This window comes from Arvicanthis niloticus, chromosome 21, assembly GCF_011762505.2.
Source record: "Arvicanthis niloticus isolate mArvNil1 chromosome 21, mArvNil1.pat.X, whole genome shotgun sequence".
NCBI lineage: Eukaryota > Metazoa > Chordata > Mammalia > Rodentia > Muridae > Arvicanthis > Arvicanthis niloticus.
In genome coordinates, this window is record NC_047678.1 from 9,306,185 (window position 1) to 9,378,273 (window position 72,089).

The 72,089-nt window shown below is 41.2% G+C and overlaps 1 protein-coding gene across 1 annotated transcript; it reads right to left on the reverse strand.

Moving 5' to 3' along the window:
- Nucleotides 1-21,759: 21,759 nt before the first annotated feature.
- On the reverse strand, nt 21,760-47,075 carry Tbx18 (T-box transcription factor 18). The gene is made up of 8 exons (XM_034484095.2): nt 46,195-47,075; nt 45,115-45,319; nt 42,913-43,014; nt 39,790-39,961; nt 31,862-32,029; nt 29,874-29,938; nt 24,265-24,359; nt 21,760-22,552 (listed from the first exon to the last, which is right to left on the reverse strand). The coding sequence occupies exons 1-8, from the start codon at nt 46,502-46,504 to the stop codon at nt 21,828-21,830; spliced, it is 1,842 nt and encodes a 613-aa protein (XP_034339986.1). The 5' UTR covers nt 46,505-47,075; the 3' UTR covers nt 21,760-21,827.
- Between the last annotated feature and the right edge of the window lie 25,014 nt (nt 47,076-72,089).

Below are 72,089 nucleotides of genomic sequence, written 5' to 3' on the forward strand. Positions count from 1 at the left end.
CACTCTCTAGGGTGATGGAGTGGCACTTTATCTTAACCTTGTGAGTTCTCACAGCCTTAAAAACCTTCTTCCTCTGAGCTTTAGGTTCATTAGCTTGATCTGTATATAACTCTGTTATCAAAAAGTGCCCCTGATTCTAGGCTAGGTGGAAGATGGGTAAGATTTACTCCTTCCTCACAGATGGTACAACTTGCCCTCCATGCTTTTCAGATGGTTTTAAGTCAAAGCAAGAACGATCTTTGCAGTTACATGTTAACCTCTATATACTAGAGATTTCTCATAGAAAAAGACTCTTCCCTTGACCAAGACACACACACACACACACACACACACACACACACACACACACACACACACACGATTTTCTCCTGCAACTGCCCATCATCACCCAGAAGTCCCTCGGGACTAAATCAATCCAAACACATAGACCTTCCTCTACAACTTTTTTCCCAGCTGTACTTGGAAATTGTAACGGATCCAGCAACCATTTTACAACATCATTTGTATTGTCCTGACACTTAGGAATCTAGTTTTTGTTTGAGAGATGTCACGAAGTTGGTGGGCTCAAAAGTAGTTCATGAACTACGTTTTAAAACCCATCTGTAAGACGCGTATAGATTTTCTTGGTTTGTTTGTTTGTTTGTTTCTGACTGTCTACTGAAATGGCAACAACAACATTCTTAACTTTCAAGCCAATCCACAAACAGCACTAAACTGAATGCTTAGCACTAAGGGACCAAACAGCTACCAAATATGCAGCAAGGCATGAACCCACATACATGCATGCATGCATACATACATACATACATACACACATGCATACACACAAGCAAAATAAACACATACCTAAATGTTTAATAAAAGAATATTCCTTCTCTACAGCTGCTCCTCTACTGCACTCCATCCAGAGTAGCCGCTGCCACGGTCTCTGTCTAACCCCCTGGGAAAAGCCCAGAATCTACACTTTGGCATGCACAGCCCTTGACAACTGACTCAAGTCTTCAGTTTTACATTTCTCTTTATTTTGTCTCAATATGGGTGCTCGAAAAATTAGTTCTTTCACATCTAGCATTATATCTGTACTTTAAGTAGATGAATTGAGGAATAAGAAGAAAAACTAAGTACTTTACAGGATTTCTTTTTTTTAATTGGTTATTTTATTTACATTTCAAATGTTATCACCCTTCCCGGTTTCCCCTCCTCAAACCCCCTATCCCAGCCCTCTCCCCCCTGCTTCTATTAAGGTGCTCCCCCACCCACCCACTCCTGCTTCACCACCCTAGCATTCCCCTATTCTGAGTCATCAAGCCTTCACAGGACCAGGGGTCTCCTCTCCCATTGATGCCAGATAAGGCCATCCTCTGCTACATATGCAGCTGGAGCCATGGGTCCCTCCATGTGTATTCTTTGGTTGGAGATTTAGTCCTTGGGAGCTCTGGGGGGTCTGGTTGGTTGATATTGTTGTGGAGTTGCAAACCCCTTCAGCTCCTTCAGTCCTTCCCCTAACTCCTCCATTGGGAGTCCCCGTGCTCAGACCAATGGTTAACTGCAAACATCCACATCTGTATTGGTCAGGTTCTGGCAGAGCCTCTCAAGAGACAGCTATATCAGGCTCCTGTCAGCAAGCACTTTTTGGCATCAGCAATAGTGTCTGGGTTTGGTGGATGCATATGGGATGGATCCCCAGGTGGAGCAGTCTCTGGATGGCCTTTCCTTCAGTCTCTGCTCCACTCTTCATCCCTGTATTTCCTTTAGACAGGAGCAATTCTGGGTTAATATTTTTGGGATGGGTGGGTGGGACCATCCTTCAACCGGGAGCTATGCCAACACACTAAAGTTCTTCCTTGGGAGCTAGAAGTATACCCATGGTTGCTGAGAGCTATAAGGGTGTCTGCAAAAACAAACAGATCCCCCCCCCCAAAAAAAAACCCTGTAGTTCTGGCAGTTTAAAAAAAAGGAGGGGGAAATATAAATAATCGAATCAACATACTAATATTTTTGTGAACTTTCTGCTCTTGTTTATGGGTTATTATGTCATGAACTGGGAACAGAATTGTGACAAAATGAATAGGCTAAATTACTAATATATCAACAACTCAACGATTCTTCCTCATTGAGAGCATTTTAACATACTCCAAGGATAAAAACGAATATGAACATTATTCAGTATTTTAGTTGTCTGCATGTAGGCAAGATAAGCTAATTAATACATATATAGAATCAATCAGGAAGGAAATTACATCAATATTTGCAAAACATAATAGTGATATTGGAAAGGATTATAGTCAAAACAAACCCATCCCTATGTAAGAACCTACATGGGAAGTATAGAGATACAGGGAGGCTGTCTCTGTGAAGATAAAGGATGTGTGTGTTCCCTAGCTTGCATTCACACAGGTCAACTGTAGAAATAAGAGTGGGCAGGAGAAGTTGTTTTTGTGATCAAGCCTGTGATACATCGTAGTCCTTATATTTAAGAACTTGCTAGAATGTGCAGAACTGTTGCCAAGAGGGTGAAAGTGAGTTTTCCCATAACCCGAGTTAGCTATGGCAGAAACACTCCCTAAAGGGACCAGCAGAGGGCTTGACTTCCTGTAGAGAAGTGCCCCCACTGTTCTTTTTCACTTTGCCTCAGTACCTACTGATTCAGGCTGATCTTCTCATTTTTAATTGTTTCTTTGGACTTCACCCTAAAATGGAGGCTCCCAGAGGTCAGTGCCTGAGTCCCATTCCCTAAGCCAAAGAAAGCAAGCACAATGCAGGGACTCAGCCATGCTCTGCAACAGGCAGCTCTTCTCTTCCTTCACTCCCTCATTTCTGAATGGGGAAAAAATACTAGCCGATCTTGCTTCTAACACAGTTTTGTCTTCCATTAAATATTTATTAAGCTTCAGGATGCGTGACACAAAGCTGAATTGTACAGGCTAAACCAGACAGAGCTGTCCCTAACTTAAGAGAGCATTTATGATGTGAAAGATAGGCCAGGACACGTAAATAAGGGTGAGAGTGTGCAACGTTTGTGTCTGAAGACTGAAGAACAAAAGCTGGGAACACATTCCATTTACCATTTCTCTGGGTGTGTTTGCCTTGATTTTAGATTATCTTTGGAGACAAATAAATGGAAATAAATCTGAATTTCAAAAATATTGGGTTTCATTCCAAGAAATAAGCAGATTCTACCTCTCTTTCTATTTTCCCAAAGGGCATCCACTAGCATCGAGCCAAGCATATCCACATACCAGATACTCACAGCAACTCTACAGAGGAATAATGTGCCAGCAGGTGCCGTGCCAGGGAGAGTCTCAGGTGCCAGTTACTGAAACCTATAACATTACAGTAGAGTTTATTCTTCATGAAGGAGGCAACATGAGACTACTAAGAAAATACTTTCACTGGAAGGAAGAGTTCAAAGAACTGGTATCTCAGAAGGTATAGAATGAGAATTATTGTGTTAATACATCTCCAGCCATGAGGCCTCAGCCTTTCTCATTGATGCTGTGGGAAGCTATACACAAAGAGACAATCGTTTATGTAAGGTACGTGATAATTTCGTAAGTGAGCAATGGCTAGAAGTGTTCATCTGGACCCTAGCTGTATTCCCCTTGTTTATTTAATCTAAGCTGGTCTTCCTGGAAGATGAAAGTCTGCCATTTTAGCTTCAATGCCCATAATATATGTGTTAAACTCACCACTGCCTCATTATTTATTAACGTCAAGTTATTACACTCCAGTGGAGGATGGGAGCTGAAGCCACACAGTGACAGATGTTCCAACAGATCAGCTTATATAATAAGAAGCTGGGCCAAAACTGTCGAAAGGGGTGTTTTTTTAAAAAACATACAGACTTCAAAGAAATGAGCTGTGGCATCTGCAACATGGACAGAGCAGTGCCAGTGGAGGGGGCAGGTCTGCAGGCGCGCGGTCGGGTCATGCGATGATGGGGGCTTGCAGCCGGGGACTGGAACAACATCTGGGCTGCAGCAAAGCTGGCCAGGACATTTTAAAAGAGCTCCCGTGGTGCCTCAAACTTTGATTTCACAGAGCTGAGGCAGGGGGGAAACGGGCTGCACTCAAGAGCGCACGTGTTTTGGCTCGCAGGTTTTCTCCTCAGTCACTGTGGAAGGCCGCGCTCAGCTGCAAAATTGGATGGACAGTCTCGGACAGTCTTTCTCTATCCGCAGGGCTGACTTTGTGGGGTCGTGCCAACCTCTGAGCAGGCAATTGCTGCGAAGAGTATAAAATGTCGGCATAAAGCTGCGAAAACTGCAAACTGCGCATGCCCTTTCCCAGCAAGCCATTCCCAAAGAATGTATACCCGTAAGAACTTAAAGGCCTATCAGTTTGGGCTAATATGCAAGTTGGAAACTAATTGTGTGTGTGTGTGTGTGTGTGAGAGAGAGAGAGAGAGAGAGAGAGAGAGAGAGAGAGAGAGAGAGAGAGAGAGAGAGAGAGAGAGAGAGAGAGACAGAGAGAGAGACAGAGAGAGAGACAGAGAGAGAGACAGAGAGAGAGACAGAGAGGCAGAGACAGACAGAGACAGACAGAGAGAGACACACACAGAGAGAGAGAGGCAGAGAGAGAGAGACAGACAGACAAAGAGAGACAGAGAGAGACAGAGACAGAGAGACAGAGAGAGAGAGACACACACACACACACAGAGAGACAGAGAGACAGAGACAGAGACAGAGACAGAGACAGAGACAGAGACAGAGAGAGACATACACAGAGAGAGAGAGGCAGAGAGAGAGGCAGACAGACAAAGAGAGACAGAGAGAGACAGAGACAGAGAGACAGAGAGAGAGACACACACACACACACACACACACACACACACACACAGAGAGAGAGAGAGAGAGAGAGAGAGAGAGAGAGAGAGAGAGAATGCTACATACCACACATGAAAATTGAGTGTTGCTAGCAGCACAGTGCTTGAGTAACTCCTCGTCTCCTCTCTTGAATGTTTTCTTTAATTGAATACATAAACGAACGCAGATTCTACTGTATGTGACACACAGTAGAAGGTGTCCAGGACAGAGAAAGGATATGGTACTGCAGCCCACCAACTACTGCGTCTCACTGACTGCTGACAGGCTCTGGAGCCCCAGAACCTAATAACATGTGAAGGTCATAGGTCAGAAGGGTGATGACAAGGTGCCTGGGCTCCGACGCCAGACCCTTGGGTGCAAACTTTGACTTTGCTCTTTGTGGGCTATATAACCTTGGGCACCTTAATCTCTCTGTGACACGTGGTGCCTGCACCCATATGACAAGTACCAAAACAATAGAATCCATTTTAGAGACTTGTTCAGGGGGAAAAGTGTCTGTCACGTGATGCCTTTAAAATTCTACTTGACATAAAGCTCTGTGTGTGTGTGTGTGTGTGTGTGGTGTGTTCTTTTAAAGCCACTCCCCCTGTGTCTCACATAAAAGATGTTTGTCTCACAATGCAAGCCATCAGAATTTGAAAACAAATTTCCCTCTTTCATTTCATAGACTTTCACCCCAAACCCCACCTTCACTGAGCCAAACACTCTCCTGGATTTCCTGGTTCTTTTGTTTCTCTAAAATTTTTGTTGTATTTTAATGAATAAAACTATTCTTCGTTTTCATTTTTTGTACATATATTAAGTTTGTATTTTTTTCAAAATCTGTCAAGGAGTAGTGCCCAACAGTAGGTGCTGTTGTAGACCCTAGGACTTAAGGAAAGGGAGAGAAAGGGCCAAGGGTGTAGCTTTGTGGTAGAGGGTTTGCCTAGCATCCGTGGGGCCTCAGAAATAAAGGTGTGGAGAAACCACTGTGACTAGAGGAAGTTTGTGGTTTGGGATAGCAGGCAGTTTCAGGCTCTCACTGACTTGCCTATTAACTATTACATGCCTCTTATATAGCAGCTTTGGCAAATCACAACCAGGATGGGGAAAACCGGTTCCTGTGACTTCACTCTGTTTCCATCCCTCCTCCTTCCTCTTCTCCTACCCTGTAAGACAAAGTGGAGCCTGTACATTAGCCCTTCACTGAGTCACAGCCTCTGCTCAAATCTAGGGATAGCAGAGGCTTTTTCTATAACACCAAGAAGGAAGTGAGAGACCTCCCAGCTCTGTGACACGTTCCAGTCAAGCCGTGGGTGCTTAAATTATCTCCAACTGCCTACCCTCATTTCTAATAGGTCAGCCAGAAACCTCAGGATGTCCATTCAGGAAAGACACGTGTCTATAAGAGAGCTAAGGTGAACACCAAATTACAAATAACTTATAGAAAAAAAAAACTACTTATCTTTCACATCAATAACCTCTGTACCCAAAAATGCAGCTAAATATACCAACAGAATAAAGGATATCAAAAATAACTTCAATGTGGTCAAGATCTTCATGAGATATTACGTTTTACTCAGCCCCCTAAAAGTGACAGTCATCCTGATGGGACATTTTACGTTCACATGCTGTAAAATCTTAGAGAAGAGCCCCAGTGTGGAAGCCCATAAATGAGTCATTTGGGAGCGTGCAGCTTTCTTTTTATAAACTCAGTAACAGCAGAAACAAATCATGGTCTCTAGAAGCCATGGCGATAATCTTCCTCATCCAGCCTATTTTCGATTCAGGATGAAAGATGGTGTTGAGGCCCAGCAGATTTTTCTTGAAGTTTATGGTAGGTCAACTAAACAGACAAGCCCAGCCTTCTCTTTGATATCTTCCTTCTCCCCCTATCTAAGCCAACTCGACTTTGTTTTTTTTTTTTGTTTTTTTTTTTTTTTATTGGATTTCCATTACTTCAATTCTCTTCGTGGAGGCCCAGTTCCTGTAACTGTTAGAGCTTATGGTAGTTTAGTACTTTGAACATCATTAATTAAATCATTGCATCGTGCAAGCCATGCATCTTTCCATCACAAGTTGTCTTGTCCTCTACTCTAGAAGTCTTGGTATGGGGCTTTCTTACAGAGCCTGGATTGCATCTAAAACCATGTGGCAAAAGGAAAACCAAAAAGAGGCCATTAAGAGAAGATTCAGGCTGAGACTGAAGTGTTAGTCTCCAGGGACCAACCTAACACTGCTAATGACACTAATAATACTAAATCAAAATTATTATTCTGATGGGCTATGAAAAAAGTTTTTTTTCTTGAACAATCATTCAAGGGTTGGTTGTCTTTATAGGAAAACTTATCCTAAGTCACAAGCATTTGCCATGAATACAAATATTTAAATTTGTTTTTATTTCAGATTATATACTATTCCACTACTATGATAGACGTCAGATACATCAGTTATACTCTATAATTTCAAGGATCTAATATCCATATCATTAACATAGGTAAATGGGCTCACAATAGTAGATAATATTTTTGAAGAGTATCCAGTGGTACCATTTTCCAGGCTTTTCTTTTTACATTTTCTAATTTAATTTTTGAAAATTTCATACATGAATAATGTATTTAAAATCATTCTTTCCTTCCTTCTCCTCCCTCCAATTCCTGCCATGTCACTCTCAAATTCATGACTTGTTATTTTTCAGACACACACACACACACACACTCGCCTACTGAGATCATTTAGTTAGTATTGCTGACTTGCTGACTTTTGGGGATTCGTTAACCTATTAAGAAGCTCATTCCTGGATAAGACTGATTTTTTTTTCTTTCTCTGCAGCCATTAATTGCCTGTAATTTTTCTTCTATGAATGAAGTCTTGTGAGGATTCTTCCATTCAAGTCCATGTTGTATGTGTATGTAATATGTTATATTTATGTAAACATTTAAATGAAGTTAAGAGCCATAGATGAACAAACAAACAAAAAAAGTTCAAGGTATGGGAAAACATCTTACAAGTTGTTGATCAGAGGACTCCAAGAGACCCCCCAATCATATGAACTACTGCCCTTTCCTTAGATGCCTCCCAGAAGTCAAAGGTTAGACCCTACTGCTTTGTTGCCCAAATGGTTGCCAATATGGCAACCATTTGACTCTTGAGTACTTAAAATGTGTAATTACAGAATTTCATTCTTACTTTTACTCAATCTTAATTAAATTAGATTTAAATTTTAAAGAACTGACTACAATATAAATTGTTTTTCTCAATAAACACAACTTTACTGATTAAAAAGGAATATGTTGAGAATTTATTATTCAAACTGAATATGCTGCAAGTGTCCCTGGAGTTCAAACTACAAATTTCAGAGTACAAAAAGCAACACTATGTAAAAAAAAAAAAATCTCTCATTAATATGTTTTATACTAATTAAATTTGAATATACTTGGCTAAATACACTGCTAAAAATTAGTTCACCTTTTCCCTTTTTAATATGACCATCAGAAAATGTAAAATTATGTGTGTGCTTAATTTTCTATAATAAGTGAGTAATAATATTCTAGAAAGAGAATTAAAAGAAGAAAATAACATATTCTCTATATAGAAATATAAAGGACAGAGAATGAATAAAAATAATGGAAAACAATTATTTAGCTCAGATAACTGTATGATAGAAGAATAATCTCACTTGAGACTAAATCACAGACCTTTAATTCCCCAGAGACCTAGTCTCTCATTCCTCCTTCATCAAAACTGACCTTGAGAAGCCTATACTGGCAACCTCTGGGATGAGATTGTTCTCTAAAAGACTGATTTCTCACTGTCTGGACAAGATGTGCTCCCCACCCCTTACCAAAGGGCTTAAAATGGTGCAATAAACACATAGCTAGCAGAAATAGTCCTAAACATCCTCCCCTCTGGTATTTGTGTGAGGGTCTTAGGGAGATAGACGGACTATAGGAAAAGTTTGTGTCAAAATGATTCTTTAAAGTGAAGACGCAGATCAAAGTTCACCATTGCCAAATATACAACTTGAGGATGAACTCAAGTGCTGCTATTAATCATGGTTTCTGGGGATCTGATGACACAGATTAAATGGCTGTAAAGAACACTGCTGTGCATCATGTTCTTGCAACTGTCATCAACGCTTCTGCCAAGTGTCCGCAGATCGGGCGGAAGAAAAGCTGTTCAGTATTTATTGAGGTGTCTCTAGCTGAGCCTAGCCAAGAATCTGGACACCAGGTTTAAGTTCATGACAACGCCTCAGAGGTGCCTTCCAGACCTCTGCTCCCTCAGGAAAGAAAAGCCTGTGAAACTGAGAGGAGTGTGGAGGTGGACCAGCGTGGGATCAGACAGCACATTAATTTCATTGACACTTAGCTTTCAATCATGATACAATTTTCCACAAGTATTCCATAAAACATTTTAAGTAACTTATAATGTGCCAAAGTTCAAAGGTCTGCAGCTATGTGAGGTTTTTCTTTTTTTCACAGTCAAAAAGAAAAAAAGTCTCCCAAACAGAAGTGCATCTTAGAGACAGCAGCTCACAAACACTGTAGGATTGGCAGCATGCAGCTCAAATTTGTACTGACTCCTTTGCGCAGTTGTTACAAAAACTGAATTTAACTAACAGATAAAAATGTTTTCATGAGAACATAACACTGAAACAAAGGCATGTGCATGTGAAGAAAAGAAACATCAGAAGGGAATGGTAGGGCATGATGTTGACACCAGTGAAACAAATAGTCATGGAAGAAATGGTTTACACTGCACATTTTCTTACAAAACAGCAGTTCAGTGCCAGATGGGACCAAACAGAAAAAGAAGGAAATGTCAATTGTATTTGAGACAGGCTTCTTGTGTTCACATAAGAAATATTTCTCGCCCTTTCTTTTTAGTTACTGCTTGCTTTCTTCTTGAGACGAGGTGTGGCTATATATGCCGGTTTGATTGCGAGCTCCTGAACCTCAGCCCGTGAGTGCTGGGATTATAGGAATGCATCACCATGCCTGATAGATAGAACATTATTGCTAATGTCCTTTGATTCCAGAAAGAGGGCTTGGGAGCCCACTGTGTCCCTAGCTATGGTAGGAGCAACTCATTGTGTCCAGTATTCAAATGTATATTGGGAGTTATGCACAGTGTCAAACATTAAAACCGTCCATTCAATGATACCTTTTCAGAACACACCATCACAGCTCACCTTTCTACAGGAAACACTCTGCAGTGAGTTCACATTTATTTGAGTCAATGTATGGTTACTCTGTTTCTCTAATAGATGGCACATACGGTGTGTAGAGGGAAATCCTGTGTCTCCTTTGACAGAACTTCTCAACATTTAGAATTATACCTGATTTAGAGCTCAACACATATGTTAAAGATGAAATGAATGAACAGCTAATAGCTTGATTTAGTTACTGAAAGCCATGAGGATTGGGTTTCTTCCTATGATTGTTATACCACTGTGAGTATACTAGCACAATGGCCTTTTCTTCATTTTTTATTGGAAATATATATATATATATATTTCCAATAAATATATATATGTATATAAATATATATATAATTTACCTTGTAGGTGATTCATTAAGATTTATTTTGCATATGTCTCTCCCACCTCTCTCTCTCTCTCTCTCTCTCTCTCTCTCTCTCTCTCTCTCTGTGTGTGTGTGTGTGTGTGTGTGTGTGTGTGTTTTCAGAATCACAAAGAGAGAATCAGATCTCTCAAGCTGGAATTAGGAGGTTGTTATGAGCCCACGATGGGGTTGAAGAACCAAATTCTGGTCCTCTGTAAGAGTAGCAAGCACTCTTAACTGCTGAAGCATGTCTCAAGCCCCTTAAGTGATTTTTAAGTATTACAGTTCTGTAGATTTATCTAATGTGCAATCACCACCCTACCCCTCAATCTCTAGAAAATTTCACCTTCTGTCTTAGTCAAGGTTTGGACAACATGACCAAAAGTACCTTGAGAAGGAAAGAGGGTTTTTTTTGTTTTTTGTTTTTTTGGTTTTTTTTTTTTTTTATACTGACAGTTCTACATCATAGTTCATCACTGAAGAAAGTTAGGGAAGGAACTGAAGACAGGAACCTGGAGGCAGAACTGATACAAAAGCCATGGAGGAGTGCTACTGACTGACTTGTTCCCCATGGCTTCCTCGCCCTGCTTTCTAATAGCATGAAGGAACACAAGCCCAAGAATAGTACCATCTACAGTGAACTGCCAAAAGTATATACCATAGACTAACCTTGGTACCAGGGTAAAATTATATACCAGGGAAATCTTGTGGGGGTATCTTCTCAGTTGAGGTTTCCCCTTCTCTGATGACTCAGATTGTGTCAAGTTGACATAAAACTAGCCATTACCCCTTCTCAAATCCATTACCCCTTCTCGACCAGAAACTTAGAATTCTCCATTCCCTTCTTGCAGCTGTAGTCACAACTACTCTACTTTTTATTTGTATGCATATAAATGGGATCACAAATGTTTGTTATCTGTATATACATATTTCTCCTTATCATGTTTTCAAGGTCCACCCATGTTGTAGTAACACATATCAGAATTTTCCTTTATGAGGCTAAGTGACAGCACATTTGCAACCCAAGGTACCCAGCTTCATAGAAAAGAAACTTCCTTTTTAATAGTCAAATGGTTAAAGTTGAGTCTTTTTAACTCCTGTAATCTTTAGTTTCCTTTCTCCTTTCCAAACTCTTAATAATAGGCTCTTAACAGCATGCAGACTTCCTAGGGGTCCCATCCCAATTTCGAATTTCTCAGGTGTCCAATCAAAGGAAGGTATTCACTAAAGACAGATGACAAGCAGAAAAAGTTGTATTGAAGAATATATACTAAAGACTGTCCCAAAGGCTGTCCTCAACATAAACTTCACCCCTAAGAGCTAAGAGTACCCCAGCTGCTAAGTCATCACTGGCCTTTCTCTAACAGAGAGGAAAAGATACCAGAAAAGAGTATTTTCTTCAGTCTTTTCTATTGTGTTTGTTCTCCCACCTCCCTCTGTCAGGATTACTTCCTGAACTGTTCTTACTACTCCAATCTACTTTTCTTGCTATCACATCATTTAGGCAACTGAGGGTTCATCCCAACTTGCCATTAACAGTCAAATGGTTAAAGTCAAGTCCTTAACTCCTACAAACTTTAGTTTCTCTATTAGTAAAGCATGGCAAAAAAAAAAAAAAAAGAAAAAAAAAAAACACCTCTGGTGGTTGTTAGAAACAATAAATAAAATAATGTTCCATGAACTATCATTCTGCAAATCCAGCTGCTTTTCTATCTATTATGGGAAGATTCAACACTGATTCGACTATACACACACACACACACACACACACACATCTTTTCTGTGAGGAATTACCTTTAATAGAGTAAAGCAAGAGAACCAATTATATCTATAAGTAAAGATTGATCTGGTTTGACATAGGAAGTGGATTTTAAAATAATAGACAAGTGTTTTAGTGTTTCACCAGTGGGTGCTCTTTAAGGTGAATGAACATGGGCTGGGGAGAAAGGGATTCAAGGAGAACATGTCCTTAGCAGAGGAGGCAGGCCCTGACATCAGCTACTTAATCCAAAGAAACAGAACCACAGAAGGTTCTTTGACACAATCTATCCTTTGAAGATAAGCTCTGAGGATCTACTGTCTGCAATTTCCACTATCGTCCAAAGTCACACCATTATGACTCTACCACTGGATTAATCTGTCATAACCCAAGCACCTCTCAGTGGCTGGTATCATAAACTGAGACCAGGTCTCCCAAATATGTGCCATCTGGGAGGATATTTCACATTCTAACTATAATAGAATTCTAATAGTTAACTCTACAGATGCACATCTTTTCATATCTGCCTGCCTATTACTTAGTATTAGGTGCTGAAGCAAAAATACATGTCAATTCACTGTGGATTCCAACTATAGGTGGCTGGTTGGCCTACAAAGAAAGCACATATTAAAGTATGTGTACACTTTCAGAGAAGTTTGCAGGGCAAGCAAACCGGTTCAAGCACATAAGGGTACTTGCCCCTCATCCTTGCAACTTGAGTTCAATCCCTGAAACCCACCTGTGGAGGGAGAAAAGTAGGACCCACTCCTTCAAGTCATCTTCTAACCTTCACATAAGAACCCATACACAGAGCAAGTAAACAAACACAAAGTGGCAAGTAGGCAGAGTGCTGTTGCAATGCTTTACACAAAAAGTCGGTGGTATCTCTTGGAAGGGATGGAAATTGGGAAGACTTTACTGAGAAACGAAGCCCCTGAGGAAGTGCTTTAAACTGAAAAGGCAAGTGTAGAAGGGCATTCAGAATAAAGAGAATGGCATGGAAAGACAAGGAATATCCATCCTGTCTGAAGACACCAGACACCTGTCTGAAGACATCCTGTCTGACACTGTTGCTGTTGCCTAGAGGTGCTTGCTGAGAGGAATACTGGTGTGGTTGTTCCCTGAGAGGTTCTGCCAGCAACTGACCAATGCAAATGTGGATGCTTGTAGCCAACCATCAGACTGAGCTCAGGGACCCCAGTGGGGGAGCTGGCAGAAGGACTGGAGGAGCAGAGGAGGATTGCAACCTCATAGGAAGAACAGTGGCCAGACTACCCCGTGCTACCACCAACCAAGGAGTGTATGGGGAGGGATCCATGACTCTAGATATATGTGTAGCAGAGGATAGCCTTGTCTGAGAGGGGAGGCCCTCAGACCTGTGGAGGTTTGATGCCCCAGCATAGAGAGATGCTGGAGCTGTGGGCCAGGAGTAGGTGGGTGGGTGGGGAAACACCCTCATAGAGGCAAAGTGGAGAAAGGAAAGGGCAGATGAGATTGGGGGTTGTGGAGGAGTAACCGGGAAGGGGCATATCATTTAAGATGTAAATGACAGAAATGATTAAATAAATAAATAAATAAATAAATAAATAAATAAATAAGCTAAAAACCAAGTGATAATTTTTTTAATGTTTGAAGTGCTTATCATTTTTATTTAATATTTTATTTATTTACATTTCAGATGTTATCCCCTTTCCACACCCCATCCCCACTAACCCCCTATCTCATCCCTCCTCCTTTTTTGCTTTTATGTTGTTTAAATTACATGCAAATATTAAGGTCAGTTCTAGGTTGAGGAACTAGCAATACAATAGATGCAAATAGTCAAGGAACAAGCAAGACAATAAACCCAGATAGTCAAAGAATAAGCATGGCAATAAACAGAAACCGTGATCACTCCCATGATCACTATTCTAAGGGCTTATCAAGATGACCAAAATATCTGAGCCTGCTTCCCTGTCCTAGCCCAAAGTCATTCTCATACCTGAAGCCTACTTCCTTGTTCTAGCCTAAGCTTTAGATTCCTGCCTGTAATTACTTCTTTCTCTAGCCTAAGATTTAGGTGATAATCTTTTTTTTTTTTTAAAGATGTAGAACTCTCAACTCCTCCTCCAGCACCACGTGTGTCAGCGCATGGTCATGCTTCCTGCTATGGTGACAATGGATTGAGCTTCTGAATCTGTAAGTCATCCCCAATTAAATTATTTTCTTAAGTGTTTCCTTGGTCATGGTGTCCCTTCACAGCTATGGGAACCCAAACTAAGACAGAAGTTGTCAAGGAGACTTGCTGCATTTGTTCAATAGCTTTCTAGTATTTGTAGCAGCGACCCACAATACATCATCTCTATGTCTCTCTCTTATTGAATCTTCAAGGGTCTTCCAAACAAGAACTTTTGAGTTTTTCTTGCCCTCTCAGTGACCTCAAGGCAAATCTGAATAGGCAGCAAACATTCAGACATAAAGTACATCATAGTTCCACACACCAAGATTACCAAAATTAAGAAAACAAGAGAGCAAAAGTTTAAGAGGGTTCCAAAGTATATTCATTCACTTCAAGGCCTCCTGGCACTCCTTTGCATTTCTCTATGCCAGCCTCTTTAAAGAATTCCTTTTCTGTTGCACAGTGAGAGCTTCTAGTATGTACAGAGACATGTGGTTCAACTCATTTTGCCTTGAAACTCAATTAGGCAAATTAAGAAAAAGGAATCTGTAAATCCCTGCAATCCATTTCATCAAATACCTTTAAGAAAAATGTGCAATTTTCCAAAACCCTAAATAAGCACTTTTTTTTCTCTCCTGCTAATAATGGAGAAATATCTTATTACTGTTCTGTAAATAAAGTCAACTGGGAAAATGAATTCTAAATGATGCTAGGATTTCCAAAGAAAACCACAAAACAAACTCAGAGTCAAGGCGATAATGCATCCCGCTTGTACCTTGGCACATGGGCAAGCAGTTGACAGTAACCATCTGGGATTTGTGATGTCATAAGAAGAGCAAGGGCATCAACTCATAGAAAAGTCAGGGGGCAATACATTTTTCCTGCCAGTTGTGATCGATTGCTTTCTGAAGAGTTTTTGTTTTCTTCAGAAACCATTTTTACAAGGCAATGAAGGCACCAATGACGTGTCATTCACTGCTGCCCGTGTCTAAAACAATGCCAGGCAAATAGTTAAGGCTTTAAAAATAATCACTGACTGAATATATATTGAAAGTGCTGACCATTTTCTATGGTAATAAAAAGTTCATGATGCTTTAGGTCCTTTTATTAAGATACTGAAGGAATGATTTATTTCCTTAAGAACATTTCAGACCTGTAAGGAGGAGAGGTAATTTATCAAGTACTATTAAATTTACATACACTAAAAGCACTTTTAAAAGGCATATCAGTTATCACTTCTGCTACTACTAAGGATGACGACAGCACTAATAATAATAATAATATAAAACATCAGATTAAAAGAGTTTATCAACATATCTTGGTTTTCACATCAAAAGCACTATCAAAAGAAGAAAAGTAAACAAGACCTCCCCAAAATTAAGGTTTTTGTGCTGCAAACGATACCACTAAGAAAGCTGAAAGATGGCACACAGGACAAGAGAAAATATTTTCATATCATATATCTTAGAAGGGGCATAAACGTAGTTTATATATAAAGAAAACATATACCATAATTAAAAGAAAAGACAACCCGGTTAAAACGTAAGCAAGTAATATGTATGGGTATTTCTCAAAGAAAGATATGCAAATGGCCAATAAAGCAAAGAAAAAAGATGTTCAGTATCATTCTTGTCATGAAACAAATGAAAATCTAACCATAGTACGGTGGCACTGCAAAAAGACTGATGATAACAAGGTCAGAGAGGATATGGGGAGAAGATAACTTGGCATTGCTCCTATGGGGCTTTTGAAGACAGTAAAAGAGTATTTCAGTATCACATAGCTCCACCCCCAGGTATATACCTAAGAGAAACAAAGGTACTTTTGTTCTCATGTTCTCACAGTAATATCGGCAGTGTTTACAACAGCATTGTTCATGATAGTTAAAAGTAAAAACAGGTTGAGCATGTTAGTTCACTTCTGCAATTTTAGCCCTTGAGAGGCAGAGGTAGACAGGCTATTATTCTAAGTTTATTCTAAAACTAATGATGGTGATAGTTTGACAGGTCTGTGGATATGGAAGCCCTTGAATTGTTCACTTGAAAAAGGTAACTTGTATGATACCTGACAATAGTGTGAACTATTGTCACTAACACAAATATAGATATTATTGCATTTTTTTAAACCCTTGGTGACCATACTTATAATTTATTACTTTTTACATTCTTATTTGTTTATTTATTTATTATTTAGTGTGTATGGGTGTGTTGCCTTCACATATATCTGTGCACCATTTGTGTGTCTCACATCCATGGAGGCCAGAAGAGAACATAACATCCCCTGGGACTGGAGTTACAGAGGGTTGTGAACCATCATTTTGGTGCTAGGACTCAAACCTGGGTCCTCTGGAAGAGCAGATGGTGCCCTTGACTACTGAGCCATCTCTCCAGCTCTTGTGTCAGATTATTTATGTTCATGTTGCCCTTTTTGTATGATATCATACTTTTTATTGTAATACAGGCACATATCTCAAAATTTATTATCACATATATTTTAAAATAGGCAAATAAGTAGTATTAAATCTTGTTTCATGTTGTGCAACTGTCACTATCTCGGGAGTTTTTATTTTATCTAATAATACTGTAACTTCACACTGATTAGACAACACGGTTTAATCTGTTCCTTCCTCTTCTAGCTCCATGTAACTTCCATTCTACCTTCTGTTGGTCTGCTTTTGAGACCCCAACTGTTTCACAGATGTGTAATCATATAGCATTTTTTCAATGGAAGGCTTTTTTCACTGCACAAAACGCCCTCAACTTCCAGACACTTTAAAGTATTTGAAGTAATTTCCTTCCTTTGAAAGGCTGAATAATATTGCACTCTGTACATATGTGTGTGGGTCTACACACACACACACACACACACAAATAAAAATGTCTTGGTATTAATAGTAAGTCATTCTAGTGACCATAATAATAAGATTCAAACATGGACATGAAATGTCTGTGTGGATTTATATCTAGTCTTATACAAACTCAGTCAACAGCACAGTTAATTAATTACTTGATAATATTAAATCTGAGTCTCAGCATGAATGAAACTTTAAAAGACAAATTTAAGTGTCTTCTCAAGTATCTGAAAGGACTTGGGAAGCTGTCTAAATACTTTACAAGATTTTTATGCTTGTCCCATGTGATGATTATGCCATGCAATTAAGAGCAATATGAAAGGAAAATTTTATTCACATATTTTATGTGCACTATGTAGTATCAAATAAATTACTATAGTTTCATTCAAATATGAAAGTACTAAAATTTGTCATATATGTTGTAACTAAGTAAAACTCCATTCTATTTTAAAAGTCATCTTTAATTAAGCCTGTACAGTGAAAATAATTCTGATATTGCTGTGTTCTTTGTAAGATATATAGAGATAGGTAGATATACACACATATATATCTGATATATATATGTATATATATATAATTATATATATAATTTCAGAAGAATAAGCTTACTAATATTAAGTATTAATAAATAGGTATTATTACATGAATTCAAACTTGAAAAAAATTTTCAAGATCCATATTCTAACTATACTTAAAACACTAACAAACTGAGTCTCAAAGTGATTTTTTTTTGTACAAAATCTTGATTAAGAAATTTATGGTGTGGCCGGGCAGTGGTAGCACATGCCTTTAATCTCGGCACTTGGGAGGCAGAGGCAGGTGAATTTCTAAGTTTGAGGCTAGCCTGGTCTACAGAGTGAGTTCCAGGACAGCCAAGCTTACACAGAGAAACCCTGTCTCAAAAAAACAAAAAAAAAAAAAAAAGAAAAGAAAAAAAGAAATTTATGGTGTACAACCAACTTCTCTATTCACCAAGACACTCAAGTTTTCACTCTGACAAAATCTCAAAAACTTACCTGCAAATATACCTACAAAAATTACTAAGCTTCACATCTGTCAAAGATTTCAATCCTATGATTACTTCTGTTATCTACTTCTGTCACTGACTGTGTTGATTTTAACCTGTCAAAATTATGGACAGCAAGTAACTGCCCATGTATTTAACTCCATTCTCAACTTCTCGTTTCTTTTCAGAACGGATGATGGGATTAAAATCCAGTATGGTAGTCATGTAATGAAAATCTAGTTGCCATCGCAAAGTTTGGGATATCCCTCATGTAGATGAGCCAGCAAGTTCTTATAAGGAAACTCACACTGAAATAAAGCATTCTTCACAAACATCTAGCTAGACCCACTGCAGCGTTCAGCAATTCTGCCATGATGCCCCAGGCTCATGGGATGGCTTCTTTGATGGTCCTCCACTAGATTTCAGGGGAATCTGTGATTTCACTAGGCATCTCTTTTGTATCTTCTCCTTCCCACAAAATTTCCCAGAAGAAACCTGCTGCAAAAATTTGTCCTTTTTTTTTTTCTCCTAATCAAACATCTAGTTATCTTACCTCATTGCTGTTTATCTCTGCAATAAAATCTCTGTAAGTTTAAACTTGGGGGAGGGTACAATGAAGACCTACATGCATTTAAAATGCTTTCTTTATCTCTCACCTTTTCATGATTTGACATAAAGAGTGAGTCCTTCCTTATACAGGCTACACTGTGCCTCCTCTGGGAGGCCTGAAGGTCTCCTGACCCCCTACATTCCAGAAATCAGAGGTCAGCAACTGTGTGCCCCACTTGTGAAAAGCTGTTGACCTCTGGGAGGGAGCTTGTATGGAAGCAAGTATTAATTTTCAGAATGTGACTGGTCTTGAAAACAACCCCCTCATCCCATCTCCGTGTGTCCTGGAATGTTTTCCAGTCTAGAAACCCAGAAGGGATCTGTGATCACTGCTTCATGGCTCAAGCAGATTACTCTGACACCCTTGCTGTTCTCTCTGGTCCTGAACAAAACATTCTATGCCACCTTCTCCTCTCACATCCAAATTGTCACGTGGGGCCTTCATCTTCAATGACTTGATCACCACAACAAGAAATTATATTGAAACCAAGAAAAATAAATATTGGGCCCATTTCTCCCTGCTTTGTAGTTGAGAGGTACGAAATTTGTATCTGGGGTACGTATGAGTGTCTTTATTTACAAAAATATATAAGCAATTAAAATGATTACCCTCCAAGACCATAAAAGGTTTTCATAATGTTCTTTAATATAATTTCTTAAGCAGTTCTTAATAAAATACAGATAGATAATTATAATTATCAATGCAAGAATATCATTTAGTACAACAATAAAAGGTTAATAGTCTTTGGACTGACATGGTGGTTATTATTTACAGGAAAACCTAAAAGAAAGAGCATCTGTACAATATTGCTAGATTTTACCAAAATGATTAATAAAATAGTCTCCTCTCATCATGGTGTCATTTCAAATCACCAACAGCAAAAATGAAAACGCTCTACTCTCAAGATGCTCTCTCAAGATGGAAAGCTATCTTTTTTTTGAACTAGAATAGCGCAAGGCTAGATTCATTCTCAAAGCCTTGTTTCCAAATCTCTGTCAAGTTAATAATACCATGCATAAAACCTATTGCAAATACTTCATGTCCCTTTACACTAATCTTAGATTTTAAAATTCTTATTCATTTGGTGATCTTCTTACAGAATCCATGGGGAAATTTGTCAGCATCTATAAATAGAGGCAAATCCAGAATGTGTTCTGTCTAAACAGAACAGGCCCCTAAATATCCAGCAATGATCCTGTTCAGTAAAGAAAGAAAGTGGGATGGAGACCCCTTCCAATCAAAACTGGGGACATGTTAGAGCAAGTCTGTGTATAAACAAAAGGAAATCATTCTCTTCATTTGTTAAACATGGAATGTACGGGACAGCTGGACAGACAAGTCCCTTTAGCTTCTCAGAGAAAGGAGCCGTCCCTTCCTTCGTGCCTCACTCCTTCTGTTTAATCTCAGGATCTATCAAAGTTCCTCCTTCTGAGCCCCTGAGCCTTGCACTCGTTTCAGGCACTTTTAGAAGTCAATCCTGCTTTCATTTCTTCACTTCCAAAGTTAAAATGCTGTTGAGGTTAAAAGTTTTATAGCTCACTTATCATAATGAGTATCTTCCTCCTTGGTCCTCCTAGGAGGCCTTTCTAGTAATGGACTTTGGCCTTTGGCTACAACCACAAGACAGATTGCTGGAGATAACCCTCTGAAATTCCTTGCAGAGCTAGCACCGTAAAGGCAAGACCTGTCTGTTTTGGAAAAGAGTCAGACAGGGAGATAAGGCAGGGAAGGGGAACATTTCAATTTGTAGGACAGATTTGTCTGAGACATAAACGAGTGGTGTACATACCTTTTCCTAACTCAGAGACCAGGGGTCAAGAAGCTCAAAGATGAAAATGTATCATCTAAGAAACCAAGCCACACAAAGGCCCAAGGAGTGCTTGACACTATTCCTCTCATTGAAAATAAATAAATAAACATTTACTCACTGGGACAAAAGAATCTGAGAGGCATATATATTTTCTTTTTCGCAACTGTCTCATGCCATACAATCCAAGCCCTCCCCTAGTGAAAATTAGAATTTTAAAATGTTTACAGGACAGTTTTAATGACCTTCTTGAAAAAGTAAATAAAATAGGCAACAATTTCAAAATAACAGAGGTGGTTTTTTTTTTTTTTTTTTTTTTTTTTTGCAGAAAATAAGATTTTCTGTTCATTGGAAAGTAAAAACTCACAAGGCTGTCTTACACCTTCCTTCACAAAATAAACGTTAGCACAAACTATTTTAAAGACCCAAGGTCTCAGTAAATAAAAATAAACAGGAATGGCCGGGTGGTGCTGGCTCACACCTTTAATTTCAGCACTTGGGAGGCAGGGGCAGGCTGATAACTGTGTGTTAGAGGCCAACCTGGTGCACAGAGTGAGTTCCAGGACAGTCAAAGCTGTTACACAGAGAACCCTGTCTCAAACAAAGAAACAAAAAGAAAAAAACCAAAAACAAAAAAAAAAAAAAAAAAAAAAAAAAAAAAAAAAGGACTGTAAAGCTAAGCCTTTATTGTTACAGATACCTCGGAAATATACTAAGATTTAACTGACTTTCTCACTTAACAGTCTCATATCAAGTCCAAGGATAACAGAGATCGCAATGCTATCTATCAACACTTGAAGGCGGACTGCTCAGAGCACTCTTCTGATAAATGAAGTTACAAATCTTTGGTTAGGTAGGTATGAAACTGCCGTAATAAACGCCATCACTTGGCATGTGGGCATTAGAAAGGTCTTTCTTTGGTAGCATCCTTAGCAACTTTCAAGTGTACCATTTTACTTTTAGAGTCTGATTACTCTGGATAAACAGAGTACATGTTGCCAATACTCTGTGGAACTAAATAAACAAGGCAGAGAGAAGGCTTCAGTATACTACGTGCTATGTATATACAGCATACACCTATAGCATAATTACAATCTTGCCATGAGAAAGGAAAAACACTCAGTGAGCCTCCCTTTGCTACTATACTATATATACATTTTCTCCATAATGCTTTAAAAAAAAAAAAAAAAAAAAAAAAAAAAAAAAAAAAAAAAAAAAAAGGACGATCCATTAGATTCAAACGTCGTTTAACTTAAAGGCTTCATCAGACCATATGTGCAGACACTTGAGAAGATGACAGGGTTAAGCTTCCTAGGGTCCTGGAGTCAAAGAAACTCTGCTGGCCCCCACTGCTGAGCAGGTGCACTCCTTCCACGGAGGGTAACATCTGCCGATCAGTCATGGTCCCACTCGGTGAGGACCCCAAGAAACTTCCTTGGGAGGAAACAATTTTCTCAGGACTGGCAGCCAGTTTGGGGGATGTGGAGAAGTTATATCCATACAAGGCACAGGGGCTGTGCAATCGGAAAGTGTTGTAGGAACCCTGGTGGGTCTGGTTAGCGGCAAAGGCGTTGCTGGACGGCGACGGCATGATGTACTGAAGTTGAGGGGACATTCCTGAAATCTGCATTGATAGGCTGGTCTGTGGGCAGCTGAAGGTGTCCCCATCGGTGCCGCCCATGGACATGTTCACAGAGGGGCTGCTGCTCACACTCACATAGGAAGGAGTCCTGGGTGGGGCAAAAGTCTCACTGCCCTGGTTGGTAAGCCTGTTGTAGGTCTCTGCCAACGATGTGCTGTATCGGTTGAGGGCAAGGCCTGAACGGGCACAGGCAGAATAGTCAGCTGGAGCCAAACTACACAGCTGGCTGGTGTTTGGCCCCAGATGGAAGGCAGGAGAGGAACAGGAGGAGCCGGACAATAGGTGAGGGTGTGTAGCAGGAACACCATTCCCAGTCCCTTGGAGTAGAGCTGAAGAACTTGTGTTGCCTATAAAAGAAGTTGCAATGTAAAGAATGACTCCGCCCACCATACCCTCCTTTAAATTTCCTACGCGTACGGTATATAAGGCGAGTTACTAAGGGGAGAATCCCGAAGGTGAAAGGTGGTTTAGCTTTCACTGGATTGATCTCATGGAACTCAGATTGGGTAACTTAAGCAAACATACGTTTTCTTAATATTTTTAAACCAAGGACTGGTAAAAAAAAAAAAAAAATGGCTCCAAGGTAGTAATGAGCAACCAAGCCTGACAAGCTGAGTTCAACCCTTAGAACCCACAAGGTAGAAGGAGAAAATGCACCCCCAAAAGTTGTCCTCTGACCTCTAAACATAGGCTGGTACACATGCGAACAGGCAGACACACACAAGTAAATAATAATAATGATAATGATAATAATAATAATAATGTGATGGAATTTTAGAGGAATATTTTAAGCCAAATTATCTCTCCTGGTAATGAGGAAGTTTTGTAATGTAGAAAACAGTAAAACACTCTAACATGAAAATTCTATGTTCTATCTTAATTTTCTTTCTCAGAATTTTCTTATTTGCAAAAGCAAACACTACAGATGTCGAACTTACCAGAAATTTTACAAAACTAAATTTCATCTAATTTTTCCTCTTGCCCCCGAAGCATAACAACTGTCCTTTTCTACCCACGATATTTCCTCTCTCTCAACAGTCTTCTCTTTCTTACAGCACACTTTGTTACAGGGGAATAAAAGTATTGGAGGAAAGCAGCAAGCTGGTCCAGGATGCCCGGCCTCTCACTCATCTGCAGTGTCTCACTGAGGCTTATGTGCATCAGTGGCTGTACCACTCAAGTCTCTGCTGTGCTATCCCTTGTCCCTCAAAAACATCAACTCCGGTTACAAAACAGGTTGGCAAATCACAGGCAACACAAGAGCAAACGTCTAACAAATAAACAATGTTGTGCAACTCAGAGAGGTCTGTTTAACCCTGCAACCAAGAGATAGCCTTGATGGTGGCCTACTCCCTTCTCTGGATCGGCTGGCAGATTGATGTTTGCAAACTTCACATAACTTAGGAGGAATGGAGAATTCCTAAGTGCTGGGCAGGCTGTAAAGCCTTCATTATTCTAACAACAGTATTTCATTCTGCTTCTTTAAATAATCTAAAAGCCCAGCACAAGCAATGATAATAACCTAAACCCAAGTGTGTGAAATTCCCATCTGGAGCTGGCAGGATCCTGGTAAAACCTGCCTAGATGGGTGACCTGAGAGTCTGCTTCCTGAGGAGGAGACACAAGCCCTGGGCTTGTGAGAAACTGGCTCACAAATGGTGTGATCCAGTGTGCCTGAACTTATCACGGGCCCAATGAGAAAGCCTGATGAAACAGCAATAGTGAAGTGAGAGAAACAGGCATGGGCTACTTCTTATGGAATATACCACCTTGCCTTGGAGCTCAGCATCCCCTATGTCAATGTGAGATGTCAGGAGGAGGTCAGAATTAGTAAAGAAAAAAAAAAACAGCTAAAGCATGAAAGATTTAACCCTCTAACACCACAGGATGGCCATCGTTCCTGACCCGTCACCCATCAGACAGAAAATAATGGGTCCTTGAGTAGGACATTGATGGTGATAAATTCAGCATCGGGTTGTAAATAATGAAGTGTGCATTTCTCACATGTCTGCCTTTTCTCAGCAACTGGCTACATGCATGACCCAGGAGACTGAATTACCTTGCTTTGGAATTCCAGGGATATCTTCAAAGGTAAGAGTCCGTAGTGATGGCCTCCAGAATGCATATGACTCCACTAGGGCTTCCAAACCCATTCTAAGTGGAACAAATGGAGCTAGTTAGGAATAGTTGGAGTTTTCACCAGTAATAAGCATTTGCATAAATGACATGGTATTGGCCATGCCCTACCTTCTACACTTAGTGGTGTGATAGGAGATTGCCACAGGCAAGGAGAAATGCTTTGTACAGGGTGTAGGAAGAGAATAGAAACCTACCACAATGCCTGCCTGCCAATATTCTTAGGACCCTAAAGCTAACACATGGACCCAAGAAGCTGAGCTCATCCTGGCTACTTTCAGTCCAAGGCTCTTTGGGGCTTTGGTCCTCTCTCCTTGTCTTAGGAATTTGCCCTCTGATGATCAAGGAGATGGTGGCAAAAGCATCTTACATCAAGATCTCTTTTTGACGAGACATTTCTGCTCATCATTCAGTACCTCAGGAGCTAGCTCAGAGGAAGAACCACTCCAAAAAAAACCAACTTCTGCTCTGGGGTACAATCTCCATTACCAAGCAAGATAGGCCAGGAGGGGGCAGCACTGACTGCTTGCTCAGCTTTGCACAACGTGCAAGAGGGTAGGAATGTCATCTATTCTCAAGATACCACTCTAAATAGAGCTATCTATTCTCTACACAGTTAGTAGAGATATTTTAAGTTATTATAGAGCTTCACCATACATACTTAATAAATTGCTATGTAAAGTGACAGACTTGGTTGTAGACTATATTACTATATTAAAAATCTGTAGATTATATTACTTTAAAACAAAAGCAACAACTGTAAATGCAAACATAAATAACTTCTACCATAAGTGGGTCAGTCTTCCTCCTTCTTATATCCAGTGGCTAAAGGATACAATCCGGGATCTGGGTTTGAGACATCCCCTTAACCAGCCCTTCTCAGGGCAGCCTGAGATCTCACTACCCATCTTCATCTACTTCTACTCTGAGCAATGTGCTTAAAAGATAACATGGTAGGGGCCAGAGTGTATCTTGGAAGTTTGCCACTTATCTAGAATACACAAAGCACTGGGTCCATCCAGGACACTACAGAAAGAGAAAAAACGTCTTCAGGGTCAAATACAACCTGGATATTTCTTGTGACTGTTATATGCCTTATTATTTTCAACTCAGCTGATGGCTTCCTGGTACCTACAAATCATGAATTAAGAGCTAAGGCTACAGAAAACCACCAGCCAGTCATATGACCTTTCCAACGAAGTGAAAGCTACTTAAAAAGCAGGAACAATTTATGTGGAAAACCCATCTCTCATTGCTGTCCTTCTGGTTAAGTTTCACATCTCCTGTTGTGGTGAGCTTGCATGGGGGCATGGAGAGAGGAACTCACTCATTTCTTCAGTCTCAGAAGAGGACAGATCAGGGACGGCTTTTGAGGGGCATCACCATACCAAGGCTACCTCAGGCTATCACAGGGAGAACACCTCCACCTGTTTTTCCTGAGCTATGTGGGTGGGAAGAATGGAGTCTGACTTCTGACATAATCACTGTTGTCACAGAGGGCTGTTTTGGGTAAAGACACCAGTCTGGATCAGAATAGCCAGACTGTGATTATAAGGCACTCGAGCTAACTATGTGACTTGGCCTCCCTGAATTGACTTTCCTGAGAAGTGAAGACTGGAATGTGAAGCTTGAAGCCCTATTATACGTAGCTATAATTCATTTCATTCTATCTGGTTTTTATTTTACTTAATTATTTTTGTAAATCAAAGATCATACCTGTGACCGAACTGCAAGCCAATTTCCCAAGATCATACCAACCAGTGATATTTTCTATATGCTAAAATATTTTTATTAGCTATTTCTTTATTAGTTTTTTTATTGGTTATTTATTAGCTTATTTATTATGTAGTTTGTGAGGCCTGAACTTTCTCAATACTGAGTTACCTGTGACTTGTATTTAATACTGGACTAATGAAGGTTGAATAATGCTTTAACAGTCTCTATTTAATTTAAACCAATCCTAAATATCTACTACTTTCAAGAGAAACGATTTCTCTATGTTAAAGAATATTAGTACATACCTTTATTAAAACAACAACAAACCACCTACTTTTTTATTCTTACACAGGTGAACTTTGATAAAGGTAGATAGATTTGGTTAGTAAAGATGCCAGTGTAACTATGGAACAGTTTTATTAAGATCAGAAGTTTGTAGAAGTACGTAGATATGTTTTGCTGCTTTGTAGCCTGAATCATGTTTCAAATCCACAAATGTAGGGAGAAGTCACCGAGCACAGCACATGCACAGCCCTGTGCTGAAAACTTGTAGGGACCACATCCACTAGAGTGTTCTCACTGGGAGCCATGAGGATGCTGCCCCAGGCTCAGTTCACACTGCCAGTTCCACAAAGGATTTCAGATATTTTGCAGGAAACAGTTATAAAATATTTATTAGTTGAATCTGGACTTTTGTTAAAAAGCCTTCATTTTCTCCAGTAATGGAGACTTTTCCCATCTAGTTAAAGGAAAGATGAAAGGCCCCTCCTGCAGGAGGGCAGCCAGGGCGATAATTTATACAAGGTGCCTTTGAACAACCTCCACATTTACCAGCGCCCTCATTTATGCTATCAAATGGCTGAGTTTATTTAGTAAGATGGTTATGTTTTTCCTGAAGTATTTAAGAGAAGAAATTTTTGTACCTTCCTGAGTAAAAACTTTTATAGGGTCAAACCTCAGGCCTAACTGTGGAATGGGGCTATTCTCAGCACATAAATTCACTGTCACATAGCAAATGCCTGCAGGAGGGCTTCCAAGGGTTGAAGCTACTGACTCCTGTAAAACTGGCTACAGAGCCATAAGGAGCAAGGGAAGGACATGTTTTAATTAAACAGAATCGTTTTTATAAAATTGAACCAATCACATGTCTGTATTTATCTTGAACCTTGACCACCTTGCTTATTTCATGTATGAGGAAAATAAAAATAAAATTTTGTTTTAAAAAGCAGTAAAACTGCACAGCAGAACCAGGGATAATAAAAGAATATTGTGAACTTTTTCATGGACTTTCCTCTCTATTAATATATGAAAAATTATTATGTCCCTCTATGCCCTCAAAGCTCTATAACTTCAACAAATCCTCACATATTACATGGATTCTTTTTTAGTTTTCAGGAAAATAATACATAAATTTGAAATGTTTTAAATTGTCAGATTTTTTCACCAGGTTAAGGTCAAATTTTTTTAATATAGAGGAATATATTATGAGAAAAGATGGAAACTTTATTTTATTAACCAAAAAGTTCTACATCAGTGATTCTCAACCTTCCTAACCCTGTTACCCATTAATACAGTTCTTCAAGTTGTGGTGACCCCCAACTATAAAGTTATTTTCATTGTTACTTCATAACTGTAATTCTGCTACTGTATAGACCATAATGTAAATATCTGATATGCAACGCCTGTGAAAGAGTCATTTGACCCCAGAGGGATCTAGACCCACAGGTTGAGTCCTACTTCTCAATGTAGACACATTTCCTCTTTAACAAGGCAGTCACTTGAAGCAAAACGAGAATATTGAATCTGAACAAGATTCAGAGTGTTAAAATATAATTCATTATTTCTGTTTCTTGATTTAAAACATTACAGGTCTTATTAGAATCAAAAGAAACAACACAAAGGACCATCTGACAGCCAGGCCTACATGTTTCCAAACAGCCAAAGGGAAGGGAATCCATGTCAAACCTAGCCTGTGTCCTCGAAACTCAACAAACAGGGTTGGAGGTTTATTTTTCACCTGTGATGCTGATTATTTTCAATGACACGACTTAAATAACCAGATCTTTTCATTGTGCTGGCATATCTAGAATTCTTCCTCAAAATTTATCCTATGAACCCACCATCTGGCTTCATATAAAGGGCTCCTTTGTTATTACTTTCTATCCAAACTATTTTAAGAGTATTCATAAGTCGTTGCCACATAAGTGGACTTCTCTCCAATGTCAGTAGCAGTGAGGTCTTTCCCAAACTAATCAATTTGGACATGGTTTCTAGTGTTTACTCTCACAAAGTCTCGGTGTGGCCCTCCTATAGGTCCGAGAGTTTTAATACATTGTTGTCCTACTTAAGAAAAAACTGAAGCCAATGCAAGACTCTAAAACGTTGTTCTGATATAACCTAAGTCACAAGAAGGGTTCAGCCAAGCATTCACCCAGGCAGAAAAATTCACCTCTCAGGTTCCCCTCACCCTCTGCACCCATCATTTGAGCACTACTAAACTATGATTTGTTTCATTCAGTTTTCAAAGATGTCCCTGCAAAGCAAGATAACCAGGAGCATAACAAAACAATCACCATGCACAACTTTTCACCTCAAAATATAAAGCAGTTTCAATGCAGGAGACAAATTTGTTCGTGGCTTAAATCACTTCAAAGGAAGCTCTCCTATTGGCCAGTCTTGTTGATCCCCCTACACTAACCGAAAGTCACTCTAATATCATTGGAGCATCACTGTTTTTAGTACTTAAATTGTGTGTTGTTTATGTGATGCCACTGTAAAAGAGAATGGCACCAAGTCTCTTTAGCAACTGAGCACATTTTGATTCCACTCAATCAGCGGAAAACACTAGAAATTTACACCATTACCTGATTGCTTTTCTTTCTAAAATTCAAGTGAAATCATTTCTTGATAATATAGTATCAAGAAAATAGTATTTTCACTTCCTTTAGACAAACCTAGTTAATAACTAGTTTCATAACATATCAGAATAATTTTGAGGAGTGAAGTAATAAAGAAGTTCAAATGCCTCTTGTTATGAGATGGTTTTAGAAGTGTGCATAGCAAAGCCTTACCCGGAAAGGCATCAGGAGAATGTTTCTCAATTTTTGCCCTCTATTACAAACAGTTAGTTTTTAAAAATGTAACACTGAACTGTACTAGAATGGAATTAATATCAGTAAGTTTAGAAATTTGCAGAAAACAGACTGGATGATTTATTCCTTGATAAACATAATAGAGGAATTAATTGTTGTAGCTATTTCATTTAGTGTAAACACTGTAAAACACAACACAGAAAGAAATAAACAAGTGTGTGACTGTCAGTAGAGCCAAGACAAAATTTGGAAACTGACAAGCTGGGTTTCTTGGCAATGTGAAATGCTTTCATATTCTGGTTGGAAATCTGAGTTAACAAGAGACTCTACCATACTCTCCAGAGAGAATCAATAGACAGTGTGTTATCACTAAGAACATTCTAAACCAAAAGCAGAGGCAGAAGGGACAATTTCTTGGAATATGGAAGTCCATGGGCCATAAGAGCAGAATTCTCCACGGTCCCTCCAGAAATAACATGCAATCTACATGCCAAGAGCTTATATCTTCACCCCACCACATGCATGAAGTTCATCTTGGGGCAGGCCACAGGATTACACTCTGTACCTAAGTTACTTCCAAGACACAGTAATGTTTACCAGTTTAAACTGTCATCAGAAGTGATTCTAAGCTGTTTGTTAAGTTAACCTTTAAGCTTCCAATTTAAAAATCACATTTAAACTTCAAATACATTTACTAGAACAACCAGATTTCATTAGGAATTACCTGTTCCTCCCAGAGTCTCGGAAACCTTTAGCAAACGGATTCCTGTCTATCTTAAGGCGAGTAATCTGCAGGGTAGAAAAGAAGTCACATCAAACCTTATATAAGCATTTTAATCTTAAATAAGAACAGTATTTAAAAGTTAAGGTAACTGTAGAACCACAAACAATCCAAAAATTAGCAGGGGGTTCTATTGTGTTCCTGTGCATTTTAATATGCTGTTAGTGAAGGTTGAAAGATTTCAGAAGTCACCTAGAACATCTACTGTGAAAGACAAAGTTCTTCACTCATTTTCCTTCTAAGAATGAGAATAAAGGTTTGGTTTGACTATTCCTGAAGAAGGAAACTGAATACCCCCTGCTGATTTGCCCTGTTTGACTACCCTCTCAAGCTGAAGTTATTCCCTTCTATGCTGGGATGTGGTTTAACACTGATTAACAGTTCTAGGGACTGAGGATCATTGCCTCACTCTCCAAGTAGCACAGAGCCCAGGACGAAGCCAGAGGCACAGATAACCTCTGTATGTGTAACGGAGAGACAGGGAAAAGGACGAATTGGGGTTTATTATAACATAAGCTGTTTTCTCTTCATGCACTAATTTTTTCCCAAGGAGAAGAAACATTTTCTGTCCCTAATATATTTTAATAATCCTAAATATCTCTAACCTTCAAAAGGTTATTTGCGTATTTCTTCCTAAAAGCCTACGTGTACCAGAGTAACCATGTGAACCGGAAAGGCTGGGCTCATTCAGCTGGAAGTCAAAAGTGTTGAGCAAGAGGGTTGAGTCTGTCTAAAAGAGGAGCACATGGCAGGGACCCACATTTCCTATGAAACAGCAACAACACAACTGACAGAAGAGCAATATTGCTACTGAGGTGTGTGCAGGGGCTAAGAAGTAACCTAAAACAGTCTGGCCAGCTGTTGAATGAATGAATGAATGAATGAATGTATGAACTAAAAGTAAAAGATTCTAACACAGACCATATCAGCAACCACTACAGAGCCAGTTCTTACAAAACTGGCTGAAATGGAATGGATTAAACATTTTACCTCCAACTAATTCTCCTTTTCTCTTGATTTTTTTTTCTGGCATCTTTGTGTTTTAAGTTAAAATAAGAATAAGAATCACACCATTTCCGCCCTCCACTTTTTTTCCTTTCAGCTCCTCCCATGTTCATTCTCAAGTTGATAACCTTCTTTTTTCAATACTGTTACGTCTGTGCATGCACACACGTGCATGATTTATACAAACATATATGTACAAGCATATATATGTATGTATATATATACACATATATATACACATGCATGCTTCAGAATCCATTTATTGTTTATGTGCATATGGTTTCAGAACTGATCACTCTGCATCAGACAACAAATAAGAGGTCTTGACTCTCAGTCTCTTGACTCCATGTAAAAAACAACCTTAAAGAAACACAACCATTTTGAAGCATTTTCTTTCTCAAACTGTTTAAACCATTATGAAAGCATCACATAACAATTACTGATCTTTCAGACTATAATGCACACCAGTGCCCTGAAAAATAGTTTAAATGATAGTTAAAAGCTCTTTTTAAAGTACCCAAAAATATAGGATAAATCCTTCTGAAATATTTCTTACAATTCATGGGCTGTAGTTTTAAAGCCAAGTCTCATGTTCTAAGATACAACTACCTTTTCACATTTTAGATGTCTATTTTTCTAGGTAACCAACATGCCTTCTAATTTTAATTATGACATTATCTCAAGAAGGAAAGTAAAAGTACACTGCCAATTGCAAGATACGTGCTCAGCTGAAGTCATCACTAAAGTAGCCCTGCTTGGGAATTTGTGGTCTTGGAGATGTCTCTATGTACACACACGCATACTCTAAGTGTCATGTACAGCAAATGCTTTATGGCAATTCCTAGCATTTAGATATACAAACAAAAGTGTGTTGGTTTTCTCTTTACACCTAAGGGGTCTAGCAAGAGGGCCACTGAAAACAATACCTGTTGATTCTGATAGGCAGTGACAGTTGTGAAGACAGTTTCTGGAAAGGAGAATGCCTTCACTCCCTCTCCCGATGGAACAGGCTTGATGGGGGACAGATCGTCCCCGCAGTCTTTACGGATGACGTGCACGCGTGGTTGGTATTTGTGCATAGAATGAAGAATGATCTACATCAAGGGAGGAAAGGCACAATAAATAGGAACCACTCTATTGCAATTTGATGGTACGGACAAATATGTAACATGGAAAATAACTTTTTTGCAGGAGAGTCACATTACTGAAGATAATTTCTGAAGTTAATTTAACAAAGTGCAGCAAAGCCACATGGGAGGGCTAGGAAGACATCTGTAACATGTATATAAAAATGCAAATCACTTTAATAAAATCCTCAGTACAGCCACATGAAATAAACATCAAACTTCTATTGCTTAAAATACAATAATATATTCATAAAGATTTTATTTATAACGAATTGAATAAAACCAAAGTCAATACCAATGAAACCAAAAAGGAGATCAAAATGATCATTTATTTTCTCCAAACCCATCTTCTAAAAGATACATGCTAGATTCTCACACTCCAAGGGAATTGTCCTTTTGTAGGTGACTATGCTCTCCCACTGAGGACATGCCGCCATCTCCCATGTTTGTTCTATAAAATCTGTAGTTTGTCACAATAGTATAGTACCCAAGACCTTATTCAAATCTCAGAATGGTGCCTGGAAAACCTGCCCAGAGTCTCTCATGTGGGCACCAAGATCCCACTAAGATTTGTCCTAAGGAATTGCTCCAGATCCAGAAAAGCATTTCATATACAGAGATAGACGTCACATAATCTATAACAGAAGAACTATGAGCCACTTAGATGCCCAACATGAGTAGATCAGTCACCACAGAACAGCTACATCTTGAGAGGTGCTGTCACTGCTCCTAATGCTGTTTAGGCAAATTTCAATCATACAATAAAATGTTAGTTTTTAATCTTAAGATGATAAAAAACAGTACCTAATTGTTTAGATATGTTTTACAGTTTATTAAAATCGAGCACAGTGGCTCATACAGAGATACGAACAGTGGTCACCTCTGATAATGGGGTCACAGGTTGTGTGTGTTTGTGTGTGCGTGTGTGTGTGTGTCTGCATCTGTGTGCATGCATGGAGGCACATTTGACTTTTTATGTTTTAATACTTTCATAAACAGCAGATTTTTAAATTTGCTTCTTGGGCTCTATATTCATAAATAACTTTAGCTGACAAGTATGAAAAATTTCTGCATTCTACTCTTTAAATTCAATGTCTAGGTTATTATGAATCTAGAAGAAAACTACCTAAACAGAAGTCACGGGAGGCGTGGTGTTTGACACGCTTCATGTTGTTCCGGATGCAGGCAGTTTAATCAGCCAACCTGAGTGCCTTTGGTCAGCTCAAACACAAACAGCCGTGTACTCAGAGAATGGGTCTGCTGTCAGAAGAGCAGGCCTTTACTCTTGGGATGGTCAACACTGCAGTCGGGACTTCTTGTTTTGTTTTTTCTCTAAGGTTTTTATTTGTGTGTCAATGGAAGAGATACAGGAAGGAGGTGTGAGGCAGTGTGAATACAAGACACAGCAAAAGGGGGCAGCAGTCCTGATCGTCACCTGAGAGAACACAGGCAACAATCTGCTGCCTCTTCCTAGAACTAAGGAGAAGAAATAATTTAAGTGAACTATTAGTATCTTGGACCAGAAAATGTTTGAATGAGAAAAACTACAAAACACAGTAGCAAACACTGTGCTGCCTGTACCAGAGATATGGACTATTTTTTTTCCAAAATAGTTTCTGTTGGCTTTAAGTAGGTGTGCATACTGCCATCATTTGAAAGGTATACTGTGCTGTAAATCGGGATAAAAGAACACAGAAAGGAAACCGTATTCAAAGAGTCTAACTCTTAGCGTAGTCTAGTAAACACTTTTTTTTCATCTTCTTTTGTTTTTTTCCAGACAAGGTTTCCTCTGTGTTGTCCTGGCTGTCCTGGAAATTACTCTGTAGAACAAGCTGGCCTCAATCTGCCTTATTTTGCCTCCTGAGTTCTGGGATTAAAAGCCTGTGCCATCACTGCCCAGCTGGTCAACGAATTTTCAGTAGATGAGGAATGTCTTTTGCTCATTTCTTTATTACTAGATTATGTACACTAATTCCGACTTTAAAACATATCAAAATCTAAGCTTTAATCTTTGGTAAAGTTTATGCCCTTGCAGAGTTTGTTTGTTTGTTTGTTGTTGTTGTTTGTTTTGTTTTCTGAGCTATACCAGGGGGAGGAGAGCAGCTGACGTGAGGTCAGCTTTCTGACTTCCATGTAGGAGCATGCCTGGTGTATATTTTTTGGGTTCTGCATGGCGTTTCTAAACCTCAATGGATTGTTTTGTAAATAGTAAGTTCTACAAAACCTACAGACTTCTGAGTCCTCAGAGCTCCCTAGGCTCTGGGCCAGTTTTCCTTTCCTGTCTACATGAATTTACACTGCGTGGGCAGGCACAGTCTCTGGGTTAGGCCCAATAGAAGAAACACACATTTTGAGCCTGTAGATGCAGTTAATTGAGTCTCAGCTTGAGTCTCAGTCTCCACCTGCAAACCTGCCCTGGTCCTTTTCCTATGATTTACTATTGCAATAGCACACTCTTCAGTGTTAGCATAAAACAGCAAATGGCCACTGTTAATGTAACAACTTCAATGTCAAGTCAACTTTTCACTCCTTTATTGAGCTAACTTTCTCTTTTAAAAATTGTCTTGTCATAGGGTATCTTCCAGAGTTGAAAAGTTAGAGGGAAAACTCTTACTGTCCTCCAAGCTAAGAATGAAAATGTTGGTGGCTGGAAAGACGGCTCAGCTGCTAAGGGCACTGGCTGCTCTTCCTGATGACCCAGGTTCAATTCCCAGCACCCACATGGAAACTCACAACTGTTTGTAACTCCATTTTCAGGGGCTCTGATACCCTCACACACATTCACACATGGAGGCAAAACACCAATGCACATAAAGTAAGTAAATTAATTCTTTAAAAAAAAAAAGAATCAAAATATCAGCAGCATAGTAATCTACAAACTCCAAGAGAAAAATGATTTCTGGAACAGAAGTGGGAAAGACGAGAAATTTCATATAACTAAGAAAAAACTGCACAATCACTTCAGAGCATTGGGATGAAATGATTTGGAGCAGAGGTAATAAAGGTTTCTTTCTTTTTACAGACTTCTTTTATGAAGACTGTTCTCTCAAGGACACTTCTCCATTCCGTTTTATACATGTTAAGCTCATTTGTTTATATCCTTACCATGTTTTAAAAAGTGAATTTGGGTGGGTACACTGAAATAGGGTGCAAAAAAAAGATTAATAAATGCCGATGTGTGCACATTAACTGATAAAGTAATGTATTTTAAATGTCTAAAGAAAAGATAGTGTATCCCTGGAATTTTTGAGCGAACACTAAGCAAGGTCAGTTCTACTTTATAGTAGTATCATTATTTACTTCTTAATGAGCTATCAAATCTAGAGCTGGCAAGATGGCTCAGTGCTTGCTGCCAAGTCTGACCACCTGAGCTCCATCTCTGGGCTCCACATGGTGGAAGGAGAAAACGGACTTTTGCAAGGTGTACTCTAACCTCTAGGCTTGTGCAATGGCATGCAGCAACCTACAACCACCCATTCCCATAAATATAGAAATATAATAAATAAATATAATAAATAAACATAAGAATCTCTCCCATTTATAATAATTGTAAGCCGACAATATTTTGCTTACTTAGTATGATATGTGGGCCCACCAGCCATTTTTTTTAAAAATGAGACCATAATTACAGCTTAAATAATCATACCTTATGTGTACTTTCTAGACTGTCTGTTCTGTTTAGATAGGATTTGGGCAGGGGACTAACTATAATGTTAGAAAAGGCATACAAACCAATAACCATAAACAGAGTGATCTCACTTATAGGCTTATATATGCTTTTCTACTTTAAAGGTAGATATGAGGGGTTGGGGATGTGGCTCAGTGGTAAAGCATTTTCCCCTGGGCTTAACCTATAACACTGCTAATTATTAATTAATTATAAAATATATTTGTACCCAAAGAAGCATACTTCCTTATCTGACAACTTGACAGTCTGACAGAGGGGCTTCTAATTTTTCAGCTTGATAGTAGAACTTGTAGACAACTTAAAAGAAATTTTTTCTAGATGGTAAACTCTCAAGATTGGATTAGGCCAAGCAAGGGACCAGATAACAATGCCCCTCCCATCTCCCCATTCCCTTACCCCTTACTCCTTCCTACACGTGTTGTAACACCAGCTATGCTTCAGTTTACATAGTACTGAAACTTTATCAGTCAATCACAGGCAAAGTAGGATTTTCTTTTGTTCTTATGTATTACTGTGTTTCAGGCTTTCCTTAAACACATACTATCAACTTTGCCAGCTTCCTTGTGTCTCTAATTCCAATACCACCCACGAGAAAACAAAGCTATGGAAATGGAACGGACTCTCCAGGGGTCACAGATGTGGAGTCCTTCTCAACCACTTCAATTTCCTTCCCAATGAAAGAGTTCCTGCATTGTCGGGCTTCCCTGTCTGATTTTTCAAGGAGAAACCATCAGAAAATGTAGGCACATGTGTCAGAACATTGTCAGCAGTGGGCACACACACACTCCTACAAGCCCATGACTATGGCTACCCATCAGGACCCATTTCCAAAGCATCCCTGGCACTATAGGTATGAAGCTGCTGCAGTTCAATGTATAGCATCAAATGTCTTCTCCTTTCTAGAAAGACACTCAAGGAAATACTTTTCTCAGCAGACAGATTCCAGGAAAACAAGGAAACATGCATGTGGTGAGAAACTATCACCCAAGCATAGCAACTTCTTGCCCAAAGGAAGCCCCAAAGCCACCCTTGGTTTGTACCAAAGCTAGCCTAAATCTACCCAGAATACCCAAGGATCAAAAGGATCTACCAAGTTATCCCAACATTCAAGGAGTAGCTGTGGCTCTGAGGGCCATTGCTGCTCTGAAACTTCCTCAATTTTCTTTTCTGAACCAAGTCTAAAATTTGAGAAGCTGAAAAGTTACTTTGGGAAAATCACATCATCTCCTGTGGTAGCAAATCTAGTCAACGCCTACAAACTTGGACTCCTGTGAGCGTTTTATGCTAACTTAGTTACACTCCCAGGGCCGCGGAGTTCTCCAGTCACAAAGCTGCGTATGTGGTGTACACATTTAACACAGCAAATTGGAGACGGAGTGGCTGAGAGATTAAAACATAAGAAAAGAATTTAGGAAATTAAACTCTGCCCTATACAGATTTATTTGTTAGAGGTGACAGTGACTTCTTTTAGAATTGGTGGAATGACAGAAAGGAAAAGGCTACAAAAGCAAAAGTCCCCGAGGGTGTCTGCTGAAGAAGGTGTCTGCTGAAGCCTCACCACGACAACACTGCCTTCATAGACCCAAGTCACAAATAGCACAAACTACAAGCACTTTCACAGTCTCTAATAGGCTTTCACTTGGACCCATCTAATAGAATCCACGCAGCAGAGGACTTCTGGTATTCTTCCTCTCGTCTTTCTGAGCTGGGATGTCTGTACCTCTAGGAGCAACAGACAGGGCAGCAATCTGCAGGCTCCCTTCTCACCCCATGGAGGCAAGAAATTCACAAAGCAAGTTTCTGCCTTCAGTGTCCTTGATCACATTTAACAGTCTTCAAGAACACATTTTTTTTTTCAATGAATAATGAGAAAAGGCACTTCCCCTAACAGTCAGCTGGGCATAAGCACCAACATTCGCAATGCAATGTCCTTGCTTCCGGAGTTCACAGCTCCCTCCTGCGCCCACAGATATTCTTTATATCTCTAGATGAAACAGTACATCTTGTCTCAACTTTAAAAGAAAACTTCACTAGTAGCCAGATGCTTTATTAATTTTTTTTTTTGTTCTTTGCTGCTTCGATTTGGAACTATTCTTTTATGTTTCAAACAAATATTGTGTGATGGTTAATTTTAATCTGTTAACTTGGCCAGAACACAATATCCATATTTTTAGCCAAAAAGAGACAAAGATATTGCTGTGAAAATATGGCTTAGAGACAAATACTTAATCAGTAGACATGTGAAAAGCAGATTATCGTCTGTAGCTGTAAGTGGCCATCATCCAATCAGTTGAAGGAAAACAGAGTAAGGTCCCGGGAAGAAGAGAAAACTCTGATAACAGACTAGCTTCTAGCTTCAGATTCAAGTCATAAATTCAATTCTTCCTAGGTCTCAAGAGAGGGAACTGGACCACGCTCCCACAACCACATGAACCAATATTCTTCTTTATCTCTATCTCCTCCCCACACTCCTCTCTCCTCTCTTACCTCTGTCTCTTTCTTCTGACTCCTTTCTCATATACAAATATATAATTATTTTCCCTGTATGTATATATGTATTGTATATTATACACATAATACACATATATATTATACATGCATACATAATACATATTATATTTTCTGCAGAATGTTCTTTTAGATAAAAACTACTAAAATTAGAAATCTAAAATCACAGATTACTATATCTATATATAAAATCTGTTATGTTACATACTACCTATAAAGCCAGTATTCTGAACTAAAAGTATTAGAACTGTAAGATTCTATTGATATTGATATAAATGATCAATTTATATTGATATAAATTCTTTATCAGTATATGGTTTAGATTACCTTTTTAAAAATATATTCTGTTAAATTCAGGAGAACAATTGCTCTTGGTTTTGAAAGTAAGCAGCATCAAACAGTATTTAGTCTAAATTCCCAACTAAAAGGCAGAGAACATGCCCACAGATGGACGCACCAGCAATAGCTCAGTGAGACAGAGGAAACTGGCATTTTTCAGCACTGTAATCAAATGAGCAATAGTTATAACAATTTGATTGTGGATTTATAAAAATAAAGAGAAAGAAGACGAAGTTATCTAGTAAAATATATGAAGAAATAATGTATCTACTTTCTCTGATTCAGTCTGAAATCATAAAGGTGGTCACAGATTGTCATGTCATTGGCCGTGCTTTAAAATGTAGACACTGCATTTGTCACAGAAAGGTTACCAGCCCAAGGTTCTTATCAAGCTGACTGCCAAGAGCCCATGTAGACACCTGCAGACCACAGCACAAGCAGTACATTAGTGTTCGTGACTGTTTTAAGTGACTTGTTTATGAGTGACCTGTGTGTTTTCTTTGGTTGGGAAATAATGAAGAGTACTTCAGTTTTTAATCAAAACTGTAACAACAGCACACCTAACAGAAATGCTACCTTTGAACAGAAATCGGCATTATCCAGAGTTAGTGAGTATTAAAAGAATGATGCAGCACCCTGCCTAAAGTCAGCAAGCTGTTAACAATGACTTCTTTTCAGAGTGGCTGGACTTCACCCGCGTATCAAGTTTCAGCAGTTTTAAGAGTAAGGGGAATTATAACATACTTCGACACATTAGATGTCATTGCAAAACAATTGGGAACTTGCAGATGGAACACACAAACAGAGTAAGCCTAGGTCATTACTGCAGTTTTTCTCATCTGGGAAAAGAGCTGGATGCAAAGACGACGTAATAAATCATCCCTGTTACCAAACTTCCAAACACAATTCAAGTATAATAATTAGCACCTCATGGGATTGCACATAAATTTTATTTTGGTCTCTGCCTTGGTTCCTTTCATTCCAATACAAAGCAAGTATCTGGTTTAAACTTAATAAATGCTTTATGGGGCACTTCAGCTATAGACATGATTTCTGATACAAATACAAATTTTGATTTTGCATATGTTGTTTACACACTGACCAAACAGAAAGAAGTGTCACAATCTTAGCAGTTTTTAGGTAGACACTGGGATGCTGCCTGGTGGTCATGCCAGAGAGGCTGTCTACTTACATGGCCTTGATCATCCAGCTCATTGTTGGTAAGCTTCAGCTTGTCGAAGCTGATCACTTGTCGCATCCAAGTCTCCCCAGAGGCCGGTGAGTCTGGATGAATATATACTCTGGGTGGCACAGGGGAATCAGCATTTCCTGCCACCATCCATTTAGAGCTGTGGTAGACATACCTTCAAGGCAAAGACAAGACTATCTGCATGTGGATTATGCATTTCTTGGAATTAACAACTCAGAGAGCAAGTGTGCATCCCTGACTAAAAGTCTAAAACAAACTTATTTCTCTATACACCCAAAAGAAACCTTTAAGCATACATTTGAGTTTGTACTATGCGGCCTTGTATAACTCGGAGTAAACATCTTTCTTATGGCTTAGTGAAAATATACAGGCTGTATCCTCCACAAACGCAGTGTATCGTGATTCTAATGCATTACACTTACAATAGACATAATTTACATTCTGATATTTTTTATCTGAATATTTAACTGACACAAAGACACTATGAAGCTGTCACTCTCACCTCTGAGTGAATCTAAAATACTTTAGTGTCTTATTTTAAAGGTTTCTGCTTCCTAAAAGATAACTTCCCCTCTTGGGCTCTGTACAGCCTGGTGGGATAAACATGGATCAGTGAGAGAAAACTGTCACGTTGGGTTTTTGTTTTTGTTTTTTTTTTTTTTTGGAGGGGAGAGTTTATCATTTTAACATGTAGGATTGTTTTCCCAATTTGTTAACATTATAAGCAAAGAATAAAATAATTCAGGATAATTTGGATTTTTGAGGAATCATGAAATATAGACTTGCATTAATCTTTTGTGCTCCTCTTTCTTGACCTTACAAGAAAATCACTTCAGTTAGCAAATACTAATATCCAACTATTGATATTTAACATGCAAAGCACACGTGTATAGTCCTGCCAGTTAAGGTTATTTTCACATTTAAAAAGCACAATAGCCTACTGTGGTTTTTTTTTTAATATTTCACAAATAAATTGACTCAGCAAGAAGAACATTCAAATAAGATTTCCAGGAATAAATAAAATCTTAAAATTCAACTGTATAATTCAGATTATTATCTTGTCAGTGTAAATCTAAAAAAAAAAATACAAAGTAGGATATTGAAATGGTGACACGAGATTGTACATTTAGATATGTTGCCTCCTGTTCGAGTTAAGATTCTGCACAAAATGTAAGGTGATAACGTTCAGGTAAGTCGGAAACACCTGTGTGGTAAATGGACATCTCTTTAAAACAGCATGAAACGTTTTCTTACATCTGTATTTGGTGAAGCTCTTTATCTCAGCTATGGTTACACATTTCAGTGAGCTCAATTTTAAGCCCAATATCCCTTGTAGATTTTACTTCCTTTCCTTGAAGCAAAATATATAAGCAGACTATTTAAATTAAGTTTTAAAACTTTACTTTAATTGGCATGCCATAGTCTTAATGAATAAATTCCTATGAGCTTTTGCGACTATTATTTTTCATAATGCTTTTAACTTGGACCAAATACCATTCTTTGACAGAGAATGAGTCAAAAACTAATTTCTGATACTGATGGAAAAGTTGGAAAAATGAATGAGAACCTTAAAGGTGCCTAGGAAAAAGACCTGCACTTCAGATAAGACTTGGGCTACTACCAAAATAAATTTAAAAAAAAATGTTCTATCAAAACCTTGCAGAATTATGTGTGTTAAATAGCTCAAAATCCAACGTGCTCTAAGAAAATAAATTGTACATATAAATATTCCTTGTAAAGCATCCTAAATACCAAAGCTAAATGTTTTCTGGGAAGCAATGGAGGAGAGCAAATTTGTGTTTTACAGTTTTATCTTTTAAGATGTAAATTTCATTGCTTTCCGTGACAGTATATGGAAATCCTATAAAAGAAAAAAAATCTGAAGTATATGGGGAAAACTGGAGGAAGAAACAGAATAGAAACTTGAAAAAGAAAAGAGTAACTTAGAAACTCACTAAGAATTTATGTTATCTTCCTCAACACAAAACTCAAACTAGAATATGGACTTTAAATCGTGTGTGTTTAGTGAGTAAACTTGTTGCCTTCTGCTTTCTGCTAATTAGTAGGTAATGCTAGCAGAACTCCTAAAGGTTACTGTAATTAGAATAAATGATACAACTTAAATAGAAATCACAAATAAAACAATTATATATTTAACACTTTTAGTATTTCATATGCCCATTTATAAATTTAAAGCTGGATACTTGGACATCAAAAATATGTTTTCAGCAAACAAGCATTCAATTTTTTTAAAGTGATAGAAACCAAATAATTTCATTTAGACATACACTAAATGACAAAAAAAAAACAAAAAACAAAAAACAAAAAAACCAACAACTTTCAGAGATCCTTCTACTAATCTCCCAAACTCTCAAACTTCCTTTTAAACAGTTTAGCATTTTAAACTCTTCTGATAACACTAAACAAAAGCACTGTCATTGAAAATCACTAATTCTGTTTCTTGCATAAATAAAAGCAAAGACAGTTTAAAACTAAAGAACCCATGTATCATCTACTTGATGTCTAGACAACAGTATTCTGTTCCAAAATCTTAATATTATAGAAAACTTTAAAGGATTGTCCATTCCCAACCTGAAAAAGCAGCCAGGGATAACAATTCATTACAAGTTTAAAGATGATATCTTGTGTCAGTGAATTATGAGATTTTATTTTTCTAACTTGTAAACACGTTTTTCAAAAGAAAGCCTAAAATATATATAACTTTTATTATGACAGGAAAATTAATTAAAATAAGGCCAAAATAGGAAAAACCATAACATTTACTATAATGTGTATCTGCAAACTTTGCATTAAACACTTCCTACCAAATTCTAACTGAAATCGTAACCAGCATTAAAGATATATCCAATGTAACAATGCCAGACTGTCCCCTGCTCACAGTTTCAATGACCAAAATCATCTCTTTAGCTATTAAAAGCTAAACAAACACTGAGTTTCCACATATGCCACAGGACAGGCACCAACTGGGCTGTGAGAACCCATGGGTGTTTAGATTGTGAATCTGGGGGTTCTACAGACTTGGTGAAACCAGGATCACAGCGGCTGGATGAGACCAGCGGGAGCCTGCACAGTCCTCAGTCCTACCTGTATCTTTTGTTGTCCACCGGCACAATATCCATGGCAATGTAATATTGCTGGTGAGGATCTAATCCGGAGATCTTCACTCGCATTGCTGGAAACATGCGCCTGTTTGCAAGGGAAGGGTTTTGTTTTGCTTGTGATTAAGAGTAGAGACCAAATAAACCCAAGAAACACCCACTTCTTAATGCAGACAAACTTATAACAATCACTTTGATAACATAATTCTGGGTTTCAGAACATAGGATATATCAAAACTATAGCTTTTTAAGCTGTGGTTTGTTGTACCGTGTAAACGCATTCCGTGTTTGCTGAAGCACCAGTATAACTTAAACATGAAAGGATTTTACACCAAAGAAACGTTGCTTTTGAAACAAAACCAACAAGCCTATTTATTTACCTTACTACAAATAATGAAAGGCATCAAATGATACAAACTTCAAATTGCTGAAAGTGATAAAATATGTTATAATGTGAAATTTTAAAGGGGGTTGTAAAAAACCCACAAGGAGCCAATGCTATAACCAAACAATATGTTCTTTATTGAGACAGGACTTCCTGTCTGCAGCCTGGTAAGGTAAAGTGCAAAAGGCGCTCTAAATTTGAAAGGTATAGTAAAACTTCTTTATTGGAAGCAGAAACTAAACACAACGTATATTTATGAATTTCCTCTCCCACTACAACCCCCAAAAGTGTTTTCTTTTCTGACCACAATTATTGCTAATTAAAGCAAACGAAAATTCCATTTTCTCTTGACTTCCCAGATATGTGTATCAAAGGAGACGCTGAAGTAAACGCACATAATCCCTTCAAAAAGAGCACAGAAGCAAGAAATACAGCAGCACATTACCATGCATTAAAAAAAATCAGTTTCGCCCTAAAAAAAAAAAAAAAAAAAAAAAAAAAAAAAAAAAAAAAAAAAAACTTTCTTTTAATGATTTATGTCTAGTCTAGGACCCTCCAACTAATCTCATTTTTTGTTAATTTAGCCTTATAACACAAATTTATTTACCGATTTTCTACAACAGTGCTATTAAAGACTGCTGCCAGCAAAAGGAAAGTCCATAAGTATTAACTAAACATGAGAGCAGTTTAATATGCTGGCTGTTTTAGTGTTCTTTCAATGCACCTGTAAGATAAAGAGTAAAGGTCTTTAACTACACCCTTTATAAGACAACTGTTGCTTTGTGTTGGTGAAGAACGCATTTGGATCATTAATAAAACCTCCCCAAGAACGCAAAAGGTAGCATATGGATTCAATAAAATATGTTTTTGTAATTTCTAATAAGTTTGGATACTTTTATGCTACCCAGGTTTTTACCATGTGTACTCCCTGAAAGAGTTGGGTGTGCTTTTAAAAGAACCTTTAAAGGGATCATATTATTCTTAGATTTCATTACACTAACTGAGCGGAAGACTTGAAAGTGCAAGTTTCTCGCACCGACCTCAAATTAATATGATGTAGCCAACAAAGCCATTTATTTGACTAATGAACCATACACAAATTACACAGCCTTAAAAAAAAAAAAAAAAAAAAAGCTTTCCAAAAGCTTTTGTATTCTGTAAATTTAAGATAGTGGGCTGATTTCGTGTGTGTGTGTGTGTGTGTGTGTGTGTGTGTGTGTGTGTGTGTGTGTGTGTGGTGTCTACAGTTTTAAAAATCAGAGTTATGATTCTTATAGCAATACATGATTAAACGTGACCATAATGACTTTTCACGGTAGCCTAATATCAGAATAACTCAATACACCACGGGCTGAGTCTAATCTGGAATTTCTGAATTTATTAATTTTAAAAAAGAAACCAGAGTTTGCTAAAAGGAAATTACAATTAAAACAAAAACTAACCAAAGCGGAATGGATCGTCTATTACCTAGTTCAGGACGGATAACTAGAGTCTAATAACTAGAGCCTAAATAAATGCACAGACGGGGTGCACACAACCTATCTGTAACTACCTCGCACTTCCTCACTCGCTAAGGCTTTAGCACCCATCTTGACAAAGATCTCTCTGACTTCAACAAGACTAGGCCAGGATGCGCCCTTCATCAACAGCGCTTGGGGACTGGGGGGGGGGGGGGGGGGGAAGAGACAATAAGATTTAGAAAGGGAGCTACTGTCTGGGACCCTGTTGGGTGGGTCACAGCTGTGGCCAGACGCAGGGTCGGGTGAGGCCAGAGTCCCAGTACACCCGGTGACTCAAGCTTACCTGCCGGCTTTGGTGATGATCATCTCGGTGCCTATTTCGTGAAAGCGTTTCCAGAGCTCCGCTCCTTGCAGATCCACTCTTGGGGCCTGCGGTGCGGGCAGCGGGGTTCCTGGACGTGCCAGGCCAGGTACGGGAGACCCTTTCGGGGAACCTCCCGGGGACGCCAGCGGAGAAGCGCCTTGCAGGAAGCCGTCCTCACAACTGCCTGGACAGCAGAGGGTAGAGACAGGGAAGCAGTGAGAGCGGGGCGCCGGCCTCGGGGATCCTCTCAGAGCCAGGCCAAAGAACAGCTGCCCGCAATCCTGCGATCTGAGCTGCCCTGAGGCCTCTAAGGTCCCACCGAGTCCCCATGTCCCAGAGCCAGGTCCGCGGACTCCCCCACGCGCCTCGCCTGTGGGCGACACACGCTACAGAGTCTAAGACCGGTCCCGATCTCACTGTCCCGGGATGCAGATACCGCCACCGCCGCCGCCGCCCCGATCTGCTCGGATCACCCCTTCCTCCCTCCGCCCCAGGCGGCCGCAGGGCCTCTGGGCCTCGCGCGAGGCATCTTCTGGAAAGGTCCCCAAATCCGGCTCTAGCCAATCCTCCCGGTTGCTGGCTCTCCAGGCCCCGCGGCACAGTGGGTAGAAGAGGGGGGAAAGCCAGCCCCGGGGCGCCCTGGGCTCCGGCAGAGTAACGCTCCGCATTCAAAGGGGCAAAAAGTGTGGGCGAGCTCGCCGCCGCCTCCCGGGTTGGCGCACCCAGCTTCGGGGCGTCCGATCCGGTTTCCGCGCTTTAGTCCGCGCCCTCCCGCACGCGTCCCGGGGGCTCCTAAAACTTAGAGGAGCCAAAAGCTGCAGCACCCCGGGCTCGAACCCTCCCGGAGCAGAGGCGAGGACGGCGGCAGCCCGCCCGGCCGGGCTAGCTGAGCCGCGGTTAGACGGTGTTCAAGGCCGACGGGTCGGCGCCTGACCCCGGGGCTCGGCGGCGGAGGCCGGGGAGGACCCGGCGCTAGCGCAACCTCGCCGAAGCTCAGGTTCGCGGGAGCCGGGCAGGGGCGCGCCGGGAAGCTGCTGGGGCGGGAAGGGATCGACTCACCCGCCGCTCCGCGGGAGCCACAGCTCCGCTCCGCGTCCGCGCAGCTCCTCGCCGGCCCGGACGCCGCCCCGGCTGCGGGCGGCGGGGGAGCCGCGTCTTCGTCGGCCTCGGAACAGCCGTGCTCGCCCGCGCCTCCGCCACGGCTGCAGCCTGCGTCGTCCACCGCCCCCGCCGCCTCTTCCGTGGCCAGCTTTCTCCGCTTCTTTTGAAGCTGTTGCTGCTTCTCGGCTCCGATCAGTGCCTCCACCGAGAAGGCGTGCGCCTTGAGGCTTAGCATGCTGCACGGTGAGCCCCTCCGCTTCTCCGCCATCCCCGCCGCCCCGAGCCCGCCCGCCCCTCTCTCATATACCCGCGGCTGGGGCGCACGCACGCGCTCGCCCTCCTGCACCCACCAAACGCTCCGCGGTTCCCGATGCCTCCCGAGATCTGTCCCTTTCCCAGCTGCGGGCACAAACAAATTTGCCGTTTTCTCTTTCTCTCTGGCGTTGGGATCCGAGGAAGCAGGAGCGCGGCCGCCAAGTTTCCTTCCCTAAGTCTCTCCCTCGAGCTCAATGATGCACTTCTTGACTCCCAAACCCTCCACCTTCTCCTGCTGCTCCAAGATCTGCCTCGACTGATGCGCCCGAGAGGACTAACACGGGGGAAAAAAAACACTCTGCGGACACAAATTAGGGATTGTAATTGAAATTTGTTGCCTTGATCTGTCAGCACTTCCAGGCAGGAGAGCGGTGGGAAGAACTTGCTCATTAGTGTCAATAAAGCGGCAGGGGCGGGTCCTATGGAGCTGTCCATCACTAAGACGGCTCACCAATCAGAAGAATCTGACTCCACTCAGCCCGCGCCCACTTCCTTACAAGGTCGGAAAATCCCAGACAGAAAAGCGCCGCCATCTGGCTCTTCTGTGCCTTCCTCTAGAAAGCTGAACCTTCTTTTGCTGACACCCACCAACCCAGCCCAGACCCTGCCTCTCAGACTCTGGACCTCAGGACCAGGAAAGGCTGAGCCTCAGGGTTTAACCGAAAAATGAGATCCACAATTAGAGGATCTTTTAAGGAACCTTAAATCTCCGGTCCCCCATCCCTATCCATGGGGCTACAAAGTACATTTTGTGGGGGCAGGAACTCACAGACAACATGTTTGTCGTTTCTCATTTGAACATTCCTGCGTTTATTAATGTCCACTGTGCGTAGAGAATGACCACGAGCTTGAATCTTACTCCGTAGATTTTTCTTAAGTGAGATGAGTTTAAGCATATTTGATTATTTTAGATTTTAAAATTAATCATTATATTATCTCTCAGTCAGGAAAGGTGTCTCCTTTCTAGAGATCCCCTTTTATTTAGGAGTAATTATTTTACGACGTACATCGTGGAATTTTAATTCTGTTTGTCTTTAATGATATAGGCTTAACTTCAAAACTTCACAAAGTAAACCGTGTTTCTGTATGGTTTTTTTTTTTTGAATTTCTGTGTATGTTAAAGTAGCTTCATATTGGATTTTTAAGAATCAGTGTGTTTCTGTAAATAAATTCGAAAGAAAGCAGAACTTTAAAATTGAACGACCGCAAACATGTATATGCAGTTCTGTTGTTTAAACTCAACATTTTCTTAGGATTAACAGGATATGGGCTTGATGTGAATAAAAAAATCTCTTGTGAAATAAAATTCACTCTGTACACACATCTTTAGTATGAAATATGCTACGAACGATTCGTTTTGTTTCATTTTGCTTTTCCTCCCTTAGTCGATATTCATTTAAACACTGCAACCCTTAACTTTCTCCTGGCTTCTATTCAACATTCAGGAAAATGGCCTCTAAAAGTAGCGTGACCCCTGGAACCAGTATTTTGTTTTCAAATCATAGATAGAGAAGCCCGCAGATCTTCCGGGGCTGGACTGCTTGAAAGAGATGGAGCCAAGCAGGGGGTGTCTAAAGGCGCACACAAGGCCCATGCCGTAAAGGACTTAGTAATATCCTTGCTGCGGATGCAGATTTTTAAATGTGCGAGAAATGCGTTCAATTGGAAGACATTGTTTTATTTGGGGTGTCACTCACTGGCTTGGAGAACTTCGTGAGCTCATCAGTGTGCAGGATGAAGTTGTATCCTAAAGAGTAAGTTCAACCTGGTTAGTGAAGTGTGGCGGGAGCCGACCAGAAAGCTTGAAAAGGCAGCCTGGAAAGTTTAGGTTGGTAGGGAGAGTCTAGAATGAAGTGGGATTCAACTGTCGATGGAGTTTACACCGGCAGCTTCAGGCCCAGCGTGAAGCTGTCTTCAGTCGCCGCTAAGCTAGAGTGCCCGGCCCCAGCCCTAGGCCTTCATAGAACCTCCAGTGGGGTGGTTGGTTCTCCAGGCAAGCCCGGCTTGCAGCCTAAGAGATTCATAAATTCTGTGACCGGGGGTGGAGTCACTAAAGGATTTCTGGCATACTCGACCAGCTCGCAGGAGGAGGCTGAGCTGCTGGTTCCAAGAAACCGCCAGGATTTCCAGACCGGAAGCCTACTTTGTAGTTATGATCTTGTCCCTTTAAATGCCGCACGGTTCAAACTGGTTTGGGATGTTTAAATAGGCCTTCTAAAGTACCCTGAGGATCACAAGGTCCCAAGCCCTCCGCTGTCCCTCTGCATCTTCTTCCAACTATACCCCTGGCAGCTGGAGCCTCAGGCTACAGAATTTGTCTTGGGTTCATGTAACAAACAAACTGGTAAGCAATATTATAAACTAGCAACAAAAAAATAAAAGTAGTCCCTATGTGTACAAGTATGCGCAGAGCTCTCGGGGCAGAATGAGGGCGCTAGCTCCCTTAGTACTGGTCTGACTGCTTGAATTCGGCTCCAGCTCCAGGACCTAGAATAAGCTGGTTCTCCCTTGAGTTGCAAACTGTGTACACAGAGCACGACCTCTGTTCTCTACTTCATCCCGGGCTGTATAGCGAAACCAGACCCCAGTCGGCTGAGAAGTCAAAGAAAAAGGTTTCAAGGAAGCCTTAGTTTCTCAAGGCCTTTCTCCACCCGGCCACAAGTGTGTGCTTAAGAAAAGGCCAAATTCCACTGTTCAAATCAAGAGAGGGACGAAAATGCACAGCCACTCTGCGAGCCCTATCCCGGAACCTCCAAATCCTGGGGTCTCATTTGTAAGGCTCGGTCTGTCTGCGCCTATGTTCCTGTCTACCTGAGTACATGTAAACGTAAGGGTGTGTACCTATAACTCGTGGAGAGAAAATTTTTTTCCCATTGTATTACCTCTACATTAAAGAAGGATTAGAACTGAAAGAGTTTGCAGTCAGGCCTCTCCCCGCACTTGCCAAACACTATTTTAACTGAAAGTCATTCTGGGGTTGGATTCAGCCTGAGCGAACTGATAGCTAAAGGAGAGGCAGAAAATCTTGGAGTGTCCAGATTTGGGGATGGTGTATGCTGGAATCAGGGTCCCACGGAATAACCAAGATGTGTGTGTGTGTATGTGTGTGTGTGTGTGTGTGTGTGTGTGTGTGTGTTAGGGAGGGGAGGGGAGTGTGAAGGAAAAGGTAGGCTTTTAAAAAGGATATCTGCTCTCTGCTTTTCCTGATGCAGTTCTGAAACATTCCTCTTAAAAGAAAATTAATAAAAAACATTCTCTCTGTCTCCATGATCTCTCTCTCTCTCTCTCTCTCTCTCTCTCTCTCTCTCTCTCTCTCTCTCTCTCTCTCGTGTGTGTGTGTGTGTGTGTGTGTGTGTGTGTGTGTGTGTGACTTGCTGTTTCATTTTATCTGGTTGATAAGACACCTATTTTTTTTATAAACAACTGATGGTTTTCTAAAAGTAGACCGACCTGTCCAATCCTTATTGTGTACTAGTTAGCCCTTCCCCTCCTTTCCCTCCACAATCACTGTAAAATATTCTAACCTTTATATGTTTGATTACTTACACTAGTTTGGTTTCTTGCACTAGAAACCCAATATACTAATACCAAAAAAAAAAAAAAAAAAAGTGAGCAGTCAGCTGAACTCAGGGACACTTGCGGTGGTCCCTGGATCTTTTCTACACATGTAAAAAAGAGATATTTTAATATTAACTAAAAGATTAACTGAGTGAGAAACACAGAAACAGCCGAGACTGTGGGATATGCATTGTTAGAACCCACCAGCAAGAGCGATGGTTTACTTTGTGCTTTGTAACTGGATCTCAGAGGGAGACGTTGGCTCTTTAATTCAGGACCGTGGACGTCAACACCTCTCACAATTCACCAGGCTACAGAGCTCTGCTTCGCGCTCTTGGCCTTTCTTCCTTCTGGGCGCAGGCTTCCTTGCTTTTCCCTCTAATCTGGTTTAATGCAAAAAGAGTCATAATCCGCATACATTTACCAAGGCTTCGAAGGGGTAAATCGGCGCTGGCTGGGCTGGGAGGCTGCGCTGTAGGACTGACTCTCCTACCACGCAGCGGCAAACCCAGAGGGAGCAGCAAGAGCCAGAAGCTGGGATTCCTTTCAACCGGCTTCTGTTACTGACTCTCAGCCCACACTAACTCCCCCCCCCCCCTTTTTTTTTAACTGTCTCCTAACAACGGTCTCCTCTCAGTTTCAATTAGGTAAGACAAAAACTCCAATCAACAAGGCCAAGAGCTCGCTTGGACAACAAATTCAGAACCCCCCCAGGGCTCAGAAGGGTTCAGGCCCAAAGTTCCCTCCCCAACCTTGATTTCTCAACACAGGCTTGCGCTTCCCCTGTGCTCACCTCCTCTGTGCTAGCGAGTTATGGTTTCTGGGCCAAATGGATGCAAGCCCCTCTTCCTTCTTCATTCCCTCAGCCTAAGGGATCAGGAACCTACAATATATCCAGAAAAAAAAATTCGGGCTCCAGTGAATAACCATCCTATCTCACCCCATTCAAACTATTTCCAGATATGTCTGCTCTGTCTCAGTCAGCATTTCTGGAAGATACCTCCCTTCTATTTCATTTACTGACCCCCGCTCCTCGCACAGTGCTACACGATGTGAAATACCTGTAATCTTTATATACCTGATCTAAAAATACCACAGCCTAATGGAGGCCATGCAGTTAACCCCGGGGGATGAGTGGCTGGGCATTGCTAACACCAACGTAGTAATAATTTGGACCAAAGACAACGAAGGAACCTAAAAAATAATATATACTTTCTGGTTATGGGGTAGTAGTCTGTGCTATAAAAAGTCCCAGTTTCACTAATTTTTTAAAATATAACTTCATATTCTTTGCACTGGCCCCATTTCTCCCTATAAGCAAAGGTTACCAGCGTTGTTGCTGCCACTCTAACAAATGGATTGAAAACAGAACTAAGCACGGACCTCACTTAAGGATCTATGTTTGCTGCTCTGGTTTTGTTTTGTTTGGAGACAGAGTGGGTGTGTCATTCAGGCTGGCCTCCACACCTGATCCCAAGTGATCTTCCTGCCTTGTGGTTCACAGGGAGCAAGGCTCCATCCACTACACTATGCCCACCAGCTTTAAGTGTTTGGCTTTCTATAAAAATTATATGCTCTACTGAGACCTGGGGTTTGTGCACATCCATATAATCTATTGAAAGTGCCAACATCAAAAAAATGTGAATAAAACTTATTCCTATTTCATATTGGCAAAAAAAAGAGGCATTCACCTTTACATGAACAACAGGACTTTTAACAGACTAATTAAAAGCTAGTATTACAATTGTGTAAAAAAAAAATTAAGCTATTGAAAAGCAGCCCTGGGAATAGTTCATGTTCTTCAACGTGGGGCAGAAACTGGACCAAAACCAAAGACTTGTCTACCTAATCTTTCTTTCCATTTTCATTTTGAGTTATACAAAGTCACTATTATTTAAGAAGTATATATGAACAATTAAGCAGTCAAAAATGGAAAAGATTGTATTCTTTCCCTTTTCATTTTAAAAATTTGAAAGTATCTAAAAAACCATACTGAAATTTTATATATGTATATATATACACACATATGTATTCAAATTGGATTGTCTCTTTTTTAAAGTATTTTAAAATTACTTTTAGTGATGAGTGAGTATGTACAGTTGAGTGCAGCACTCAAGGACAGAGGTGTGGGGTCCCCTGGAGATGAAGTTGGGGCACTGTCTGTCATCAGTACTGGGATCTGCCATTTTTCCAGCTCCCAAATTGGATTTTCAGGTAGAGTCAATGAAAATCCTCGAGCAAAAGGCTAAAGTGTGGCAGGTAACCATGGGAACGCCACAAGATGTTTTAAAGGTGGATAGGAAGAACCCCCAGCACCCTCACCCTCATGCCCTGTCACAATCTAATTCAGTCTCATTCCTTTAAAAGGCAGAAACACTTATCTCAGGCCATGCACATAGCAACTAGCATTTCTAGAAAGTCAAACTTTTTTTTTTTTACATTCACCTTTAGTCTTCAGCGTGGTTCCTTCTCAAATTACACAAAATGTACTTTAAGAAGCACTCACTACCTGCTACAGATGTCCAGGAAAACTAAATTATGGAAGTCGGAAACATATGGTGGTCGCCTATTGCACAAGGAAGGTACATATGAAAGTTATAAATTTCTTTTTTAAGTCAGCATTGTAAACGCATTTTATAGGGTTCACGGTATGTATTACATCTGTACGTTTAAGTCTTGAGATACATGTTTTTTAAAAATATTTGTGGTTTGAAATTTTGAGAGAAAGAAATTTTCTTCGTGAGTCAGTATAAGAAGGGCAAAGTCTGACAAATAAAAATAAATGCATGGAAAGACAAACATTTTTGTTTGATTTCCCAGCTGGCTATCCTGAAAAGAACTTCAGGTCATCTTCTGGCAAAAGATCACTCACAACACAGAAAAAAATAAAAAATAAAAGTGCCCTGTAGATGAAGCCGCCATTCTTTGAGTTTCTGTTCTGAAGCAGATAAATGAATTTGAGCAACTCAAGGTTGGAATTGATATTGTTTTTAAAAATCAGGTTAAGAAGTCAGCCTTGCAACTGGCAAAACTGTACCAATATCAATTTGTTTGTGTGTGGGGGGGGTTGGGGGGAGAAGACAAGAACCAATTTCTTGCCAACCCTTTGCCTATCAAAATGTGTTTTAATCTCAATTATTTTATTAGTAACTTTGGAATATGGTTTGACTCCAATAACGATTTAAATTGTGCATTAAATACTATCAAGAGACACTAAGTACCATCTACGACTAGGGGGTCTCCTAGCACAGTTTCAAAGCTACTTTAAAGTGATCTTTTGTGGTTTTTTTCCTACCAAAAGTCTCTATGTTATCTTTTAAATTACAATTTCATTAAGTGGATTTTTTTTTTAAAAAAGGACTAATGGATTTCTCATTCCAGTTTATTTGAAGATATTTCATAAGCAAGTTATGAGAATAGCATTGATTTTTAAAATGAGTTTAAACAAATATTTACACGTTTAAATGTCTTAAGAGTGGAGCGGATGCTTACAGGTGCTATCGCTGTAGGTTAGCATGCCTGTATTTCCACAGTAGAAGAGAAATGTACAGGACGGTCTCCGTGTCCAGGCTGAAGAGCCAATGAAATTTCCTTGCGGGTGAGGGTTAGTGGCTAAGGGGAGACACAATGCAAAATAATAACATATGCTTCCTTTCTGGGAAGTTTTATTTGGTTGTATTTCGCATCCTCCTTTGTGATCAGTCATTGAGTAGCTGCCTGGATTGGTTTTCTGTTCTTTTCCAGTCCCTGCTTTGAGGAGGCTTTTGATCACTCCGTGCTAAGTGACGGTAAGAAATTAAGCATTTAATGTTGCAGCCTTGAAGATAGAAGGAGAGAGGGATGCCCGAGGCACGGAAAAGGCTATCAGATTCCGTTTCCATGATCCAGTGCAAGTTGGGAATAAGAGAAGTTGGGAACAAGAGAAATTTCTCCTTATCAAAATTTAAGTCGCTTACCTCTGATCTCGCCCAACCCTATCCCAGGCCATTCCCTGCTTCTTTGTTTCCATTTATAATTACAACTATAAAAAGGGTCCTCAATTTATACCCAGAGTAAGCTTATAATTAATAGTTGTTCAAACTATCATTTATTGGTTGGTATTGATACCAAAAGATCTTTTTTTTTTTTTTTCCAAAGTCTGATTTTCTGGGGTATCTCTTAAAACTCTGGAGACCAATCTCACTGGCAAAACATTTAAGAATTCAAATTTCCGATGATGTTCCACACCTAAAATTAAAGATCCAGACCGGCTTTCCGAAGCCTGAGTTGCTTGGGTCAATATCTGCATTTTCTTTCATTTCGGTTTCCGTTCTTTTTAGTCTTGGTGCCTCCCCTCCCTCCCCCACCCCCGCCACTGCTGAAGACATTCTGATTTACAGTTTGACTGAGAGCTGCATTTCTGTTTAGAAGGTGAAACGTCCAAGTCAGTTAGCCAAATTATTCCCCGACGGTTCCAATATTGCGCCAGAGTCTCAGAGTCAGTTATTTTTATGTCCGACTGTATTTCAAATGTGCGGGGTGATAAATAAAACCCGCCTCAAACTTCAAACTATCTCAACCTGATGAGGAACAATGACAAAAATTAACCCAGCCAAAGCGTCGAGGTTCTCAAGAGCCTCTGATTCATAAATCAGAGTCCGCGCAGTGCGCCCACTTGCAGCCGCGCCTCGGCGGTGAGCCCGCCTAGGCTGTGAGCGCCGCTCGGAAGCCGCGGCCCAAATAGGGATCGGACGGGATGCAGAGTTTAAGTCATCCGTGGAAGAGGCGTGATGCGCGGGGGCGGGGAGAGGAGAAACTCCTGGCCACGCCTAAGCGACCCCTAACTAATTCGCCATTAACAGTTCTTCCAGGTGGTGTGTAAAACCAAAAATGGCTCGAAAGGGAGCGGGGGAGAGGGAAGTGTTGAAGGACTGCAAGCCGGAACTCTCCATCGATCCCTCTGCTGGCCTTGTCCCTTGAAAGGGAAATTTGTCTCTCCTCTTTGGCAGTAAGCCCTTTTAGGGTAGCCGGGGGAGGCCATCTGGGGAGCTGAGTTCGGTGCGACCATCCCTGAGCTGCTTGCTGGAGCCTCCATCCACCCTATAACGCCCCATCCCTGCAGCCAGGCTCTCACTTTGCCGGCACCCAGTCTCCCAGAGCTGGAAGCTGGCTTCTGGCCTTTCGGGTGTCTGACCGGCTGGGTCAGAGGGTGGTCCCGACCCCCTGGCCTTGAACCGCGCACCTGTTGGAGAGCCTGGGTCTGAGAGCTCGAGAGGACCGCGTGGCTCTTGGAGGCCCCAGGGAGTCGCGGCCATCTCGGCGCTCGGCGCACAGAGGGCTCGGTGGGTATAGGCTTCGTCCTTCTTGGAGTCTATCACTAGCTCCCATCTGCCCGCTGAGCCGCAAAGCCAGCCCTGGGTTACACTTCCGAGCAGATCGGCTCCTCCCTAGCTCAACTGCAAGGGCGCACAGCTAACAGCGCAAGTCAAAAACCTTCAGGAAGGTCTGGATCAGGCGAAGCCGTGTCCCTTACCCTAAGAGGTGACCGTGACTTAGCCAACAGAGCCTTGGCTAGCGTGCAGTACTAAGCGGATTCTACTTAGGTCGACCTCAGTGACTTCGGGAAAGCGGGCGAAGAAGCGCAGTGCGGGGGGAAAAGGGGCTGGTGAGCCTTTTGCACGTTTGAAGGAAGAATTCCCTAAAAAGTGAAAACTAGGTTTAGAATACTGAGTGAAAATGTAACCTCGTAAGAGAAGTGTTCCAGTGGTCGGGCCAGGCGACAGGGCCACTGGTGTGCGGACAGCTGTCTGGTGCTACGTGTCCGCAGGGTCATCCGCGGAGGGAGGTCTGTGTCTGAGACCGAAGAGCTTGGGCCTCGCCAGGCAGCTCCGGATCGGCCTAGGGATCTAGTACCTTAGCCCTCGCCTACCGCACCCAGCCGTGACACAGACTATAACACCTTGGCCTGTGGGCCTTAGCACAAGGCAAGGAATCCAGAGCATTTCTGGACGGCGGGAGGGGACCGTGCCCTGTCGTCCGCGTGCTTCCCGATTTGGGCAAGTGTTTACGGCAAGACCCAACGGCGTCCCAGCCACAATCTCTTTATACAGCCTGAGTAATAATCCCAGCCTGGCTGGAGGGCTGGGCGGTGATGAGACAATATATCCAGGTTGGGGGTAAGGAAGTGGTGGCAGAGAGTCTGTCAACTATCTTGCTGGGTGACTGCTTCCAGCCCTCCCTGGCCTGAGGCAGCAGTGGGGCCTCTTCTGCTGGAGTCCTCTACTATCCTTATTGCTGGCAGCGGGTGGGCCTGGCCTGAAAACAGGGTCCGGACCAGGGCGCCCTCTGGGGATCATTGATGGCATAGTCGTAAGCCTGACTCGGAAGCAGGCTTGCCTGGCACTCCCTGCAGACCCAGACCCTACCTGTGTCCAGTACTGGAGGCATGCAGAACCCTTCACTTCGCAGCCCGCTGCAGCCCTGGGACAGCCCAAAATTCCAAGCCCCTTTGAAAATAAAGCTCTGAAGATGGGTCTCTCTTTTGCCAGGATGGAGAAGACTCCTAGTTCTCAGGAGAACCATCCTAGACAGAGAAAGCCCTGCCCCTTAACTATTGTATATGACCTCCACTAGGAGAATCTCTCTCTCTCTCTCTCTCTCTCTCTCTCTCTCTCTCTCTCTCTCTCTCTCTCTCTCTCTCTCTCTCTCTCTCTCCATGGTCAGAGGAAGAAAGACAGTGGGGAAATTAAAAACGTAACCCAGGGGGAACCTGAACAAATGTTAATATGGGTTGCTCACACCGGTGTGAAGGTTAACCTCAGGATTAGTTGAGCCTGACCAAGACCCCAGTCCCCTCCAGCTAAGGGGTACTTCCCAGTGAAGTTCCCACACCCATTCAGTTCCCACTTCCCCACGCAGTGAGCTGGAAAGAGCCCTTTGCCACACTATCATTTCCACTCGCAATCCGAAGTGACCTCCTTTTCGACTTCTCTCAATAGTGTCTCCCCCACTCCTTTTCTTCTTTTTTCATAGTCGGGACTTTATTACTAGGTCAACAGTGACAAACTGCCAAGGTCCTGAATAATACTAAAATAAAAAGTGTAAAGTGACCTGTCTACAGGGTGGTAACCTGCAGTGATTATGGACTCTCCATTGCACAGTTATTCCTGATACATTGTATTTTTTTTTTAAAAAAAGAATAAAACATTTCAGGGCAGTTACAGTTGCATTAGTGTATGTTGTGGAAATAAGCTGCATTTAGAGGAATTTATTGGAAACAGCTGGGATGTGAATGTTTCAAACCCGAATCTCCTTACCCTCAATATCTACTTTTCATTCTGACTTCCCCGTGTGCATCCGCATAATGCATGCTCTCTGTGTGTAATACAAGACACTTGTTTAATAAAGCGAACGATTGTCTGTGTCAGGAAGATTGGTCCTCTCTCCCTCTCTCAGCCCATGTGCAGAGCAGATCAAAGACCTAAACTACCTCTGTCTTTCTAAAGACAGCCAGATGGTGTCTTGATTTTTCTTCAGATTTTTTTTTAAAGCAATAGAATTCAAAGCACTAAAGAATCTGTATGGGTACCACAGATGAAAGCTCACCCCAGGTAAATTATTATTATTTTTTTTAATGTCACGCATGCTTTGCTTTGGTCTGCTAAGGTTTGGGGATGCTTTGTGAGAGTACTTACAACAAGCATGTAAATGCTGTGTAAAAACTTGAGGCTGCATAAAATTGAAATCAGAATCCAGAGCCAAGATGAGAAGAAAACAAGAGCTCTGGTGTACATGTGGGGCAATACACAGCTTATTAAAGGAGGGCCTTAAATTTGCCTCTGAGCTTCCTAGCAGCAAGGGGAAAAAGTAAAAGCATGATCCTTGTTATACAAGAAAAAGTCAAATCCTTTCTCTATAGTAAAGGATATAGTTCCTGAATTGACAAGGATGACAAGGTTAGCAGCAGCAGCAGCAACTGGGAGGGGCGTGTCTTACATGCTGCTCCTTTAAGGAACCACCTGCCCCTGTCTCACCCAATAACACTTCCTGGGCTGTGGCTTAACTTTGTTTTACATAAATCAAAGGTGCCCGCTCTATAGGAATGCAGTTTATCTAAAGACCTTAGGAATCAGTCTTGAATTCAGTGCTGGCTTCTTAGGGATTTGCAGAATACAGGCTGCAAATCCTGGCCAAGTGCTTACTCTCCCTCATTCCCTGCCTGCCTGTCTCCCTCCCTCCAAATTCTCTTTACAATATGGAGGCATTTTGTTTATAGAAAGGACATTCCAGAGACTGATATGTTAAGACTCTGCAATAGGGTCTTTATGTAGCCCAGGCTGCCCTCAAACTCAGCCTAGTTTCCTCCCATGCTGGGATTATAGGCCTGGACAGTCACACCTTGCCTAAGAAGCTTCAGAAGCATGAGCCTGTCCCTGCCTTTTTGACTGTCCTTAGTGTCCCTTAACTGTTACTTTCCAGTTTTCTTTCTGGCAGCTTCAGATTCTAAGGGCATTTCTATATCTGTGCCCCAGAACAAGTAAGAACAAGATTTGGCCTCCAAGGCTTGTCAGTACAGAGGCTGAAGGCCCACCTGGCCTCTGTGTGGAGGCCTGTAGGGTAATCTGGGTCCCCCTGTGAAGTATAAGTTCCAACAGTGGCTAGACACATCTGAGAATTTTGGAAGGTGGGAACATCACTCTAGTTTTGCAGGAAAATCAGTAATCCCCTAATGATGTAAGACTTGGAGCCTGGGGAAGAAGGTAAAGTTTCCTTTTCCTTGTTCTCGGTCACCTGTTTCCCCACCTTAAAACGCTGAGTCAAGAAGCAGGTTGAGTTTTAAGAAGACAAGTTCTCAGTACTGGATCCACCCACTAAGACTGACTGGGAAGATCCATTCTTCAAGTGCCTTTCCTTCTTTCTTTCTCTTCCTCCCTGTCTCCTTGCCTTCTTTCCTCTCTCCCTCCCACCCTCCTTCCCTCTCTCTCTCCCTCCCACTTCTCTCCTCCCTCCAGTCTGTTCAGCACAGACTCACATACTGGATGCTCAGCTTCCCGCTGAAGCTTGCACGGGCTACAGTATCCACCCAGTGCATTTCAGTCTGTTTCCCAAGGTTACCTGAGCCTTCATCTTAAAGGAATGTGTGTATGTGCAGCTTCCTCTTCAGCTAGATTGTAAATGCCCTGAGGTCAGAAGCCTGCTGCTGTGTACACCTAGATCTTCTGAATATAAAACAGCAGATAATTTGTTTCCACTCCAGGCAGCTCCAGGCAGAGGGGTGTGGTAGGATAGACAAGTGGGAAGGGTTTGGAATGAGTAAATGGAGCACAAAGGAATGCTGGCTTTGTCCCTGGCTCCAAGATCCCAAGAAATAATCAGACATCTTTAGATGAGGTGGTCTCAGTGGTAGGAGGCAGCACCAACATTTTGTGGTATTAAATCCACTCCCCAGCTGAGAGTAGTCAGGCTTTCTTCTGAATTAACCTGCATGGCATGTTTTATAATTTGACATTTAAAAATCTTCTATGTTCTCTTGATATCTTTCATCCGCCTTATCTTGAGACAGGGATTCATGCAGCTCAGGATGACCTCAAACCCACTGTGTAGCTTAAGCTGGCTTTGAACTCCTGATCTTTCAGTCACCACCTTCCAAGTGCTGAAATTACTGACATGTGACACCATGCCCAGCCTGTTCTTCCTTTTCAGGTGTGTAATACTCCCACCCTACATTAACTTTTGGGTGGATGATTAGAGAGAAGCCTGTGAAGCCTGAGACAATATTTATATCAATTCTCTCCAAAATGCTGACCCATATTCTCACCATTGTACCCAATACTTTTGTATGTATTTATTCAATACTTTGTATAATATTTTATTAATTCTTTGAGAATTTCATACATTCATGCAATGTATTTTGATCATATTCACCCATCAATCCTCCACTAACTCTTCCAAGATCAACCCCCCAATTCTCCACCTTCTCCTAATTTCTTGTTCTCTTTTCTTGTCATTTTCAGGATATACCGAGTCTAGTGTGTGCTGCCCATATACTCTTGGATGTGTGGCTATTCCCTCAAGCATGGTTGACCTTCCAGGGGGCCATACCCTTAAAGAAGACTGATCCTTCAAATAAACTGTGGTCTTTTAAAACAATGTCAGCCGCTGTGATATAAAAGAGGGTTACAATAGCAGAAAACCATTATCTGGCAAGTCTGCTGTCTGGGTAGACAGCAAGTGTGCAAGTCTGTCTTGGTTAAATCTTGCTGTCAGGTAGGGGTTGAATCATTCAGGACAGATAGCTGGTTCATGTCTTAGCTCAGACACAGGTGCAGCTGAAAAGGAACAGGCTTGATGGAAACAGAGAGTAGCGACACCATGAGCAGGTTCCAGTTCTGAGGGTAGGTAACAGGTCTTGATCTGTGCCTTTCTGGTCTCCGGTGTGCTGTGTGGGAAATAGTGAGTCTACCAGGTCCTGGAAAGGAGCTTTCAAAAAGTCTGCTTGTTCTTGTGGATTTTTTTTCTTCTAAGCTTCAGCTCTGCCAAGGAAAGGGAAGTAAAAAAGGCCTCTGACACTATGTATCTCTGGATCCCTCTTTTCTAATAGAAAAAAAAGAGTCTATATCCAGACAAACTTTCTAGACAGACTCTCTAGAAAAATTCCAGAGGAAGAAGAACATGGTGAATTTTTACAAAAGTCTCTATATTGGTTCTGCTAGAGCTACAGCTGTGCCCCTGCCTCAGTGCCCAGCACTCACCTTAATGGAGCTTTTCATATCATGGTCAGCCTAGGTCATCAGCCTGGGCTAGCTGATTAGGTGTTCACCTGCATCTCCCAAGGAAGATTGACACAACTAAAGTGTTTGCTACAGAGTTGCTTCTGCTACTGAGGCCGTCTTTGCAAAACTATCCATTTTAGGACCCAGCACAAGGTTAGGTCTTACATGTAGGATGGAGGCCTATTCACAAGGTCCAGCTTTCTTCCTTTTTCTCTTGCTGTGGATATCCCATTTTTTTTTTCAGCCCTACTCTCAAAAGAGCAATGAAAGTTCCTTCCAGTGGGTGTGGTGGTTTGACTGAGAAATATCCTCCATGAGCACATTTGTCTGAAGACTTGGTCCCCAGTTGTTGGTGCTGATTAGGAGGCCACAGAACTAGGAGCTGCAGACGTGTTGGAGGAAGTGTGTCTCTGGAGGCGGGCTTTGGGAGTTTATGGCCTTGCTTCACTTCCTGTTCATCACCTCCCTAGGATTACTACGTAGACACCAAATACAATCTGCAATCAGCCAGCCTCCAGTCTGGGCAACTTAAAAAGAAAAAAAAAAAAAAAACCAACTTATTTACTTTATGTATACGAGTACACCATAGCTGTCTTCAGATACATCAGAAGAGGGCATCAGATCCCCATACAGAGCCACCATGTGATTGCTAGGAATTGAACTCAGGACTTCTGAAAGAGCAGTCAGTGCTCTTAACTGCTGAGCCATCTCTCCAGCCCCAGTCTAGGCAACTTATTGCTATGCTTTCCCCGGCATTATGGAGGCTCCCGGACCTGTAAGAGCCTCTCTCTCTCTCTCTCTCTCTCTCTCTCTCTCTCTCTCTCTCTCTCTCTCTCTCTCTTGCAAGTTGTTTTTCATAATGGGATTTTATCACAACAGAAAACTAACTAACACATGGGTTATGGCACTGTGGCCATCCTTCAGTAAGTCCCGTAACTCACTGTCTGGATACTTCCCTTTAGCTACAGAAAGTCCAGATTCCATGTGTGGAGATTGGGCTCAGCTCTTGCTCAGGTCCCTGAGGTTTTCTGAACTCACCTGGATGCATACCCATCTCTTTGTTTGCGTGGTCCACTTCCCATGTAAACTTTAGTCTTGCTGATTCCTGAGAAGCCAACTTTCCAAACGTTTTTTTCCGCGAGTCATGAAACTAACTGCTGAGGTGTGGCCAACAGTTTCTGAATAGCAGCAGCATAACCCAATAATCCACTGGATCAAGTGGCTTTAGGGGCATCTTTCTTGACTTCATGATTTAGAGGTAACTTCTTGTACATATGTCATCTAGAACTAGAGCTCTAAGTTTTCTGTGAAAGGGGACCTGGATTTGGAGAAAACATTGTTTCTCCATCACCTCTATCCTAAATAGATTCCTGTGACTCCTGTTCAGTTTCTACTGATGAAACATGACCTTCAACATCCATATGCCTGCAGAGGAACCAGGAGAAATCTACATATTCTCTTCAGTAAAAGAAAATAAAAGAATTTGATGACTACTTAGCTTTGTCCTTGCCATGAGCTTAGGAAATTCTAAAGCCAGTATGTCTACAGGACAGAGAAAGATGAATCTCCTGTTTGACTGGGGGAAGGGGGAATGGAGTAACTGTAGTCTAGTGTTCAGGTTTGTCCCTATAGGGAAATTTCAAGGACAAAGGTCTCTTGGAGGTCGGCACAAATTATACTCCATGGAGCTAAAACAAGCTGCCTGAAAGAAGATGAGGGTGTGAAGGACCAAATGATATCCACTGGTGCTAGAAACAGCCTCATTATGTCAGAGCCCCAAAGCGTCCTATTACAGATTCCCATAGAATTTTTACTATGAGTGTGTTACCAGTGATGTAGGACTTGAGAAGGTTTAGCAATGTGCTTAGTGGTATTTCCAAATCCAGGAATTAATCATCCCTGGCCTGTCACTCTGTCACGCTTAGTCTCCACACATGTCATCAGCACTTTCCTTTCCTCCTCCATCTTGGTTAACATTTTATTTGTATCTTTAATGATTTAACAGATGTCAAACCTTATATTGGCCTGACAAGAACGGACATTGCTTGAATGTCTCTGCCTAGGTCTGTTTCATTTATGAGGGGGAGAACAGACCACTGATGTCATTTTCATGTGTTTCGGTAGAAATTTCAGGGTCCCCACTCCCAAATGGAAGGTGTTTTACACTTGTAAAGTGGTTGCAGTCTTCTTGTTAAGGTTTTTCCAACACAGTCTTGAGTTTTACCCTTTTGCATAGAGTGTATTGTGATATCATTGAGCACAGGTTCAGCGGGGTACCGTCAAATTTTCCAGATGATGAGTACGGAGGAAAACACAAGATGTCTCCTACTTCTAAGGCAGACAATGGGCATTGCAAGCTGCTTGTGATGAGACACAAACTAGAAGGAGCTCTGTGCTACTTCTTCTTAGAAAAATTACATTCATTACTTAAATAGTCTGACATTGTTTTCATTCTTGAACTTGTGCACGGGTCTAAGAAGTTCAGCCAGAACCTCAGAACTGTGTGGCAAGTTGGTGTGATTGGCTGGTGTTCACTGGCTGTATTCAGAGCACTCAAAGGAAGCCCCTCTAGCCAAAGGAAGAATTAAATGGGGGAGGGGGGATCTTGTGAGTGCCAGAAGACACATATTATAAACTGTGTGGAACATGAAGAAGACCTGGCCTCTGCCTTTAAGACTTTATAGTTGAATGAGCTGTATGGAAAAAATTTAAAAGGCTATTTAACTATACAAGTAGAGCAGAGAAGTCGTGGCTAGAAGCAAACTCATTACCTAAAGGAAATGTGGGTGAGACTGTTTGGCCAGTACTGTTTCAGGCAAAAATGTCAAAAAGCAACCATGCAGGAGTCAGGACCGAGTGAAGGAGTCCAAGCTGAGAAGTGGTTTCTTTTGCTCACTGCTTCTAGTCTATGACTTACAGGAAGTGCTTTAACTTTTATAAGCTTCAATTTCTTTCACCGAAAAAAGTTGGGGGGCGGGGTTTAAAATGGGCTCTGAAAACATATTCACTAATGGTGAACACAGCAAGAAATTGCACACTTGAAAGTGCTTTGAGACGAAAAAGTGTGAAATAAAGGTGAAGGCAGAGACCTTGCACCCAGTCCTCTTGCTGACTCTCACTGACTTCTCTCTACCTCTTCCCTCCCTTCCTTACACTCACATCCACGCACAAGCTGCGGTGGTCCTTCACTGCAACACAAGAAAAGACTCCAACAGGAAACAACGCATTGGGTGGAGGGAAAGGTCCTTTAGTCTTTGGTGTATGTTCTTTGGCACCATAAGCATATGTAAAAATAGTCGTTTTGCCAGAGACCAGTTTTCTCCTGCAAACTTTGCTGAAAGCATTTTCTTTGTGATGAGAAACACGATTTAATTACAGGAGAGGTGGTACTTGGTGATGGCTCTGCTTCTCCCTGAGAAGCCATTTGCCAAAGCATAAGTTGCAGGACGCCTGTGGGCACATGCCCTCTGTTTATAAGGTGGAGAAGAGTTTCAAGAGCCTCCTCTTCTGCAGGGTGGAGCCATGCAGAGATCAGCCCGCAGAATTGCAGAGCCACAGGAAGGAATGAGCAAGGGACAGCTCTTCCACTCTCATCTTGAATGCAGAGTCCTAGAAAAGAGCTGCAGCATCTGCAACTACACGGAGAGGCAACTGACTGGACTGCTCATCAAATCATCTGGCAGGCCTGACATGGGCAGCCATTAAAACTACATGTCTGAAAAAAATGATTCAGTGAGTTGTCTATTAAACAATTCTGTCAAACATAAGGTGACTTTGTTTGTTTGATTTGAGTTCTGGAATGATAGTCATAAACTATCACCCACCACACCATACCCAGCATATATCGGTTGATTGATTGATTGATTGATTGAGATTTTCTCACTCTGTAGTGCAGGCTTGTCTGGAACCCAATAACTCACTATATTGGAAGCAGGGTTTCATGTAACCCAAGTGGACCTCTAACTTGCTTCATAGCCAAGTCTGGCCTTGAACTCCTGATCCTCCTGCTTCCACCCCCAGTTTTTTTGGAATTACTGGCTTGTAATACCACCATGCCTGGCTCTGGTGATTATTGATCCAAATGAAAGTGGAATGAATCCAAATTCTTCCGTGTAGGCAGACACTTGTGCCCATGCATTCATGAGTGTGCTTGCACACACACACACACACACACACACACACACACACCTGTTTATTAGGCAGAGTGGACATGCACCAGTGGCCTTTAGGCAATGCAGATTTCCAAAGCTGAGAAACAGAGTGCAATATCCAGAATGGTACTGGGGCTAAGAGCTAGCGGTGGAGGTGAATGTCGGGAAGAGGGATCCCATGGAATTGTGATGTGCAGAGCCCACTCTAAGGCCTGCCACCACTCCAGAGCTAGTGAGAATACAGAAGTCCTCACAGTGAACTTAGCCGTGATGAGGAGTGACTCTGGAGCCCAGAAGGGGTCAGAGGTGCTGGATGAAGTCTTCAGTGCCACAGCACGGAAGCCAGGCCACTGAGGCTGAACCATAGGTCGGAAACTCCAGGTTCTGGCATTAGCTCTTCCCCTAACTTGCTGTAGTCATAAGAGGCTCAAATGCTCTGTGAAAAAAAAATGACTTTTATATTTTTTTCCAATCTGGTTCAGTGCTTAACAGTGCTTGGTGCTCTTGCAAAGGACCTGAGTTTGGCTCCTAGCGCCCATAGAGAATAAATAGCTCATAACCTCCTGTAGTTCCACTTCTAGGGGAGATCTGATGTCTTCTTCTAGTCTCTATAGGCACCTGCACATGCATTACAGACAGATAGACAGATAGATAGACAGACAGACAGACAGACAGACAGACAGACAGACACAAACACACACAAAGAAGGGAAGGAGGGAGGGAGAGAGAGACACACACACAGAGAGAGAGAGAGAGAGAGAGAGAGAGAGAGAGAGAGAGAGACAGAGAGAGAGAGACAGAGAGAGAGAGAGCTTAAAATTTCCCTTTCTGCTTTGGACTGACACACAGTCCCTGCAGGTATAGGTGACTTCACATTGTCTGTGCACCATATGACTCACCATGAAAATCACAGGAGCACTGCTCTGTACTCTGTCCAGGAAGGTCAGTACACAGGGGAAGGCCTGGACTGCCACAGCGATGTGAAGTTTAAATGTTCATTCTCAGTCTTTTGTCTTTATGGCTCATAGTCTGTGTAACAAATAAAAAGATTCCAGTTTTTCAGGGTGTGTAGTCTAAGCCTTGACTCTGAGAACTTGGGAGGCAGATCGCTGTGAGTTCAAAAACCATCTTAGTCCACACAGTGAATTCCAAGACAACAGCCAGAGCTATAGAGAGAGACCCTCAAAAGACAAATAAACCAATAACAACAAAACAGACTAACAAACAAAAACCTCGTTTAAAATATATCAATGTTTTTGTGTATTTTAAATTTTAATTAGTGTATTATTATATGAAGTGACCAGTTCTATGATAGCTTTATTCCAGTGTATCATGTAATCTGGCCACATTAACCTGTATAACCTTCACTTGCCCTTCATTATTTTAAAAACAATTTATCCTGGTGATAATTTCTTTACCAATTACAGATGTTGTAAATACCAATTTAAATTCCTTAAATATTTTAATTAAAATATTTAAGAAAACATGGCACTTCTCCAATCCAAAAAAGGGGGGTATTTGTAAATGTAATTTAATGCTTTGTAAGTAAACAAGCATTCCCAGATCCCAAAGACTGGGCACCTTGTAGACAACAGCCAGGCTTCCCCAAGGCTGGGGGCTTGGGAGGATGGTGTTTGTAGCTGTTCTTCATGTCACCATTACTTCAGATTTGCCATGTGCCTGTCTAGGATGTCGAACTGCTCTTCTTCAAATAATCTGTGCTTCCAGCTAGCCACACTTCAGAAACCAAACTGATTAAACCAGAGATCCAACCTCTATTCATTAAATATCTGTTAATGTGCAAAGCACTGAGTGAGTTATCAGAGCTCTACAGGCAAGTTGAAAGGTTACACACATTCCTCTCAAGGTGTATAAAATACACCGGGACTATTACTCAAATCAACACAATAGTCTAGGAGCCCGAAGGAGAAAGCTGTTACTTCTGTGGAGAACTGGAGAACTGGAGAACCGTTACAGGCAACAGGAAAAGAGACATTAGAACTTAGCCCAGATGTGGGACAGCTCCAGGTGGGGAAGTATCATGAAGTCGTCCCCACACACAGACACAGCTCAGGACAGCATGGCATGTTGGGGCCCAGCAAGGAGCCCTGGGAGGCTGTGATGGGGGACAGTTAAGTTTAAAGCTGCAACTAGGACTTTAAGTGTTGTGGGTAAAAGTTTAGTCTCTATGAGCAATGGGGAACCCGTCGAGTATCTCAGTTTGAGGGATTTCAAGCAGGGCAAAGATGAGATAAGATCTCAGATCTTCCAGAAACAAATTAGAGAACCCTATAGAAGAGGTATCTGATAGGAGAGGAATAGAAGAAATAGGTCGAGTGTTTTTATTTAGCGTAGTTATAGTATGTTATGCAACCTGTCACTGTATCTATGAGAACAGAGTCCACCACAGCGATGCTCACAAGGAATGGGTGATGCATGCAATTGAAGCAGCATGAAGGTTTGGGGCTGGTCACATCTCTAAGCAAAAGGTAGAGCCAGATCACTTTAATGATGACGACACTTTGACACTCAACTCAGGGAAGAAGGGTGACTTTTGTTAAGCATCAGTAGATAACACACCCTTGAACATGAAGGGTTAATGCTCTAAAGGCATTTGTAAATTTCTCTTCTGGCTTCTGAGACACTGCCTATATTGGTTAGGGTTTTACTGCCGTGAGTGAACAGACACCATGATCAAGGCAACTCTTATAAGGACAACATTTAATTGGAGCCGGCTTACAGGTTCAAAGGTTCAGTCCATTATCATCAGGGTAGGAACATGGTGGCATCCAGGCAGACATGGTACAGGAGGAGCTGAGAGTTCTACATCTTCATCTGAAGGCTGCTAGCAGAATACTGACTTCTAGGCAGCTAGGATGAAGGTCTTAAAGCCCACACCCACAGTGACACACCTACTCCAACAGGGCCACACCTACTTCAACAGGGCCACACCTTCTAATAGTGCCACTTCCATCACACTGCTCCTTCACCCCTCTACCCCTCCACCCCTCCACCCCTCTACCTTTCCACCCCTCCACCCCTCCACCCTTCCACCCCTCCACCCCTCCACCTCTTTACCCACTACTTGACTGTGCCTGCTTTTTTGTAGCAAACACAGGCTGAGTTAACAGCAAAGCAAGTCAGGAATTGAGATTTCTGGGAAGGAGATTGGAACTTGGAAGCCGGTGCTGTACATACATGGTACTCAGTGCTGTGAGAGCTTAGATATTTAAAAATTCTCTTTCTGTGGATGGGCTGCTCAGTTGCTTTTTGTTTTGTTTTGTTGTCAGTTTTACACAAGCTCCACTCAAGAAGGCATCTCACTTGAGAAACTATCTCCACCAGATTGACCTGTACGGAACTCAGCGAGGCATTTGTTGATTAATGAGTGATCTGGAACTCTGGAAGGTCCAGCCCATTATGGCATTGCTACCTCTGAGCAGGGGTCCTGGGTTGTATAAGAGAGCACTGTGAGCCAGCCATGAAGAACCAGTCTGTCAACAGCACTCCTCCATGGTCTCGGCTTTGGTTCCTGCCTTGAGTTCCTGCCTTGACTTTACTTCACGATGGACTACAAGCTGTACAATAAAATAAGGCCTTTCCTTTTTTACTTGCTTTTGGTCTGTGTCTTCCTCACAGCAGCAGAAACATAACCAGGACAGTAGGCAGTAAAAGAAGACAATGAGTGAAGGCCCCTCAGAAATAAAACTATGTCCCACAAGATAACAAAAGACAGTTTCAGGAGGGAGTCACTGGTGAAATCATGAAATGTTAGTTACTGTAGCTGCAAATTCCGGGACTCAGGCCAATGACTTCAGAATTAAGGTTTTAACAATAACAATTGCAGGAAGCAATTTCCAAATAAGTGTGGAGATTCTCAAACTTTATAATTTTTTTTTAACCACATGCAGTGTTCCCCATTCCTTTCCAGAAGGTGCGAGCGGTCTAATCTAATAGTAACAAGTTTCCAAGTAATTCTAGCATTGCTGCTTCAGGCTTGGAAAACCACACTGCTTGGGAACCTGGAGGCTGGGAAACAACAGGATTGTTTAGGGGCAAAACGGTCAAAAGGGACTCTAAAGTAAGGGTACCTGGAGGGAAAAGACGCCTCCCTCTGCTCACCATTGAATCCTTCCTTACCTATCTTCCAAGTGAGTGATTGTGAGCAACAGAGAAGAGTAGGTATTTCAGAAACTTTGAAGCTGAGGATTTTTGCCAAGACTTATAACATTTTTGAATTTCTTTTCTTTTTCTTTTAATGGTTTAATCTTATTTTTTATTGGATATTTTCTTTATTTACATTTCAAATGTTATCCCCTTTCCTGGTTTCCCCTCCAGAAACCCCCTCCCCTCTGCCACCTCCCCCTGCTTCTATGAGGTTGTTCCCCCACCCAGCCCCACCTCCCTGCCCTGGCATTCCCCTACACTGGGACATGGAGCCTTCACAGGACCAAGGGCCTCCCCTCCCATTGATGCCAGACGATGCCATCCTCTGCTACATATGCACCAGGAGCCATGGGTCCCTCCATGTGGACTCTTTGGTTGGTGGTTTACTCCCTGGGAGCTCTGGGGGGTCTAGTTGGTTGATATTGTTGTTCTTCCTATGGGGTTGCAAACCCCTTCAGCTCCTTCAGTCCTTTCTCTAACTCCTCCATTGGGGACCCTGTGCTCAGTCCAAGGGTTGGTTGGCTGTGAACATCCACCTCTGTGTTTGTCAGGCTCTGGCAGAGCCTCTCAGGAGACAGCTATATCAGGCTCCTGTCAGCAAGCACTTCTTGGAATCCACAATAGTGTCTGGGTTTGGTGACTGTATAAGGGATGGATCCCCAGGTCGGGTAGTCTTTGGATGGTCTTTCTTTCAGTCTCTGCCTCTTTGAACTTCTTTTTCCTTTAGCAGTGACTTTTAAAAACCTATCTCTACACAGTGTTCTTAGAAGAAAGTGAAACAATATGACAGAGATGGAGCAGCATTCATGTCAGAGCATGGTGCTCAAATAAACAATTGCTGAATCTGAGTATATGCCATATTTATACAAGGGCAAAATTGCTTTAGCAAATTGATTTATTTAGTGATAGCAATAATGATTGCCCTTTTCTAACTTTCTGCAACCCTCCAAAAATGATTGTCACTCTGATGCTGTCTACGGACTATAATTGAGCCAAGAAAAGATGCTTGCTATTTTTTGGAGACAATGAGATTAATATCACATTACACAAAAAGTTCCCCTTCTTCTGCTTTTAGTATGTGCCATTTAGGACAGTTCTGGCTCCCAAAGTATTTCCCTCTGGTCATTTTTAAAAATAAACATTTTAATTAATCTTTTAACATGTCTTTCATTAGTGTGATGAGTGATTATAAATCACCAGAGCATGTTTGAGGAAACACTACGAAAAGCTGCCCATAATAAAAAGTGTGAATGCATGCTTAGGAACTTTATGGGAAATGGGACTAGCACTGTCAATATTGCCAATTAAACATGAGGATTCTGTGAAGACTCTTTGTTTAAATAATTGAACCCCACAAGAGAGGTAAGCATGCCAGAGTAATTAATTATTTTGAGTAATTAATTGTAAATGATTGTACAAATGCTCCAATCTAGTGATTAATAAAAGGCAGGTCCATATGATGCCAAACAGTTAATAGCAGCGTAATTAAGGCTATAAAGACCAACAGTGAAGGCTTATACCACATAAAACATGTGTTTCGTATGTTTAGGTTTTAATTGACATTTAATGTGGAGCGATTAGTTCTTGCTCTTCCCACCCTCTCATCCTCATCACTGTCACTTTTCATCTTCCCTCCTCAGAAAAAAGCAGAATCATAATATACTTAGAGCTGCCTCTACAGCTTACAATATTACAGCCACTCCAGTGCTTCCACCAGCCAGCTTACCTGTCAATGGCAACCCTTCAGCCCACACAAACATTCCTAGAGTCTTCGTGTCCTCTGAGCCTTCTCTTCCTTCCTAATTGTCATTTAGTGACATCTCCTGTCCAGGGATCTGAAGGACACATGAAAGTTTCCTTTTACTTTCTCAGTGTCAATCTCTTGACATCTGGACTCAGTTTCCCATTTCTGCCTCTCCCCGACCCCCGAGATTTCCTGGAGTTCTTTTCCACAGCTAAAGTGCATATGCAAAAAACCTCTTTTCAAAGCCTTAACATTTCTTTTATTATTATATTTGATTGAAAAATTGACTGCTATAGAATTCCTCTTAAAGGCCATTACATTCATTATCGACTTTTGGTTTTCACGTCATTCTAGGTAGTCTGACTCTTCCAGTCAGGCATAAGAGCCCTTTCCTGACAGAAATTCCTTTCTCTGTCCTAGGTGTTCTGAAATGTTAAGGTGATGTGGATGGTGGACATCTGTTTGTTGTTTATTTTGCTAAACATGAGATGGGTTCTTTCAATTTATGAACTTAAGTCCTTTGCATATAAAAATTTCTCAATTTTCCTCACCCTATTAACTTTATTCTTTTATTCAAGACTCCCTTTGTCTTATTGTTAGACCTGGACTGACCTCTTAATGTTTTCTTGTAATTCTTATCTTTTACTTCAGCAGATCTCCGTGTTCTCTTTTTGATGTTTCTTGGGGAGTCTCAGTACCATCCCCCATTTAGCTTTCATTTCTGCTGTGACATTTTCATTGTCAAGATGTTCCTTAAAAGTCTTTCTGTTTTGCTTTGCCAGTTCGTGTCCTCTCTCTCATCTCATGGAAGAGTAAACATATTTCATGGCTCAAAGTTATATCTGATAACACTATAGAAGATGCTGAAGAAAAATTAGCTGTAGGATATATGATTGACTTGTAGCTTCAAGTGAAATATTTAATGCTACAATCAGCAATGCCCTGTAATTTACTCTGTCCTCTCTGCCATTATTATTAGAATTTAGAAACACTTTTGTCTTTCTACATTATCTAAGTTGCTCATTTTATCTACTTACTTCATTCTCCACATTTGATAATAGAGGGCTTTCGTTAGTGCATGGCAATAGCTAGTGGCTCCAGCACCCAAACATTATCCAATGACATCCAAAGAAGCTATGGCTTCCCTTATGGTTGTGTGGAAGAGCC

Excerpts from the sequence above, each read along its gene's own strand:
- Tbx18 (XM_034484095.2), bottom strand. The coding sequence starts at position 46,504 with ATGGCGGAGAAGCGGAGGGGCTCACCGTGCAGCATGCTAAGCCTCAAG. Across the intron at positions 32,030-39,789 it reads AGCTGGATGATCAAGGCCAT|ATCATTCTTCATTCTATGCA; the intron begins GTAAGTAGACAG and ends CCCTTGATGTAG. Across the intron at positions 22,553-24,264 it reads CCCTGGAATTCCAAAGCAAG|GCAACACAAGTTCTTCAGCT; the intron begins GTAATTCAGTCT and ends CTTCTTTTATAG.